The sequence below is a fragment of the Pagrus major genome, chromosome 19 (genome assembly GCF_040436345.1).
Source record: "Pagrus major chromosome 19, Pma_NU_1.0".
NCBI classification, from domain to species: domain Eukaryota; kingdom Metazoa; phylum Chordata; class Actinopteri; order Spariformes; family Sparidae; genus Pagrus; species Pagrus major.
The window spans coordinates 14318493-14380580 of record NC_133233.1 but is presented as its reverse complement, the minus strand read 5'-3'; the positions used below and the strand labels follow the sequence as shown (position 1 = coordinate 14380580).

The 62088-nt window shown below is 41.0% G+C and overlaps 4 protein-coding genes across 5 annotated transcripts in view; 3 read left to right on the top strand and 1 right to left on the bottom strand.

Annotated features, from left to right (window-relative positions):
* The first annotated feature begins 20065 nt into the window (after window positions 1–20065).
* Window positions 20066–24993, top strand: commd3 (COMM domain containing 3). The gene is made up of 8 exons (XM_073488512.1): window positions 20066–20264; window positions 21148–21259; window positions 22725–22788; window positions 22908–22942; window positions 23861–23921; window positions 24000–24056; window positions 24149–24202; window positions 24769–24993. Exons 1-8 carry the CDS (start codon window positions 20126–20128, stop codon window positions 24826–24828), a joined length of 582 nt encoding a protein of 193 aa, XP_073344613.1. The 5' UTR covers window positions 20066–20125; the 3' UTR covers window positions 24829–24993.
* A 1229-nt stretch (window positions 24994–26222) lies between these two features.
* bmi1a (bmi1 polycomb ring finger oncogene 1a) lies at window positions 26223–36604 on the top strand. 2 transcript variants are annotated; one of them, XM_073488510.1, is made up of 10 exons: window positions 26223–26557; window positions 30194–30328; window positions 30568–30664; window positions 31239–31294; window positions 32505–32552; window positions 32740–32848; window positions 33622–33661; window positions 33939–34037; window positions 34198–34278; window positions 35204–36604. In XM_073488510.1, exons 2-10 carry the CDS (start codon window positions 30217–30219, stop codon window positions 35561–35563), a joined length of 1002 nt encoding a protein of 333 aa, XP_073344611.1. In that variant the 5' UTR covers window positions 26223–26557; window positions 30194–30216; the 3' UTR covers window positions 35564–36604. The 2 variants fall into 2 exon arrangements, with proteins under 2 accessions (XP_073344611.1, XP_073344612.1); XM_073488511.1 differs by lacking the exon at window positions 26223–26557 and adding an exon at window positions 27702–27803 and having other exon boundaries at window positions 35204–35645.
* A 1931-nt stretch (window positions 36605–38535) lies between these two features.
* spag6 (sperm associated antigen 6) lies at window positions 38536–46288 on the top strand. Its single transcript, XM_073488754.1, has 11 exons — window positions 38536–38581; window positions 38666–38761; window positions 38840–39006; window positions 41201–41384; window positions 41557–41762; window positions 43698–43871; window positions 43973–44125; window positions 44257–44448; window positions 45301–45417; window positions 45529–45674; window positions 46111–46288. The coding sequence occupies exons 1-11, from the start codon at window positions 38557–38559 to the stop codon at window positions 46172–46174; spliced, it is 1524 nt and encodes a 507-aa protein (XP_073344855.1). The 5' UTR covers window positions 38536–38556; the 3' UTR covers window positions 46175–46288.
* Window positions 46289–52397: 6109 nt separating this feature from the next.
* Window positions 52398–62088, bottom strand: part of pip4k2aa (phosphatidylinositol-5-phosphate 4-kinase, type II, alpha a) — a 27936-nt gene continuing 18245 nt past the window's right edge. The window contains exons 6-10 of the mRNA XM_073488035.1: window positions 62022–62060; window positions 54428–54541; window positions 53988–54228; window positions 53688–53791; window positions 52398–52894 (exon numbers count right to left, since the gene is read on the bottom strand). Coding sequence (XP_073344136.1) covers window positions 52814–52894; window positions 53688–53791; window positions 53988–54228; window positions 54428–54541; window positions 62022–62060 — 579 coding nt within the window. The 3' untranslated portion in view covers window positions 52398–52813. The remainder of the gene's footprint in view (window positions 52895–53687; window positions 53792–53987; window positions 54229–54427; window positions 54542–62021; window positions 62061–62088) is intronic.

Here is a 62088-nt window from a genome sequence, read left to right as displayed (position 1 = left end):
GACTCTAATGCAACCACAAATGTTCTAGTGTTACATGGAGGATATGATAATCCTCCCATGACGTAAAGCAGCTTGTAAAGGCAGAATAAGTGATGTAAAATCCTGTCTAATGGTGGAAAGAGACTTTTATTTGACAGCTATATTTACTTTTAATACACTTAATACACTATAATATACTCATAAGCTTATAAAATAAAAGCTATTGTGGTTTCCAGCCATTGCAGCTTATGGAACCTTTGATATCGAAGAGTTGTCAGTTCGACCAAACAACACAAACATTTCCCCACTAAATTTCTCCATTGATAAAAAATGATCACATTTTTCACCTGAAAAAAAAACAGGGTCCAAAATATGAAAACAAATTTCTGTCGCTGAACTTTTTCCTTCTTTCCCATCAACCATCTGTCGACCCCTCAGATTCATCTGGTGACCTACTGGAGGGGCTCAACCAATCAGCCTGGGATACACTAGACCAGAGGTTGCCAACCTTTTTCATATGAATTAATTAATTTTCTTAACGGGTGCCATATGAACCTTAACGTCGACATTTAGTTTAATTATCACACTATATCATAATTTAAATCTCGAAAGGATCTGTCATTTTATTTAATCAATTGAGGCAAGCTGTCTAACAACTTTTTTTTTTTTAAATCCTATAATCAGAACATTGTAATTATATATGAGAGCTACTGTCCTTATGAAAGCATCCACATCAACGTGAAATCATCAACCCTACCTGCCTTCCACCAATCTTGTTCATTAGCAACAAATTTAAATAAATACTTGGTTTTTTTTAACTTCCTGTAGACTTTTTTAACTTACAAACTACATGCACACTTGCAGTTTCAGCAGACTCTCTTATTTGGTTGCAATGGCAGCAGAGTCAAGTACAACAAACAGAAATTAGCACTGTACAAGAATGCTGCAATCCGCATACAAAAACATCCACATCTGAGTTGAAATGATTGATCTTGTTCTTCAGGATTAAACATTTCCAGACTCTTGCAGACTCATTGCTAGTGTGCCACTGGTTAAGCTAAGGCATGTCAATGGTGGCACGCCTTAGCTTAGGTTGCTGACCCCTGCACTAGACTAAGCCGCCTAACTTTATATATAGTAGTTAAAAGCAGCTCCACCATGACCAGAGAGGCTAAAACAGTAAATTATTACCGTGGTAGTTCTTTTACCAAACCTCTTTTGGCTGAAAATACTGTTTACAGTAACATTTTATCATAAGCATCATTCAGAATGGTGAATTTATAGTGAATTAAGCTTTAGTTAATAGTTATTTTGCTGTTAATAAACACTGAATCACTTTATAAACCTTTTTTTAAGGCCAATGTTACAGTTTATAATCATCAGTTGCAACCGCAATAACGTTTATAGATGAACTACACAGTATTTATTAAACATTTACAAAGTTTTATAAATATTAGCTGCAAATTTACAATAAACAATTGCTTAATACTTAATACTTAATTATAGTATGACTTTGAATTCAGCACTTTTGCCCTTAAAGAAGTTTGTTTTGTTTTGTTTTGTTTTTTTACATTATAGCACTGATACTTTACTTGAGTAAAGCATTTAAACACTTCTTCCACTTCTTAAAGGTGCTGTTTGTAAGAAAAGTTGATTCAGTTTTTGTTCAGTTTTTGACTAGTTGGGAGAGATTCAAAAATCAACTTTTCTTCCAAGTAGCTCCTTTAAAGTGTCTCAGTTATACAAAGGATAACCAGGAAATGAGTGTTTTCTGGAGCACCAAACACTGAATATTAACCACCAAGTAACAGGTCTCTTGATGCCATTTTAACTATTACACTATGATACAACAGATTAGACCTTAACATGTTACTGAGCCCCAGCAGATCTAAGATACATAGAGCTCAATAATCTGCCCTGACACACTGTGATTGTATCAGAGCATAAAATGACTAGAAAGTATATTTTCTGACGTTAAAATCTAGCATTCTTCATTAGTCTCCCTCATTCCAAGCTGTTGACATGCATTAGTGGCACAATTATAAGAGCTGTGGTCTAATCTTTTAAAAGTCCCAGGGTAATGTTGGAAGTGGCCAGAGGAGAAGGGGAGAGGGGGATGGAAGGGGGATAAAGGGAGGAATGGGAGGAGAGAAACTCAATCTAAAGCACCAGGTGCACCTTTTGTCGACATAATCTCCCAACCCTCGAGACCGCGCACACACTGGCCAACATATACAGCCTTTCATACGTACACATGCTGCCTTTTCGACCAGGGGGATTTGGATCCTGGGTTGGCTCTGGTCATATGTAAAAGGGGACTCTCAGGTCACTGCGCTGCCAGAACGTCGGTTTAGTCCATTTTGATTTATGTAATAATCAACAGGACAAGGCCTTGAACTTTTTTTTTTTTTGCATTGAAGCGATGATATGGATTCATCACAACAAGCTGACATTGTGAATAAAGTTGTCGTCAAAAGAATACCTGTGCAGATTAGCAGGAATCAGATAAAAAGAAAAAGAGAACCGGCAGGAGAAATGCTGTCACATGTAAATTTAAAGCACATGTGGCCCTCTACGCAAGTGTTTTCATGTGTGAACCAGCTCTCACATTGTATTCTGACATCCAGTGTTTTTACACAAGGCAGAAACAAAAAAATCCATGAGTGTTTTTGTGTTTCTGTTCAGCAGCTATGGATTAAACTCCCATTTATCATTATAACAACAATAAACAAATAATGAAACACGCTTTAATGTAGCGAAAGCACATATAAGTATGTCTCAAGGTGTTTATTAATGTCTTTGTCAACAACTATAACTCAACATATGACTTCATGGGTTTTCAACACATTCATTAAGAGTTTAAAAACAGTTTTGAACATGCCTGTGAGTGATTTATATAAACACTTAATAAACCCCAGTTTGTTCTTGTATAAAACTGTGTATCATTATATATGTTTGGAGCTGTGTTCTCCAGCATGGAAGAAGTTACAACGGTAGACAAATAAACACTTTAAGTGAGTCTGTGTGACTATTCAAAGAGGAAATAACACTCTCTTCCTCATCCAAATAAAATGTAAAATTAAAGGAGCACTATGTAGTCTTACTGTAATTAGAAGAGAAAGCTTTTTTAATGCCTAACCAAACTCTCTTCGTAACCCTAACCCTAACCCTAACCCACACTTATTCACTTTTATTGCTGAAAGTGAAATAAGAAGATCATTAGCATGTCTGCATGCTAAATATGAAGCTTGACCAGCGGCCAGTTAGCTTAGCTTAGCATAAAGACTGGAAACAGGGAGACAGCTTGCCTGGCTCTGTCAGCAGGTAACAAACAGTGAACAAAATCTCCTCTCCAAAAACTACATAGTGCCCCTTTAATAAGCAATAAAACACAGCCTCGCTCAGTTCAATACACACAGGGGTTTTGTCTCTATTGCCATACTTTGTCTGGCGACTAATGTCAGCTAACATTAGCAAACTTCCTGTACATGTTGTTGTGACATGTCTGAGTGTTTGCTCCTCTCTACTCATACATAGGTCACAAGTAGGTCACATGCAGACAGCACTGGTTTAAGATTTGCTGGTGGAGGGATAAAAAAACACATTCTTAAAACAGAAGGATATGCAGAGCAGCAGTGGCTGAATGAAGGGAACAGGACCTGAGCTCACACCCATTGTGAGCTTACAGACATGTACTGATGCCTGTCAGTCAGCCCGCTGCATTGCACAGGGAGGCAAAACAAAGATCTGTCTTCAGAATGGCAGCAGCGGTTGTTGTGGTGCATCTAAAAGCTCGAAATGTTTGAATGCTTGCACAAAAACACACTCTTGAATAACGCTGCAGCGCATGTTAATCAATGGCTCTTAGCACAGTGGATTTAAGCAGGGCCGGGCGCCCCTTGTCCACAATCCCTCACCCGTCATCCTTTAAGCTCGACCCCTAAACTCCTGTAAAGCCTCAAGTGGGGACGAAGCCAAGGACGGAGCAGGCTGCTCATTGTGATTTAATCTCTCCCGGCCTCTCCCTCCACAGCCAGAACAAACATCAAATATGGCCTCCTTATCAGGCCCGCCCTGCTCTATCTATCTATCGCCAATCAATATCTCCTATTCTCTGTGTGTGTGTGTGCAGGCTTGTAGGAATGTGTTTGTGTGTGTGTGTGTGTGTGTGTGTGTGTGTGTGTGTGTGTGTGTGTGTGTGTGTGTGTGTGTGAAACAGGTCTCAAGGGCTGCGCTAACTAAGGTCAAAGATCAGGTATAACCCTCCAGCGTGGAATGACAGATGTGGCCGGAGGAAAACAAGATAAAAGAAAGAAAGGGAGGGGAAAAAGAAAGCGTGTTACCAGTTGCGTGTGTCCTAAACAACAGATCATAAAAAAAAGTGCTGTTGTTATTGCTGCTGTTGTCTCAGTTTACAGGTATAACATCGCCTCAGGTCAGAGGCAGACATCAGATCGGCTTACCTGAGTGAACATTGGCCTTGAACAGTGTGCTTTCAGCAGCTAAACGAGCAGCTGTATGGTCGCACACACGTGGTTAAACGCCTCCTTCAGTCACAGGGAAGAGGAATGAGAATCAAAAAAGGCGTCGGCTTCTCGTGCTTCCTGTTTGCAGCGAGGAAGGAGAACCAAATGTTAGGCTGAAGCCTTTGACCACACACACACACACACACACACACATGAATCCAAAGGTGGCATACGTGCATGAAAGCCACTTCTCCTCCTCCTCCTCCCCTGCATGGGCATGGATTTACATAGGAGAGAAAATAAGTGTATGCATATGCATCAAGGGGGGGCTTCCTGAGGTGATATGACACCCTGTGTGAGCCTCTATTCACCATGAAACAGCTCCATAAAGCTGCAAAAATGCTGCCAGAGCTGCTGCAGCCAGGCTGTTAGAGATAGATGGGAGAGAGGGAGAGAGAGAGAGAGGGAGAGAGAGAGAGAGAGAGAGAGAGAGAGAGAGAGAGAGAGAGAGAGAGAGAGAGAAGGGGGGAAATCCTTTGTTCTGTCAAGGACTTAACACAATCAGAGTGTACAGTGTGTCAGGAGCGCACAGGCATATATCAACTTCAATCTCTTTTTAATGAAAAATCCTGCCCTCTCTAATATGTGCAAATTAACCTCTTCTCCTCCCTCCCTCCCTCCCTCCCTCCCCTCCTCCTGCCTCCCGTTTCCCCTCCTCTCTCTCCCCTCTCCCTTACAGAGGCCCCTCACTCACTCCCTCTATCCTCTCTTCTCGCTCTCCACCCTCTTCTTCTTCTTCTTCTTCCTCTTCTTCCTCCTCCTTTCCCACGTCCGTCTCGCTTCACTTTCACCAGCTTTTCCACGTCGCTCTCATTCAGAGGTGGAGGGCCCAGAGAGAGAGAGACTGATAGAGACGCACTCCTGCTGTCCATACGCTTGTTGCTTTAGCCCCAGCACAGCAATTATCTACATCACCAAATGATCAGAAAGCAGCAGAAAAAACATCCCAAAGTCAGTGTCTGGAATTTAAATTCACCCTCCATCCATCCATCCATCCATCCATCCATCCTCCTCTGCTCTCTTTGGTTTTCATCTCACACACACTCTGGATCATGCTATTACCCTGATTATCCTGATGAGTTGGTCAGATCCTTGCCTTCTCATTCTGCCCATGCTGATTGTAATTTAGAAATTACACCTAATGAGGAATTTTTAAAAAACACGGCGGCCGCTCTGTGCTGCCAGCTCCACGCCGCTCCCTGCCCTAATGGATTTCCTGGTATGGAATCCATTTTTCCCCCCTTTCTGCCCTGCAGGGGGTCCGGCTAGCCAGGCCCTCCCTCCCTCCCTCCCTCCACCCCTCCCTCCACCCCTCCCTCCCTCCTCTGCTCCCACCCCCGCCCCTCTTCCCCCCTCCACCACCACCACCACCACCACCACCCCACACTCCACTAATTGGGGGCGACTGGTTTTGGTGAAAAGAAGTCATAATCATTGTTTCTGCTGCTAATTTAAGTGGTTAAGTGTACGGGATCGGCTCGCAGGATGAGGAAATGAGTATGATTAAATTTACATTTTTTAATCTTAACAGCTTAAAGTGCCAATTTCCTTTTTTTTTTATGTGGTGTTTCTTGTTAAAGTTCAACCCCGCACAAGAGAAATGTACATGTTGGGTGTTTCTGTAACATCTCGAGAGACTTTTCTGGTTTTGTTTGCTTTTTATATATTTTTACTTTTTTAAGTGGTTTAGACCTAAAACCAGTGATTGAGACAAACGATGGCGTTACAGCACAGATCACATCCTGATCTTGTGCTTTAAATGAAGTGAAATGTCCCTTTAAAGAGCTTTTTTTCACATAACTTCTCTTTATTTTACAGAGGAATGTGTCTGTCGATTATAGTTTTACCTATTAGTCTCACAAACACCTGTATGATGTGTGTGTGTGTGTGTGTGTGTGTGTGTGTGTGTGTGTGTGTGTGTGTGTGTGTGTGTGTGTGTGTGTGTGTGTGTTTGGGGGGGGGGGGGGGGCAAACACACAAATAGGCACACATGCAAATCAAAGCCATCAACAGCTTGTGATGAAGTGAGACGTCGTGGCATAAACAGAGTGTGCCGTTACCATGGAAGCCACTTTCACCTCACAGGCCGAGAGACAGAAAAAAAACACAAAGAGCCAACGAGGCAGGGAGGGAGTGACAGAAAAACAGTAACAGACAGACACACAGACAGACAGTGTGTTACAGGCTCTCCTTCAGCTACGTTTAATAGCTTTTCAATCCCCTTTCGGAGCTTTTCCACCAGTTTCCTTCTTCCCTGGGAAAAAAAGCAGCACTGTACTTGTACAGTAAGTTCATTGAAACGTTGTTTAATAGCTGATGGAACATTCACAACTTTAATGAGCACATTGCAGATCTACAGAGGCAGATGTACAGTGGCTGTCGGAGGGGTTTTGTGGTTTTTGGGGAGCCACATCTGTCCCTGTTTTGGTCCCCTTTTTTTTTGGGCAGGTCACAGTCTTTTAGACTTTGGGCTCTTTGTTGGTAAAGACAGCAGGTTTACCTCACCATACTTTGTTCATCGAAGCTGTCATACATGCACTCACTGGGACAATCCAATCCAATTTCCACCATCGCTTTTCATTTTAAGAGGAGAGCCATAAACAAGATTCACTCGGCCAGAACTGGAACAAATCGCTGCCTGCATTTTTCTGCATTGCTCTGAATGTCCACTTCACTCACCAATTTATTATAATAAAGCCCGCTGCAGGAAATTGAACATAGCGACCCGGTCACATGACGTCACACAGGCCGTCCAGGCTGAGAATCGCAGGCAAACGGGGGACTCTTGATATCTCCTTTAATTTGGCAGAGGCACTGATGACAAATTTCCTTCCTTTATACTTTATAAATGATTCATCTGAGCCAAATGGGAACCTTTATCCATTTAATCCGGCTCATTTTTTTCTCTCAGAGATGAAGAGGTTACATAACTTCCGCAAAGGGCAGCTTAGAGATCGAAAGAGACGAAGAAATTAGCTTAGATGTGGTTTCAAAATGTTCCGCCTTTGTTGGGAGAAAAATGTGAACATCTGCTTATGAAGACATGATTCACCTTAAAGGTGCAGTATGTAGTTTTGGCGAAGAAAGTTTAATCCGAAGGGAAAGATCTTTTTTCATGTCTAAACAAAGTAAATAAACAAACTCTCTCTGTTTTCATGGCTGAATAAACTGAATAAACAAACTGACCTTAAAGGACAATTTCATACTGTTTTACTTTGTTTATATGTGGCGGACCCTGCCACCTTTCTAGCTTCAAACAGTGTTCTGGGGACCTTATTTTCCTTGTTTATTCAGTTATGGAAAAAAAATAATATATGACGTGTGTATCATTACCTCATTATTATTGTATATATTAGGATTCTGAGTTTGAATTTATTTTCCAAAAACCATATAGTGCCCCTTTAAGTCCGTCAGGTCAGTTTAATTGCCATTTTCTTGTCATTTTGCATGTTGAGATTCCCCTCAAAGCCTGATTGCTGCTGAGTGAAAGAAGCAACCAGCCTCCATACCTTCTGCCAAAAAGGTCGGACGAGCGAGGTCGGACGAGCGAGGCCGCTGCAGCGAAGCTAGCTTTCAAGGTTTTGCCAGAGAGGCTACAGGAGGTAATCAGAGGAAAATATGTCCTCTCCTCCTCCTCCTCTTCTTCTTTTAGACCTCCATTAGACCAGCCTGCCTCTGTCTGGGAAAATTGATTTTCTCCCTCCCCTCCTCCTCTCCTCTCCTGTTTCTCCTCTTTCTTTTTTTCTTCTCAGGTTCCATTTGAGGCTTGCTCATCCACTCTCAAGAGCCGTTCTGCGAGACAGAGGGAGAAAAGAGAATAGTTAAGCCGCGACAGGTTGTTCACACATATAGTTACCCACCACCCCCCCAACGGCAGCCACCATGCCGGGCTCCAGCCTCATCTCTGTCATCTGCTGAGGCCTGCAGTGGTCTCTTTCTTTCTCTCTCTTTTTTTCCTTTACTCATCTGCCTAATCCTTTCCTTCCTCTTCTGTTCTTTCTCCACCTCTTCCTCTTTCTGCTGCTCTTCCACCAGTTTTCACACTTGCATCCACCCCCCCTACCCCTCCTCTCCTCTCAGAGCCAAGTCTTGGATCAATGCACCATTGATTTTCCTATCAATGAACATTAGTATGGATCAGACTGCTGCCTGCACTGCCCTGCCCTGAAAACTACACTCACACACATACACACACACACGCACACACACACACACACACACATGCACGCTCATACACATACATACACGCATGCACTAAGAGCGCCTGTTGCCACAGGGACCCCAGATTTCATCACTGGGTGCTGTGGACAAAAGGAGAAACAGCAGTTGAAATAAAGGAGGGTGGGATTGATAAAAGAGAGGTTCTAGTTGAAAGCACAGGAGCCAATCAATGGAAGGAGTGACAGAGAGGGTAGGAAATGAAATCAGACCGAGCAGAGTTAGTGTTTGTTTCTCGTCGTTGGTCAACTGCCTGCAAGTCCATTCACTCCAGAATAATTCAGTCTGTTTGGCAGCCGGCTTAGGCTTGTTGATCATGACAGTGAATGGATGCATGTGCTTTATATGCACCTTTGGGTGTTCTTAGACAAGCACGTACACACACAGTCAGGTGGAGATTCACACTTTTCTTTCTGCTGTGCTCCTTTTGTGTCCCACATTGTGTTCATTCCACACAAACCAACGGTGGCCTCTCAGAGAGAGAGAGAGAGAGAGCACATTTCTGAACACATCAGCTGCATTTTGCATCGCCAGACAATGAGTCCATGCGTATACACTCAGCATCACCATCTTCAATTAACCCTGCATTTAGGGGAGAGGAGGAGAAACAGAATAGTGAATATATTCTGTTTTTATTGTGTGGTACTTTAAAGGAGCAATGTGTAGTTTTAAAATATTTTCAAAATTAATGAGATAATAAAACAAACTCAGAAATATTTATTTTTCCATAACTGTATTAACAAGCTGTCACCAGAACAGTTTGAAGCTGTTTGAAGCTAGAAAGGTGGCAGGGTCCGCCAAATATAAACAAAGTGAAACAGTGTGATATTGAGTTGAGTTGTCAGTTTGTTCATTCGGTCATGAAAACAAAGAGAGTTGTTTTTTAGTTTGTTGTGGCATGAAGATCTTTCTCCTCTGATTAAAATGTTGTAAACAACATAATGCAACTTTAATTAATGAAAGACTGAATGAAGGTCGCTTATAATCAACCTCTCCTTTCTTGCTCGGGCCCTGGATGTCCTTGCAACACAGTGTATGAATGGTCTTCTTTGGGTTTTTCTGAAGTAATGTTGTCTCATTCATAATTACGCTTCCTCACATCCTCGTCTCTTTCTCTGGTCAAACACAGAGAGGAGCTGTGTGTGCAGGCTGGTCCTGATAGAACAAAGAAACATCCTTCTTCTTTGGGAGTGCTTGCATGAAAGTTGATCCTCGACTAAGACCCCCTGCACAAGGAAACTGAGATGCCTCAGGGCCGTCCTTCGCCCTGCCTGATTGTAAGGCGTTTTAATTTGGGCTGCAGTGGACGACTACCTGCCTCTCTGTCTGCCTGCCTGAGCACTTCAGCATGTTTGTGTGTGTGTGTTCACTAAAATATAATAAATAAACTTTACCAAAGAGAAAAAAAAAGATTATTATTTATTTAGTTAGCATGAAGGACATTTCATTTTTTTTGTGTGTATTTTTGTATTTTATTTATTAACTGTGTGCTGAATATTTCATAATTAAAACTTTTTTAAGGGTTTATTTAATTTCACATGTGAACAATAACATGTTTTTTATTCTACTATCTGTGTAGTATGAATGGCATATAGCATGTAAAAATCTAAACTAGTATTGTTCGGTCTGCTGCTGAAACTGTAGCCTGTATAAATGTATTTGTTTTAAAGGAGCACTACGTAGTTTTAGGGAAGACATTTTAAACAGAAGAGAAAGATCTTTAGTGACTGATTTTTTTTTAAATGCCTCAACAAACTTAACAAACAAACTCTCTTTGTTTTCATGAATGAATAAACTGAATAAACAAACTGACCTTAAAGGACAATTTCATACAGTTTTACTTTGTTCATGTGTGGCAGACCCTGCCACCTTTCTAGCTTCAAACAGTGTTATGGGGATCTTATCTTCCTCTGAGAACAGCTTGTTTATTCAGTTATGGAAAAAATCATATTACTGTAAATATCAAAATTCTCAGTTTGTATTTCACAATTCACGTAATTCAAGTATATTATGGCACAGGTCCCTCTGTGCAAGCCTGAAGGAGAGTCTAGTCTGCAGGATAAAGAGGCTCACAGTATATTACAGACATACAGAGGTTTTGAAGGACTGTGGTTGGTTTGTGAATGTGCGGACGGCCTTCAGAAATAAGAGGGGCTGTGGAAGCTGACTTTCACACCATGTCACAAAAAAAAACAGAAAAGAAAAGACAGTTTCTTAGTGCAGCATCACAAAACATGTATTTCCCACGAACTGTAGCCCAAATGTGCTGATAGAAAACTGTTATATATTTGCCGGTGTAACAACTTCACTTTCGCTGGGCTTCAAGAAGAGCCTCCCCCCCTCTTTCATTCCTCCTGGACCCCAACACAGATGGCCAACCCTGAGAGTGGGCTGCTGCTGTGGAAGATGGGAAAGACAGGTGAAAGGAGGAATATTCATGAATTGTATTGTTGGATCAATATTATATAAAGCAATGCAGAGCTGTGACCAACATTTACAAATTCTCCTCTCCTGAAAACTTCAGGACACACACACACACACACACACACACACACACACACACACACTGAAACAAACTGAAACAAACAGTCAACCTGTGGGAGCTGAGGAGGGAGAGGAGGAGGAGGAGGAGGAGGAGGAGGGGGGCCGCAGATTTTTCTGGCAACATGTCAACCCAGACTATAACCTTTGTAACCACAAAGTTCAATTACTCACTTAGCTCACTTTGATCCAGACTTCTGCCTCTGATTGAGGCTTTAGCATGTGGACTGACTGAAACGAGGCTCAGTTCTGAATAAACCACCCAGCAGCAGCAGCAGCAGCAGCAGCACAGTTGTGGCGGTGGCAGATCTGTCTGATGGGCTCATCATATAGGAAAACACGACTTACACAGCGGCGGCTGCAGAGTTGGATAAACTGAGCGGTATAGTGATTAACTTCACAGGTTTTACACTGCTGTAGAACAGATGTGAGATCATGTAGGGTTTCTTTTAGGTTAAGATACGTTTGTGTAACATGAAGAGAGGGAAACAATGCTTTTAATTTGGGAATTGCAGAGCCAAATGTGTTGAACTGTGAGAGACCCGAGCTGCCTGCTCAGTCAGTCAGCGGCAGGGTAAACATGGCGGGTCCACCGTGAGAATATATCTGAAAAAAGCCCAACAACACTCGTTTTTAGTTCCCTTTTCACTGTAAATACGTTTTGAGAAAGCGATACAACCGCTAAACTACTCCACTCACTTTGTCAGACTCGCCTGTCGCGCTCGTTGCCGCGCCGGGGAGCCGGGGAGCCGGGCAGGACTTGAGGGGAAACGGAGCTCCTGGCAGCGGCTGCAGCAGCGACAGCAGCCGGCAGGAAGCTGCTATTCACCGGCAGGCGGGAGGAGGAACAGCTGCCCCTGCGCGGACATGGAAACACCGGCTCTCACGCCATTTATGTAGCCCGAAAAAATACAATATCATTAATAATTTAAAAGATGAAATTTAAGATATATGACGATAGGTATGGTTTTGTATTTTAGCCAGTATATTAAAGGTTACAGACACAATTAGATATATAATTTTATTTTTAGAAATAGAGACTGAAGATATTCAGGAATAAACTATATTATAACACATAATTATATTTATATGTTTTATTTACTGTGGCTTAATTAGTTGTATTTAAATTAATTATAATTTAATTTTCAACATTGCCCATGTGTAATATTCTTTATTGGCGGACTTTTCTATTGTTATATTAGAATATTATCTTATTTTCACAGCTATATAATATGCGATTGCAGTGCAGCACATATGAGAAGGTGAACGGCAGGTTAAAGACTATGAGCCCTGTTATTGAATTTTACGTCAGGTAATATTTGCATTTAATATCCCGCCGCCACACATGGGCCTGCCATATTGTTACTTTGATAGACAGGCTTAAAGGGCTGTAATTGCAATCACATTGAACCCCGAAAGCTTTTATTGTCGGAGTACGAGCGCGCGCGCGCACACACACACACACACACACACACACACACACACACACACACACACACACACACACACGAGCTAGAGAAGTAACAAAGCCTATTTTTTTAGGCTATGGATGTATACGCCTATGACCTGGAGCCTCTCCTCTCTCTCGTCGTTACATCTGTCACGTTCAGGGCTCTTGCCTGTAACCGGTGACGCTGCTGCTGCAAGTCTTAATGGGAGCTGATGGTGGTGATGGTGGTGATGGTGCCGGCTATAGAGATGGTGAATTAGAGCAGGCATGCGCGCTCTGGTAGAGGTGAATGTGAGCCATTCAAATTTCCATATATGTCCTGTCACAAGGGAGACCCCCCCCCCCCCCCCCCCCCGCCCCGCCCCGCCTTTTCCTCACGTACCCCCTTAAACACACACACACACACACACACACACACACACACACACACACACACATTAGCCTCCCCCCTCACTCTCCCTCCCTCCTTTCTTTGTTCCCCTCCGATGATCTCTCCCCCCCCCCCCCCTCCCCGCCCTCCATGAGCTCCCCACAGTACAGAGAGAGAGAGAGAGAGAGAGAGAGAGAGAGAGAGAGAGAGAGAGAGAACCACGCCACTGCCACCCAGCGGCCGCGGAGGCGCGCGCGACCGTGCGCGCGAGCTCTCTGCTATCCCCGACCTCCATGAATAACCATCAGCTGGGATATTTTTTTTTAACAACTTCGCTACATCTTACAAGCACATTCACGCAACAAGGCCGCTCCCTCGCCATTTTGGTTGCTTTTTCAGTGTCTGGGGCTCGAGCCCGCTGCTGCGCCGACAGACGCGCGCCCTGCTGAAGTGTCCTTGAGCAAGACACTGACCCCATGCTGACCTCTGGGGACGGGGAGGGGGACTTGTCCTCCTGAGATGATCATATTAGCATCATCAGACGGATGTATCCGCTTCTCTCTCGCTGCTTTTCAGCACCATATCTGACGGATGACACATGGAAATGATTGAATGAAGAGCAGCTATAGGCTCTGCAGGACAACAATTTAATTAGCTCTATATATAACCGAGTTAATGAGGTACTTAACAGAGAGACGTTAATTACAGATTCTATATGGCCCCGCTTCTTTCTGCAGGGCATCCTCTCTTCTCTGCGCCTTTAAATGGGATTAATCAATCATATTTTTTAATCCATCCGTTTGAGATATTTCTCGTTTATTTATTTGTTGTTGCACCTCCATAATTTTGTGATTTAATCAGACGCGTCCCTCACAAAATAAAGCAAGCAATATTGCCTTGGAAGATTAGGCTGTACGTCAGGAGATACGATGATCAGCCTTGTTAGTTAAATAATAAATAATTTAAACGTGATAAAAGCGGCGGAGGAAAAGAGGGAGGAGGGGATGGGGAGGCTTTTTTTCCAACAGGGGGCAGAATCACTCTGCAAAAAAAAAAAAATCTCTCTCTCTCTCTGGTTCTCTCTGATCCTCTCTTTCTCTATTACACACACACACACACACACACACACACACACACACACACACACACACACACACACACACACACACACACACGCTCATAATACGCACACACGTGCACACGGGCAATGCCTCTGGATCTGTTGTTTTTCCCTGCAAGCAATTTTCACCTCCTACCAGCTGCCTTCAAAAAAAAAAAACGCCCTTAACTAGACGGATCCGAGCCCAGCGTGTTTGTTTGCTTAACAAATAAACTTTTGAGCGAGATCACGGAAAGTGTAGATTAGTCCCAGGGTGTCCAATCTAGTTTAGCAAATGAAGCTGAAAGGTTGCTGAACCCCAGTGTTTCAAACGTGCTAAGATGATTAAACGGACTTGGTTGTTTGACAAAGTGCAAAAGCAAGTTTTATTTCCTCCCGGGAGCTCAAATTAAGTCCTCCTCCACTTTCTGATTAGTCAAGAGTTTTAAGATAATAAGCAGATATGAATTACAGTGTATTCTGTTATTTTTCTCCACTGAGGGCCTCATGGTTACATCGGGGTCCTGACCCTCGGGAGCTGGTTGCTTGGGAATTGTGGTTTGACGATCTTTCCAGCTTAATTAAGTTTTATTTTCCAAGCAAAAATGTGTTTGGTGCTTAAAAATAATAGAAGAACACGTAGTTATTATTTCGTCTTATTTCATTTATTCCTCGTGTTTATTTTTACGTGCATCATAAGTGGCTCAGGCAATAAATGAATTGCATATTCCTAAATCAGGGCAGGTGTGAGTCTGTCTGAAGCTATATTTTGTTTTTTGGATTATAGTTAGACCAACACATGCCACTCAAAACCTCTTCTGCTTCCCTGACAACTAATGTAGCTGCCTTTGGTTGCAATAAGTAGAAGAAGAAAAAACATTTTCAGCGAGGAAGGCTCACACAGACATCCACAAAGACAATCAGACTCACTTTTATTTTGAAAATGGAGCAGACACTGAGACAGAGGTGAGAGGGAAATGTTAACTGTTACTTTAGTAACTATTGAGATCTTTCTCTTTTATGATCAACATATTAGACAAAACCTTTCTTAGTGAACTTGTGTGCAAGTTATCTGCATGTTCACTGCCAACATATTTTTCATTTTGTTTTATTTGTTTCGCTTCCTGCCTATATTTAATAAAATACGGTAAATGCATGGCTAGACAACTGAAAATCACACAGTAAACTCTGTGATTAAACTTGATTTTTCTTTGCATGTGAGGTCTTAAGTCAGGCAGATAATGAGAGATGAATGATATGTGTGATCTATTCCAAAATTAAGAAACTCACCGACCTTTTTCCGCCGTCACACACTGTAGATAATAACGACCAGATGGGTTCAGGAGCTGTTGAGTTGAACAACAACCAAAAATGATCAAAAACAGGACAGTTTAATGCAATAAAGGCTTTAATCCACTGATCCTACTGAGACTTATTGGAAGTTGTGACATAACATAAAGAGCATGGATTTTAACCTATTTAGAAATTATACTGCAGCATCTTCTGTCAGTGTTAAAGTGTTAAGATGAACATCCAGCTTCTATCAGACAACCTACAGCTCTCTGCCATGACTCCGCTGTAGGCTGTTGATGCTGTGCGGCGTTCACGGCGCTTGAATAGCCTCTAATTAAGGTTAAGGTCAACCCTTGGATCTCCACTCACCTCCTCTGTCTACATGCAACTCCCTTTCAAACATGCACAAACCTCAGCAGACACAGAAAAGAAGGGATCCATCCGCACTGTGAAATGACTGCTTTGGTCAAAATTCCTGATTTTACTGTTATCATATGCAGCTGTGAACAAAAGGGGAAAGAAACCACCGAGCCAGAACCACAGAAACAGGCCTGACTGACTGATTATTTTACGAATCCTTAACGCCACCCGGAGATAAGCATCCACTTTTTTAGACATGTGCTACTTGTTTTTTATGGTGGAGATAAAAACATGGCGAGCAAAAAAAGAAGAGAAATGTGACAGTATGCGAGTGTCTTCCAGGCTTCTTATAAGCCTTGTTGCAATTAATTGAATATGCATCAAAACAGCCAATTGAAGCACTCATTTGAACACATGTCCGTCTGACAAGCTGCTTTTGAAAATGATTCCTTGTTGTTGACAATGCACACATTTCCCAAGGTCATATTACCGCAGCGTCCTCTTAAAGGGGATGTTTCCAGTGTGTCATTGTTAGTATGTCAAAGACAGTCAGAGGAAGGAAATTATAACTTGGAGCAAAGTGATTATTGGACTGTGTGGACCTACAGTCGAGTAGAGATTAACGACAAAAGCGAATGAAATAATAATAATAATAATAATCGTAATAATAATAATAATAATAGACTTTGATTGAGATTAAAATCAGCCTGCCAAAACTTTATTCAAACAAAATCCGTCAGCAGAAGCCTGAAGAAGAAGCTATCGATCATTTTTCATTTCATTTGAAGTGTAAAGATCGGTATAGACTCACAACTACAACTTCAGTTTATTTCAAATACTCAAACATTTTTGGCTTATCCAAGTGTGACACTGAACTGGAGACATCAGAGCAGTTTGGACTTCTTTATAACACCTCTGAGCTCACAGCTGTAATATTCGGGGAAGTTATTCTGTTTTTTCAACCAGGATATTATGAAATAGAGAAAAGATTTCTTAGAATAACTGTGACATAAACTACTGAGAGGTAAAAAATAATAAAAAGAAGAAGTGAAGTGGCTGTACCAACAGTGACTCAGATGATACAGGATCAGCCGCAGAGCTTTTCCTCACAACAGAAAAATAGGCCTTGTTTCCGTTGAACTTGTGCGCTTTAATCTTTAAATAGCCTCATCAGAGAAGCAGCATAATAATGAAAAAGAAACGCTGTGTCAGCTGTTCAGTTATAGGGTAAACAGATCAGACTGAGGGTGAAGCTGCAAAGGCAACAATGCAGAAACAGAACCAGGCGATTACTTTCGGCTACATAGACAGTGTTGATTTATTAGGACTGTACTGCGTTTAAAAGTCATTCACCAGACACTCGATATCAGGATTATATTACTCAGCAAGACTTTTATTTTGAAGGAGTTGCATTAACGTGTTAAGAAGCTGCGCATGTAACCATATTGGTTTAATACACGGCAGCACACAAACAAAAACGTGGAGACATCGGGATTTGTCTAGCAAATCCATTCTGACATAAGGCTGATGACGCGTAAACCTTTACGCAAAAGAAATATATGACGATGTAGGCCTGATATGACGTAAGAGACGTCGTAATGACAAGTTGGATGCACATCGAGATAAGACACATGTCTTGGAGGAGAGAAAAAAACGAAACAGCAGGGAGAGAGTGAAGGCTTATCTATTTCACAACCCGACCCGGAGCCAAAATGGACTTTGGACAAAGCGCGGAGTCAGAGGTCACTGCGATAGCTGCTGCGTGTGTGGCCGCGCTGCAATAGATGCAATCCTCCTCATTTATAGATAATGAACGACAGGCTGTGGATGGTCTCACTTATAGGGGAAATGATGCAGCCGAAAATGAGTGTCGTGGTTAATAAAAGCGCTGCGTGCCGCCGGGACAGGCAAACATTTGAGAGCAATGAAATAGTTTTCCCCCCACATGACTTTAAAACTGCTGAGTGAGCGTTAAAAAAATTAACAGCGCAGAAGCTGAGATGGGGGAGTTACTGCGCCGAATAACTCAAGAATTAAAGTAAATAATATGGATTTCTTCGGGACTGCTCCTTTAAAAGCTGCACGTCTTCACTGGGGAGCAGTGTGTCCATGTATGCGCCATGATAACCTGAAGGATTGGTGTTTTCTGCGCTCTCAGCTCAGTGAAAAAGCAGTCTGCACCATCTGCATGCAGCATAATCCAACAGCTAATGATGCAGTCGCGTTTTTTTATGCAAAAAGGGAATTTCCTTTCTCTGTAGAGTTACAGTTGTCACGTGGTTCCAAGTCTAGGCTGCATTACACACTGATTACACATGTTTTAGCTGACATAATGGAAATTTAGAAGTGCTGCTCACCAGCGCTGTACCTGAAGACTGGCTCATGGAAAACAACATCATGTGCAGGAGAATAAAACAGAGAATCGTGTCATTATGATGACTGAGTTAAAGTGTAACCGGCAGACAGTGCTTTGGTGCTTATACTGCCTTTACTGTACACAAGTCAAATGTACTTTGGTTTTAAAAACAAGTACATCCTTTCACCTCTCTTTAAAATCATTTAGCTCCAACTGTTGATCCTGATCTTTAACTGGGCAAATCAATTAAACTCATTAAGTTTTTGCAAGTTTCAAACCTTCTAATGAAAAAGAAATTCCTGTAAACATGATGACGCTGGTTAATTAAAGGTGCACTATGTAGTTTTGAAGAAGAAATCCAAATTCAGAATTGTAATATTTACAATATTAATGAGGCAATAATACAAACAAAGAAATATAAATGTTTCTATAACTGAATAAACAAGCTGTTCTCAGAGGAAAATAAGGTCCCAGAACACTGTTTGAAGCTAGAAAGGTGGCAGGGTCCGCCACATATAAACAATGTAAAACAGTATGAACTTGTGTTGTCATTTTAGCTCAGTTTGTTTATTCAGTTCATTCAGTCATGAAAACAAAGAGAGTTTGTTTATTTAGTTTATTAAGGCATAAAAAAATCAGTCATTGTAGATCTTCCTCTTCTGATTAAAATTTCTTCTCCAGAACTACAAAGTGCACCTTTATAAATCCTTCAGCTCCATTTTTTGATCAAAACCCAGGAGGTTTTTCTAGTTTCAAACCTTCAAATGAAAAGAAAATGATGTAAACATGATGATACTGGTTAGTTAAACTGTAACAGGTTTCAGTTGGCATTGCATTTATTAACTGTTTGAAATGAAAATGTAATGTAAAAAGGCTGGTGATGACTGAACAGAAGGGGTACAAAATTTTAATTGTCTTAATTAACATATCTCATCAGCTTCATTTCATCTCCATCTCCTGAGTGATATGGCACTGACTGATTGTAACGAGTCCTCCGAACAGTTTGCATTCAGTGTATCCAGGTATAGCCAGTGCACAACATCCCACAAATTAAATATTAATACATTTTATATGGTGCAGTGGCCACAGAGTCCGTGTCCTGTTTTACTTTCAGTTTACTTTGAATATGTGGCTCTAACTGGAGAGAGTGTGGCCAAAAATATTCCCATTGGACTCTCATTTATTTGTGAACATGTACATGAACACACTCTGTTTTTTTTTTGTTTAATTCTATTCAAAGTGCCAGGTTGTCTTTAGCCTCTGTGTTGTAAAGTTCACTTACAGGGTAGTCTTTATCACCCAACCTGCACTGTTCATCTTACAGTTAAAACTTAGACTTCACTGCTGTGTTTTTATTGTCATATTCTTGGTTTTACTGTTATATTTCCATTTCATTTTTTATTCTTATATTGTTGTGTGTATCAGTGTTTTTTGTATATGTCATACAAGCTACTGGATAAACAAAGTATCTATCTATCTATCTATCTATCTATCTATCTATCTATCTGTTCCTTAAACCAGCAGTTCCAACTTTTTCTCATCAATGACACAACTTAGATTTGTGTAGAAGATTTTGTCTCTGTGTCCTGATCTGATCACACTTCTGCTTTTAAATTTTTTATTACAGAAAAGCTATGAAACTCGTGCCTGAAATAGTCAAACATTCTCTCATCGTCTTATTGGAGGAAATCAAAGTGAAAATAAATGATTCCTCTTTCTGCTGGTGGACCCTTAGAAGCCCCTCGGGGACCCCTAAAGAGTCCCCGGACCCCACTTTGAGCACCACGTTGCCCTGAACATCTCTCCTCCGTGACGACCCTCCAGTGATTCCTCTCCAGCTCCAGCCTCACAGCCTCAGCTCCTCGGCTTCTCCACACGCTGCATCAGCTGATCCGTCACGTGGTCTCGTGTCGTGGGTCACCCCTTTTACAAAATGGAGTTGTCTGAGTCTGTGCAGAGAGGGCTGCAATCCCTCGCCGACCCGTCCGCCTTCGACCAGAGCTGCTTCCAGGTGCTGGTGGACGTGTCTTTCCGGAGCCTGCTCTCCTCTCGAGGGGACCCCGGAGTCCTCGGTGAGCCGCCGCCTCTTCCCCCACCACCGCCGCCGCCGCCGACGCTTTTGTCTCCGCGGCTGCTTCCGGTTTCTCTCCGCGTTGAAAGTGTAGACAAGCTGCCTCGATGTTTGTGGGTTTTTATTGCTCTCCTGCGTACCAGGACTCGCTCCGAACCGGTTTCTCCCCCGTGTTTATATGAAGATCTGTAACGAGGCGAGGAGGATCTGCAGCAGACAGCCGCGCGTCAGCCATCGGGGCTAAAGCGATGTTAGCCTCTCCTGCTGCCTGCTTTACATTCAGCAGCAGACACACAATCACACGGCCACTCTGGATGCCTTTTGTCATTTAAACTGGCATCAGGTCTCCTCTACACAGTATTAGACTATTTCCTTCACTATTAATCCAAACTGATAAGGGATACACATGCGATCGTTCAGCTTCGTCCAGCTTCTTAGCAGGTCCTTGAACGCATCAGCGCTTATTTAAAATCATTTTTCTTGGATTGAAGCATTTCATATAAATGATGCAAAATGACAGAAGGGCTTCCTGTTGCAGTAGTAACAGCTCCTGCTCTGCCGATGGCTGTGGATGGTGTTGTGTCCAACTTTTCTGCAGCAGTCCAACCTCTTTAATGGCAGAATGATGTAGAAAGTGAAATGTTCAGTATACAAACAAACAAAGGACCCCTGGCTGATGCAGCTCGGGGGTCCATTCACATGCAAATCATCATTGATTTCCATTCCACACGTCAATCTCCAGAGCAAGAGTATGGCTCCGCACATTATAGCAATCAAACGCGTCTGTTCAGTCCATAGAGAGCTAAAAAAAACAAAACCGCATGCTCCTCTTGACTGCACATTTGCACCCTTATGCACAATGTGTCTTGCTCTGTGGTTTACAGATCAGCTTGAGCTGAAGCAGGTCGACCAGATCCTGCTCAAGCAGAGTCACACTGCGGCGACCACCTTCATACTGGAGGCGGTCAAACAAAACGCAGACAAGTCAACGATAAGGTAAGCGTCATCAGGCAGAGCAGGGTTTCCTTCCTGTAACATGTAGTGCTGCGGTGGTGAGCATCTAAAAATAGGCACATTATTAACTGTCTTTTTATGGCTCTTATCACACAGTGTGACAGGAAATATGTTGCTCTAAATCAAGTTGTTCTTGCAACTCCCAAAACACCACGACTCTGACAAAGACTGCAGCAATAAATTAAATTGAGTAAATATGTGAAATGTTGTCTTATTTTCCTGCGAAACTAGAAGAAACTTTAAGGCAGAAAAATAATGGCAGTGTTGTGTTCTGATTGTGTGGCCCAGATGTGTATCTATAGGATGTCTTGCATGCATTGTTGTCATGAGAGGTTAACTGCTTAACATGTTAAGGAGCTGTAAATGGAAGGAAATTAAATAATGGGTTCTGTATTTATATTTGACACGCTTGTCACTGAATGGATTGGTTGAAGCTTATAAAAAAAGCAGCTTTGCCTTATTGCCCATCTGCATTGCTTTGATTCATTTAGCTGTTGTTGTCATTGTCTTATGGTGAGGCATGGGGCGGTATAAAAATGCCATGTCCAACATAATTGCTATTCACGATATTATCCCGATAATCACCAAAAAATATTCTTAAAACTTTCAAAATAAAAACTGGAGTCACTTTAACCTTTACATTCTGTGAGGAGACAAATATTTCTACAGGACGCACATCATCAATCTAAGAGTCTAAAATAAGTAATCATAAATCATGAGGTCTTCCTGCACAAATAAAAGATGAGTAAACCGTTGTTACCTCACCTCCCTGATGATCTTCAGTTTGGAATCCATCGTTTTTTCCACACATATAATTAAAACTTGTTTTTGTGGGAGATACAGTATTCAAGCCATGCCTTCAGCCATGGTGACAGGTTTAGGCAATTCAAAATAAATCAGGAAGTCAGTGAGTTAGACAGCTTACGTGTCACCATTATTCCGATCATGAAAATTCACCACGATCAACATATTGTGAGATAAAATCTTTTATCGTCACCTCCATACTTTGGGTGCTTGAAACTAGAGAGTGGAGGTGTTATTCCGATCACTGTCAGAGTGAAGGGTAAAGGGCATTCACATTCAAGTACCCCAGCTGTGTGTGTGTTTGATCATCCAACCAACATGGACCAAAATACAGCTAAAGAATCATTTTGACTGTAGAAAGTTTTTTCTTCTTTTCTGTTCCCTTGGGGAAAAAAACCCCTTCTTTTAAGTGGTTGTCTTTTATTTCTCCACAATCTAAATTGAAATGTGATTACAAACCCTGTGCTCACATAGACAATGGAGACATCAACATTCAGCCTACACAGGACCAAAGCACTGACTCTCCTTTTTGGAAAAATGCATGACAGTGCTGGTGTAAACATCTCCAAAAATGTGACCATTTTAAAAAGACAAGTGAAGTTGGGTGAAATCGGCTCCTGATTAAAGTGTTCTGCTCTTACAGCTCCTGCCTAGAAGAACTCACATTCAGTGCAGAGAGAATAGAAATATTCTGCAGCACGTATCAGGTGACAGCTCCAACACTTTTTTTTTTATTATTTGTATTTTTTTTTTTTACATACAGTTCTTGTAACTGAATGTGGCTGATTTTGTCCATCACTCACAGATGCATGTTTGTGTTTTACAGAAACATAAGACAGAGCTGGACCGTCTATTAGCGAGGTAAGCCTGCAGAGACTAGTGGAGGTGATGATGCTGTATTTTAGCTGAATAGTTTTACCTTCACCCAGGGAGATTTTTTAACGCTTTATATGTTTAACATTGCAGCATTACAACTGAACGTTTGCTCATTAATTGTTCAAAATGAAAGGTCAACATTTTCCCCATTTTTATTCCACTCCACACTGGTGTTAAAGGGGCTCTGTGTAGTTTTGGAGAAGATGTTTAAACAGATTTTTAATATTTAGAATATTAATGAGGTAATATTTATTTTTTCCATAACTGAGTAAGCAAGCTGTTCTCAAAATAAGGTCCCCAGAACACTGTTTGAAGCTTGAAAGGTGGCAGGGTCCGCCAAATATAAACAAAGCAAAACAAACTGTCTTGTCCTTTTTAAGGTCAGTTTGTTTACTCAGTTTATTCAGCCATGAAAACAAAGAGAGTTTGTTTATTTAGTTTGTTTAGACATAAAAAATCAGTCAGTGAAGATCTTAAAATTTCTTCCCCAAAAACTACACAGTGCACCTTTAAAGACATCAGTGATTAATTGCGATGTAAATGCTGTTTTATGACGTGTCCTCAACAAAAACGTGTCTTTCTTTGTGAGAGACATTTGTCAGTTCATATTAAACGCAAACAGTTTTAATCACGCATAAAAATGTCATGGTGCACAAAACTTTCGGGCATCGTTAAACAGCCTCTTATTGAATCCTGAGAGGCTTCAGATAATCGACCAAAGATTCTCACATGGGGACTTTTTTTTTTTTTTAAGAACACGTTTTCTGTCCAACACTTACATCTTGATCGTTAGATTATTGCCGGATTATAAAAGTGAACCTCCCTGAGCCCCTTCGTTTTAATGTATATCTACTCTACTTACTCAAGATCACAGATTACACAGTAACTGTCACCCTCTTCCAGCATAGGAAGGTGTCCACCTCGGGTTAACGACGCGTCGTGGCGTCTACAATACCACATGAAGGTACTGGAGGTATCATTTGGATCTTATCTTTTGTGTTTTTGTTGCACGACTTCCTAAAAAATGTTGTCTCCCCGACAGAACTCACAGGTGGATAAGGTCAACGAGCCTGTCTACTTGATTTCACTGGACACTGAGGTGAGACTCCAGCGCATTTTTCGTCCAGGTCCTTGTGTGTGATGATTTTTCTGTGGGTTTAGAAGAACCGTGTTTTGTTCCTTTGTCCTCAGAATGAAGGCTCCTCTGAGGATGTGAACTTCACCTGCACGATGGAGCAGCTACAGGTAGAGGAAGGATTCAGCTCCATGTGTGTTCTGTATCCTCCTTTTTAAATCCACTTGTTCTCCACGTGTCTTTTTTAAAAATTTTAAATATTTTATTCGGACTATCAAAAACAAAAACAGCATGAAAGAAGTCGATTCATTGACCTGATGGCTGTGGGGTATTTTTCAACTTCAGGCGGGGGGGATTTCCAAAGAAAACAGCTGTGGAAATGTGACAATAAATGAAAGGGATTTGTGCGCATGGAGAGGATCTTCATCGCTGCAGAAATAAATGGATTTTGCAGAAACTGATAGATCGCGTTGATGGTGCTGCATCTTCATTTAAAAATAAATCTTTTTTGAATGTATCATCAGAAATGTTCCAGTGTGACCTGCTCTCGATCAGATCCACGGTGCTTTATCACTTGGCTTCAATTCAGCGTGAATAAAAAAAAAAAAATCCGAGCGCACAAACTTTGCTTAATTCTTATTTATAATGAGTACAATTCCCAGCGTAGATATGATTTTATTTTCAAGTGATAATTATCATTTCCGCCGACTTTATTCCTTCCCTTTGTTCCTCTCAGGATTTGGTGGGAAAGCTGAAAGACGCTGCCAAGAGTGTGGAGAAAGCCAGTCAGATGTGATGCCTGCCGGGTGTCCTCCTGCTCCCCTCGCCTCACAAAGCACTGAACTTCATCAGCTTCCAGCGGCATTGCTCATCTCTTTATAGCTCCTTTTGTACCTGACACTGACGTGACATTTCATTCCAACTTGTGTTTCAATAAAAAAAAACAGCAAAACGAATAAAACTCCACCTTCTGCTTTGACTAATTTCACCGCTGACCCAGATATGTGACTTCCCATCAGGTTGGGGAGAATATTTTCCAAATCCATAATTCCACTGTCGTGTTGTGTGTGAGAGATGTGAAACGTTTGGTTTGAATATGGAGTCGGTTGAGTGACTGTGTTTTGCCTGAAGAGGATTTTTTTTGCCATAGTTGGAACAAGAGGATCAGCTTTTTTCCTGCAGGACTCAGGCTGATGATGGCGCATATTTATATATATATTTAAAAAAAACTCCCAACAGAAATCTGTGACTTTTCGGACCGAGCTGCCTCATAGCATTTGTGCTCCTCTTTTATCCCTCTGCATCCACCTCAGCTGAAAGTTCAAAGCTTCCTGCAGCTGAAGCACCACAGCGGCTCAGATTCCATAAACATCCGACATGCCTTCATTTTCTGCGGCGCTGGCTGAGGGATAAAGACTCCAATTCATCAAGTGGAAGTTGCAGCGCATTTTTTTGTTGTTGTCTGTTTTTTTGCACATGTCAGGACAGCCTGTGACAAAGGTTTGACAGCAGAGCCATTTGTCACATGGACGTGTTTTAAAACCGAGTGTGCGTGGGTCTTTTATTTATTTATTTTTTTTAAAAGCACCACGGATGAATGAGGTGGCCCCTCTTTGAGCTCCGGCAGACCGATATGAGAGAGAGGATCGAGGCATTTTGAGGTGTCTAAAAACGACATGAACGTGTGTGAGTGCGTGTGCCGCAGTTATTTTTAACCTCGGAGAGACGAGGGAACACCATCGGCAGCCTACTTTCCACACGCCCGCGATCACAGAGCAATTTGAGCGCAAGTAGGAGACGTATGAGTGCATGAATTGTGTGTTTTCGTGCCGAAAAGTCAACCAAAACTGTATGAACGTGTGTGATGGGTTATTTAAAATCATGCGTCATACATTAGAAAAGACCAGAATACACCGACAGTAATTTTTACGCGCCCTTAAGCAGCTGCCTGGTGTCATCACAGCTCCAGTAAAGCACAAACTGCTTAGTGCTTTATGGTATTTAAAGGCTGTTCACATGTACATATGTGTGTTTTGCGTGTTATTTTGTATCATGCGTAGTAGATTCGGAAAAACAGCGTACACCGACAGTAATTCCTAGGCACCCTTAAGCAACGAGACCACGTGACCAAAGCGGGGCGGTCGAACTACAAGCCATTTTGGGGACGGTGTCAGTTTCCACGGAGCACACACACACTGCTGCATTTTACTGGGGGTGAAGCGGATATTTTGGAGGCAAAGTTATCGGTGCCGAAGTGGGAGCCTTCCCGAGCCGAAGCCGGACGACCGGGCTCTCCAGAAGCCGCGAATCGGATACGCACACGGCGCGCAAGCGGCGAGGAAAAGAGGAGTTTTTATTCGCACATCTGAAATGCGCTCCGGTCCGCCGTGCGCTCTCCGCCACTGACAGCGTCTGCAGCCTGCTTCAAGATGGCGGCTCGGCTCCTATTCATTTTCTGCTGATCGCCTCCCAACTTTCATTGTCTATTCGCCTCAAGACCCACCGTTTCCCAGCCGAGCCTCCAGGTACGTCTTATTCGATATCGTCTCTAACTAACGGGGGCAGAAGGCGACGTTCGGGGTGGGTGCTTTTGTGTTTTTGTACGCAGCGATCCAGCGGTGGATGTGGAGCTTTCAACGGTGGCTGCAGCGATCACCGACGTGGAGCTGCCGTGTGTGTCTGCGCACCACTTTTTTTTTTTTGTAAAAGATGTTCCCCGCTCGGGCACAAACGCGAATTAAGATCCACGCACACGCGTTGTGGCACGATCTTGTGTTCGGTAACGTGTCCGTATAAGTTGATCGCGGTTGGGTTTCGCCTTGTGTCGTTTGGATTTATGTAAAGTGGGAGATCTCGGGTGAACCAGGCTGTGTTGGCTGAGATCTTAACATCAGCAAGTGCTCCAAACGCTCCTGCCGTGCCCATATTTCCACCCAGCGTCTTCATTTTATAGAATTAGGTAGTTTGGGGTGTTACGAAGTGGGTGCTGTGTTGGCTTTGGGTGTATGTGACCGAATGTTTGATTTATTAACTTAACTTGGACGGCTCCCATAAACGTGACAAGGAGGCAAGCCATTTTAATTGTGCATAAATGTTTCGTGACTGCTGCTTGGTAAACACTTGGATCATCGTTCATCACGCACTCTGGCTCATCATCTGTCGGTGTGTGATTATCTCAATTAAGATGGATGGTTGGCTTATGGAGAAATTTTTAAAAAATGTAGGCGACACGTCGGCCAGGAGAACTCACAAAAGGCTGGTTGTTTCTCGCAAGCAGCCAACGCATCGGTAAATTCACTTTATTTCATGTGGGCTATGGCCAGCGTAGACTGTTTGTTGACATTTAGTCTCAATATGGATTTCCATATTTTCCCTTTCATGCGGCTAAATGCTGGCGGACAGTGTGACTTGAGTGTGGTGACACAGGACCAGGCAGACATGAGCCAGGCGGGCTTCTGCTTCTTAGGGGGGTGGGGTGGGGGGGGGGATAAAAAAAAAAAAAATCTCATTCGACTCATGAATGCTGTTGGGCAGCCTGCGTGTGCGTAATGGGTTAAAATGACTGTTTCCCCCCTCACTCGGGTGTGCAGATTGACAGGCTCACGGGTCCATGTAGATGTGATAACGCAGCCTCACAGATTCTGGAGGTTTGCAGTGTGAGATGAGCACAATTTAACCCACGAAATGAAAGTAACCCTTGTTTGTTTCGACTGTGGTTAATTAGGAATCTCCAGCCCTTCATTTCAAGATTTTCTAAACTGACAGACAGCGGTAAATATGAGCTCTTGGTTTTTTTTTTTTTTTTGTTGTTGGTTTTTTCCTCCATTGCCGATTTTAATTGGGTTATTTCCAGCTGCTGTTGATTTACGTGTAAGGGGGAACCTTAACAGGAGGAACTGGGCTCGTTTGGGAATAAATGAGGTCGGCACGACTTCGGGTCACTGCAGGAACCGAGGGGAAAATCTCTTAATTTGTTGCTGCTTTATTGGAAGAATTAAAGATTCATCTGCATTAATTTGAGGGTGTGTTGTCAGCGCCGACTCCATGATTAAACCGAACTGTCTTGATGGGAAGAATACATGTGATGCATCTGCTCCATCTTCTGTGTGCAGCCAGTGTTTCTGTAGGAGAACTGGATCTATAATGGGAGTCTGGACCACACTTGATTTAGCGTGTTGTTGGTTGGTGCTTTTAGCCATTTTGCAGCATTCGTTCCCAGTCTGACTGAACTTCTGTCCATGTGGATTTTGTGGAGTGATTGACCTGATGTCTTATAAAGTCAGCTCCCACAGGACAGAGGGAGAGCAGTTGTCCAAACACCAGCCAATCGATTAATGGCGCAACAGGCTCCCTGCGTATATGTAGCCCAAGACATTATCCATCATTATCCATGTGTGAGGCATCCTTTGAGTCGGAGTCGCTGTTCCAAACTTGTCTGCAGTGGTCTGTTGAGAGACGGCCAAGAGGAGAGAGGTCGGTTGGAGCATTGAAGCCCGGTCGGGGCTCGGGCATGGTGCCGGCTGTGGCACCATGAAGTGACCGTGTGGGTTCGGGGCTGGAAACTGGCTGGCTGGCTGTCATCCAGTGTTTAAAGAGGGTCACCTCATCATGTGCAATCTATAGGCGACAGTTAGACTTTTAATGATGCTGTTAAATTATTTCTTTAAGGGCGCCCAGCTTTTGATAATGCGCGCCGACATGGATGAACGTTTTCCAAGCTTTTGAAAGACAGCCTGGGTTTGCTTCCTGGCTCGTAATAAAATGGGTAAACGATGATAACTTGACACTGGAGGACTTATTTCACTGTTTGAGTGGTGTGTGTGGTTTGCCAGAACCGGGTTTGTAAAGTTAAATATCCATTGGCACAACCTGGGTAAAGTTGACGTGGGTCTAATGTGTGACTCTGGTTCATAATGGCGCTGAATAAATAAGTATGATCCAGTGTGCGCTTCAACTTCAGCACGGTCGCTGCCGTCTGGCCATGTTGGTGCTGCACGGTTGCTGATTATCGCGCACACGCCATGAAAAACACGACGCGGAATAACAGCAGAGATTATTGTCCGAGTTCACCGCGTCTGAGCTACTCCTCAAATCGGTCCGTAAAGATTTGAGAAGCTCGCGTAAACTACCCGGATACTGTTTTTATTCGCCTTCTCTCGAAGGAAACCCCGCAGCCCGTTGAACCGATACGGGCTTTTTTTTTTTTTTTTTTTTCCTCCACAAAATGGCAGCCGTGCTGTCGGCAGCCTGGCAGTCCAGCGGCTGTCTGTGAGCGCGGAGGGACGGGGAGCCTCCGGTCCCTCCTTGTTCCCGCTCCGCACACCGGAGAGCTCGCCCGCGCTGTTCTCGGTTGGAGATCCTGCCTCGTCGCGGTGACTGGCGGTCAGCCATGTGGGCTAAACAGCAAAGGGAGTTGCCATAGAAACGCGCAGGTTTCCCCACAAGCCTGTGTGGCACACCTGACGCAGTGAATGGGTGTCTCCTATCATCCCCCACCTCTCTCACCCACACTCACCCCGGGGCGCCACACATTACGCACGCATTATTTTCCAACCCAAATTTCGGGTACATGTCTGGTTCCACAGCGGAGCAGCCAGCGACTAAATGTATTTATTTTATCGGATATTTGTCTCCTGGAGCGTGGCAGACATCTGTGGTGCTCCATCGGTCCGATTTGTTTTTATAATCGTTTGGATTTCTGGCACTTTTATTTTAAACTAAAACTGCAACATCAGCCCCGAATTTAACCCCAGATTTTGAAGAATACTCCCGAATCAAGACTGAGCTATGAAACCCATGATTTTCTACTTTCTATATTTTTATTCTTGGTCTGATGTCACCATGTGTTAAACGCTGTTGTTTTAAGATGAAGCCTGCATCGATCCCGTGGAAGTGATTGATTTATGATCAGTCACTGCGCCCCGGTCAGGTGACCCCGCTGCTGCCCATCAATCTGCCACCGACGCTCCTTCCCCTCCGCTTATTATCGGGATTAGCATAAAAGATGATGTTGCTTTAACACAGTCAAACAAACAGCAGCCTTTTTTTCCCCTTCCCCAAATGGTCCGTCCCGCGTTGTAAAAGATTGCGGTCCTCTGGTGTCTCCTCCACGCACTGTTTTGACCTGCTCTTTTTTTTTCTTTCTGTTATTTTCCACGCAGGATTGTTGTTCCCTCCTCTCAACATGCATCGGACGACCAGGATAAAGATCACCGAGCTCAACCCTCACCTCATGTGCGTGCTGTGCGGGGGATATTTCATAGACGCGACCACCATCATCGAATGTCTCCACTCATGTGAGCAGAACAACGACTTCTTCCCTTGCAGACATGGAGTTGTGTGTATGAATGACTGTGAGAATATGTTGCAGCAACTTATGGCCTGCAGGGACCTTGTCTGCACATGCACTGTGTGAAGTGTGATTCCTCCTCAGCATCAAGCCCTTTTAAACCAGTCACCAGTTCAGATTCAGGATATCCTTTCAGATGGCATCTGATATTGACTGCTTTTTCTTTCCTTTTTCTACGGTTTGCAGTTTGCAAGATGTGCATTGTGCGCTACCTGGAAACCAGCAAATACTGTCCCATCTGTGATGTACAAGTGCATAAAACCAAGCCTCTGCTCAACATAAGGTGAGAACTGTGGATATTGAATTTTCTGCATTTTTTAGTTTATCTCTTTTCGTTTTCAGATATCGATTCTTATTTACTTCTGGTGGCGAAGGAATCTTTTTTTAAGATGCCTCATCATGAGTTAAACTGACGCATGCTTTTATATCCTTTCTAATATATAAAGATTTGTATGTGTTGCTAATGTTAAGCAGCTATGGCAATAGTTTGAACATAGCTTGTTTCCTTTTTCTTTCCCTCTGGTTTTCTCATTTTTGTTTCCCCACTCAGCAGCTGGAGCAGCATGTGTGTAATTGGTTTAAAATATTCAGACAGAAATAACACTTAGTATGTGTGAGATTTTCAAAAGCCTTGAATACCCATAAGGAATGTCTATATTTTGCATACCAGCTGTGCCGTAATGCAAGAGAAATGACTATTCAGGAATGCATATGCATGTACTCGTAGACACTTCATCAGATGTCTTCTCCTCCATGAGCTTTAATAGAACTGCAGCGATTCAGCTGTTTGGTATCAGTTGTTTTTGAGAATCCCAGTATCGCAGTGACTTGACTGACGTTTCTCTTCCCCTTTCAAGGTCTGACAAAACTCTACAGGACATTGTGTACAAACTGGTCCCCGGCCTCTTCAAAAGTAAGAGCATGACAGCAGAAGCATCTCTGTATCTAACGTGTTTCCTTCGGCTATCACTCTGCTTTCGCATGCTTCCTTTTGATTTAGTAGTTTGATCCACAAGCAGCCGGCAGTATTGGGACAGCACAAAAACTAAAAAGTGTGACAATAAGAAACAATTCGACCCCTAAAAACTAACAAATGTTCATACACAGACATCTTTAGCTTTAGCTTTTCAATATGTTTGTTTATAATCTGTTAGAAGAGCGGTTGCTGAGCTGAGATCATATCTTCTGCTACTGTCGTCACACTTGGTGATGTGTTTTTGTTTTTGTTATTTGAGGTATTTGTGTTTGTGTTAAAGGAGCACTATGTAGATTTGGGGAAGACATTTTAATCAGACGAGAAAGATCTTCATTGACTGATTTTTTTCTATTTTTTATGCCTAAATACACAAACTCTTCGTTTTCATGACTGAATAACCAAACTGACCTTAAAGGACATCACAATTCCATACTGTATTACTTTGTTTATATGTGGCGGACCCTGCCACCTTTCTAGCTTCAAACAGTGATCTGGGAACCTTATTTTCCTCTGAGAACAGCTTCTTTATTCAGTTGTATTTTTACCTCATTTATAGTGTAAATATTTAAAGTCTGCATTTGAATTTCTTCTCCAAAAACTACATAGAGCCCCTTTAAGATGTACATGCTGCTTAGCAAACCTCTCTAATTAGGTCAGGCTAAACTGTACTTGTTTCAATGCCAAGTCTCATATATTACATCACAAACACTCATGAGGTAGAACGTTGGAATAACATGGAAGTGGAACCAATGGCAGGTGTTTTTATTTTTATTTTTTTATTTAACATTTATTAACCAGGAAGTCCTTTTGAGATTTAAATCTCTTTTTTGAGAGAGACCATTGCAAGACAGAAGACCACTACAAAGTTTAAGAAATTAAACAACAGAGCAAGTCAAAGAGGAGCACTTTTAAAAATGGCCACAGATTTTTTTTTATTTTTATTTATCAGTGGTGTTGAGGTGCATGCTAATTTTGCTGTTTTGAAATAATCCATAATTTAATTTATCAGCTGTATCAACCGTTAATGTAGTTTTTGTTGCATGTCCACTGTTCTGATGTTATGTGTCCTCTTGTATTGTACTTTTAATTCTGTGCCAACTGAAAGTAAACAGACTTGCTAACAGCTTGTCTCCCTCATTGTCCTCAGATGAGATGAAGAGGAGGAGAGACTTTTACGCGGAGCACCCTGTAGATGGTAAGTCAGAGAGCACATGTACGAATTTGTTATTTAATTTACCTGCAGTCGACACAGTGAGGAGAAAAACACGTCAACTGAAGTTCAGAACTAACTCAAAGAGGCGTCATCCTTTTCTTTTTTTACTTGATTTTCGTGGTATTCATCTCTCTCTCTGCGCGTGTGTGTGTGTGTGTGTTTTCTAAAGCTTCTAATGGATCCAATGAGGATCGTGGAGAAGTGGCAGACGAGGACAAGAGAATTATCACAGATGACGAGATCATCAGCCTCTCGATCGAGTTCTTCGATCAGACAAGGTAGGCTTTGTTTTTTGGTTTTGTTCCTGGTAATATTGTTGTGACGTTCTCATTCGTTCATACCGTCAGATTTGGGTAGTTATAAAAGACTTGTTTTGCTAGATGACGCCCTGCATTGTTGTAGATCAGATGCGTCCTGAGTGATTAAGTGTTGCTGAACCTGTTATTAACTCTGTTGTGATGCGTCAGAAAGCACAACCTCTTTATCATCCAAGTTGTCCTGCAGTCCAGCACAATAAATAAACACATAGAATCAGTGATATCCGACCTGAGTTCGATCCTGAACACATTTTCTTGATGTTTATAAATTGGCTTTTTTCCAATAATGGTTTTTGGATATCAGTTATCCTTTTTCTAAGGAAGTAACTAATAAATATTTATTATATTGTTCCTCTGTGTTTCAGCCTTGATTAAATTAGTTGAAGATATTTTTTGAATTATTTTATTTCTTTTAATTATTTAATTACATTTTCTTGCAGTTTATCCACTTGTTTCAATCGTTGACAGTCTTACTGGCTTCCCTGCAATACTAAATGAACATTTTAAAGGCTGTTGGCCTGAGTAATAAGTTAGAAATGCTTAATGTGTAAGATGTAGGAAAAAGGAGGAAAGCAAAAAAGTGTGTTTTTCATCAAGAGGCTGATTCTGTAGATCCACATTGTTTTTTTTAATTTTCCTGTCGATAATCACATTTTGTTATCATATGTAGGTTTGGTGTTGGAACATGAGAGCTGTGAAGTCATTATTATTTTCTCTTGTTTTATTCTGAGCAGACTGGGAGTTGGAGTGGAGACCAAGACGACTAAAGATCAGGTACGGCAAGTTGATTTCTCTACCACAGCATTATTGTTTATTGTCGGCATCCTTTGGAACAAAATAAGAACGAAATATAAACCGCAGACTCCTTTTTCAAGAGATGAATATTTCATTTTCCACCTCTCTCGTGAAATCAGCTGATACATTGTCTTCACTTGACAAAGCTTCATTGTTTATGTATTTTGCTGTTTTTAAGGTGGACCAGACTGTACTCGTTTAGATGTACTTCTATGCATATAAATCGAAATCATACTAATCCTGACATATTTTACAGGTCGCTAACAAGAGGTACCTGCAGTGTCCAGCAGCCATGACAGTCATGCATCTGAGGAAGTTCCTGCGCAGCAAAATGGACATCCCAAGCACCTACCAGGTCTTTATTTAATAACACTCATTGTTTATTCATTTCATATTTGAGTAACATAAACTGGACATTTAATCTGTCGGTCCGTGATTATTACTTCAGTGAAATATATTTACTGATTTATTCCATTTAAATTAATATTTACTGTTTTTTGTTTTTTTCTCTCTAGGTTGAAGTCATGTACGAAGACGAACCTCTGAAAGATTACTACACGTTAATGGATATAGCATATATCTACACATGGAGAAGAGTAAGGTTATTTTTCAACATAATGCAGAATAAGATCCTCATTGTTGTCATGTAACTAACAGTCATAAATCATAAATGCTTTTATTTTGCCCATTAATGTATAGGATGTGTAAAAGTATTCATGATTTTAAATCATCTGCATTTTTAAATAAATGGATGTAAGAAAAACCACCTGGAGTATACATTTAAACACCTTGTGATTTTTGGTTTAAAAAAAAAGAAAGTCATGTTTAATAAAGGCGAAATAAGGCTAAGAGACCATCCATGTTGATCTATAAATGATTGTATTTACATTTAATTTTACAAATTAATAAATTAAAGATCATAATTGATTCTATTTGCACCAAATATATCACTGCAAAGAAAGAAAAAAAAAGCTGATTGTAAAATATGGGTTACCACCCCTTTTTGTTATAAGTGGTGCAGAAACCAGCCAACTTTAAAAATGTATTTTATTTTATTTATTTACTTTTTTAAAACATTTTTTTTTTTTTTTTTTACATAAAACAGGCTGACGGGAGGTTGTTGGATAAGAAGCTCAGGCCATTTATGTACATTTCCAAATTTTTAATTTAACCTGTAGGCCCTCACAGGGGTTATTCCCTGAGGACTGGGAAAAATACAGCTGACCTGAAAATAATTTGACTCTTGTTCCTAAAAACAAACGGGTATAATGGCTTCATCCGTCCATCAGAATATTTTTGGGATGTTAGAAATTGTTTGGCGTGCCATTTTAATTTGAAACAATTACCAACTGTTTATCTGGTGATCGATGCAGGCATTGTTGGAAAGAAGCACATGCATTTTGGAGTTAATTGTTGTACTTTGGCTGCTTTAAAACTTGTGATTTATTTTATTTTTGTGTTATTTCTTTGATTCATACATTCTGATACGTAATGGTCTCTGTCTCCATCCCTCTCTGACAGAACGGGCCGCTGCCCCTGAAGTACAGAGTCCGACCCAACTGTAAGAAGATGAAGGTGAGCCACGCGCAGCAGGAAGGCCAGAACAGCGCGAGCAGGTCCGGTCCCGAGAGCGACTCCGCCAGCGACAAAGCCGGAAGTCCCGCCGGGGCTCCGTCCACGTCCTCGTCGCTGCCGAGCCCCGGCACGCCTGCGCAGTCCCCGCACCCGCAGCACCCCCACGGCCCCAATAACGTCAACGGGACCCCGGCCGCCGCGCCCCCGACCCCCAGCCGGTCCTTCACTCAGTTCGGCAGCGGGGGCAGCGGCGGCAGCAAGCCCCGGAAGGTCTCCCTGAACGGCTCGTCGACCTCCTCCGGATGACGCGGGGCTCCGGAACCGAACCGGACCAGCCAACGCCAGACACCCGCTCAGCTAATACTGTTTTCATGCCAACGTAGTTCCATCGTGTAGACAATGTTCTCTCTCTTTCTCTCTCCATCTGTTGTTCTGGATATTATGGCATCACGTGTAAGTTTAAACGTAGTGGAATCGGAGACATTTCAAAATAAAAGGAACGAGGAAGTTTGGTGACGTGGGGATTTTTTTTAATTTTATTTTTTTAAATACGAAAGAGTTTTGATCGTGAGAAAAAAGAAAGTTGGAAAGAAGAAGGACAAGCATTTATTCCCTTTTTAAAGCTACATCTTTATTTTACAGAAGTGACTGAAGATAGACTTTTATATTTTCTTTTTCTCAAATGAAACGTGTTTATCATGATTATTTCATGTGTGTTGGGATATTTTGAAGATGTCAGTTTAAACATGCATGCATCATGATAACACTTTGTTTTGTTTTCTTTCATGAAAGAGGATTCTGCGTGTTTACCCTCACCCGTCTCGTTTTGACGGTTTTTTTTTTTTGTTTTTGTTTCAAACATCGATTTTTATTTTATTTTATTTTCATTTTTTTGTTCCGACGAAAGACAGACAAACATGTTTGTGTAGCGCTGCTGGCTTCACGGGAACATTGCCTCTGGAGGGAAAAAAAAATCAACTTTAAAATTGCCTTTTACTGGAAAGAAAAAAAAGAAAAAAGAAAAAAAAAGTTTCTTGTAGCTGCAGTGGAATCGGATTGCTTATGCTCCACGTCTTTAACACGTATAAGCAGTTGTAGAGAAGCCACTTGTAAATAGAAACAAAATGCATATTTAATCAGCGATGATGTTATTCTCTTATTCCCCCTTTTGTTCTGAGGGAATGACTTGGGCTCCTGTTCAGCTCCATTTCATGCTCGATGACAGATGTTTTGATGTCTCCCGTGTTTTCCGTATTTGTATCGCTCGATTGTATGGACAACTTATTGTATTGTTACTGTTGCACAGTATAAAACATCTAAATAAAACATTTTACACTTATGAATAAAGCCGGGTCGATTTTTTCTTTTTGTGTTCGAGGCTCATCAGTCAGAGCTGCTGCCATTCACCGTACTGAATAAAGGAAGAATAGAAAATAAATGGGCAGCCGGTGCACAGAGTCACATCACGATGTAGATAAGTGAGTTAAGGAGGCCAGCTCTGAGCATGGAGGAGGAGGAGATCTGGCCCGGGATCAAATCATGTTTCTGAATACATCCAATTAAGATAGAAGCCATGTTGATATCTTTTTGTGTTTGCAGATGATTTATCACACGAGTAATTGCATTTTAGTGCTCTGAAAAGAAGCGGTTTGAATGGAAACTTGAGAAGAAACAACAATTGATTAGGCTATTTTAAAAAACAATAATATTGATCATAACTGTTCAGTATAATTTCCGTTCTCAAGTATGATTCTGGTATAGTGGATGCTAAAAGTGGGATACTAAATTAAAGATTAAAAAAGCATTTTCATGATTAACTAATTTTTTTAAATTATTTGTTTATATATAAAAAACGTTTAAAAAAAGATTTTTGCCCACCAAAAAATGGATTCATTATAAAAAAATAAAAAATCCCGAAACACACACAGTTGGGATTTTTCACTCAATCATCTACGCGTCTGAAAACAATTGGTTAATCCAATTTAATCCAATCAAATTTGACTTAACCTGACTAAGTAAGTTAAAGAGGGAACAAAATGACGCCATCAGATACGTTTTTACGCTTTATTTAATACCCAGTGTTTCATAGACCGACTTCATAGCTTAAAAAAATGGAATCATTAAACCATAAAACAATAATATAGATTGTTCGTATTTGATAAGAACAATAATATGTTATTATGGGTTTACTGGCTTAATAGTAAAGCTCATTACGTTAAATTTTATAGGCTTATTTTCCGTCCAGTTAAAAAAAAAAACATTCTGCAGGGTTATGTAGCATAAAAACAAACAAACAAAAAACAAACAAACTAATAACTAATCAAATAAACACAAAGTCTCAACCCAATTCAAAAGTTTAGGATGTTGGTGGGTTAAATATGTCTTTGAATGACTCACATTTTAAAATACTGAGCTGATACAGAAACTTTGGTTGAAATAGGTTACAGCTCAGGCGATGTTGAAAAAACAAAAAACTGCTCCTCCTGAATCGGCTCTTCTAAAATATCTTTCGCTGAGCTGCACCCCCGAGATGATGCAGTGTCGTGTGATTGGACTTATTTTTATTCACACCTTTGAAAAAAAGAGTTTGCGCATTACCACTATATTTCTCTGGAATCCATCCTGCTTTTTTTGTTCTTTGTTTGGTGTGGAAGCACAAATATCATACTTTACATACCGATGTAGGGACGATCGCATTTTATCATAATAATAACCCTACTAATAAAGTTGATTTGGGACATATCTTTTTTTTAAAACGGGCTTTTCAAAGAGCTCGGGTCATTTGAGGACACACTCCTGAGCAGGCAGGAGCAGGTTAAAAGAAAGGGGGAACAAAAAAAAAAAACTTTCATGATGAAATGTTGAGCGCCGCAGAGAATCAGCTCAACTGTACTCAGCTTGTTCCCCTTATAAACCAACGGCCGCTGTGAATTGGCGCTTCTGTTTTCTTTGAATCCTCTGTGGTCAAAGTGTGCGGGTGTGTTTTCGCGGGAAAACAAAAGACGGCGTGGACAGAGACGAGCGAGGCAGCGCGGAGCTCTCACACGCGACACGTTTTCCGGGAAATATGAACGCTTTGCGAGGGGCGTGCGGATTTTGAGAGTCGCTCATCTTTGCAGGAGACGATCTTCGGGCAGCCAGCGGCAGAGCGTTGTGCTTCCTGTCTGTTGCCACGGCAACACGTAACGACAACACTACCTAGGAACCTGGAGACGACCAGGAGAGACGCTCCGCTCACTCCTGTCATAGTTCAGCGTGAAAATAAACCAAAAGAGGCTTTTTTATACATCAGGCGAACAATGAGTCAACGGCAGATCATTCAAGGTGAGACTCATGAGCTCCTTGCTTCATAAAAGGAAGATTTAGCTGAAAGTCAAGCTGTGTTTTTGTCTGTTTCGTGCTCTGCAGTTTTTGAGCAGTACCAGAAATCAAGGCTGCAGTTCGTGCAGACCGTGGCTGATCTGGCATCCCGACCACAAAACATAGAAATCCTTCAAAATGCTGGTGAGAAGCAACTTTATAAGACTGTGTTAGCTTTAGCTGCTATTCCCAGTGTTGATCCCTTCCCTTTCCTCTCCTCAGGTGTCTTGTCCCTGCTGCGTCCCTTGATGTTGGACGCGGTCCCCAGCGTCCAGCAGACGGCAGCTCTGGCTCTGGGCCGCCTGGCGGACCACAGTGATGACCTGGCCGAGGCCGTGGTGAAGGAAGACATCCTGCCCCAGCTGGTCCATTCTCTGGCCTCGCAGAATGTCAGTATCTCATCCCTTCTGGTCACACATACAGGTTGTCCAGGACTCAGTCTGCACCCTTTAGAGGCCGGTGTGTGAAAGACCCTGCAGGACCTCAGGGTCAGCCCCCTGAATGTGAGAGTGTGTTTTGGGCTAACTTGGCAGTTCGCCTGGGGGCTACTTCAAAATCTAAGAGCCCTTTACCACAAGAGCAACCCAGCCTTTGTTTTCTCTCTCTCAGCCCCCTCACAGGCTCAGACTGGAGGAGGACACTGTGTAGTTCTTGTTATTAAAGGGACGTTGCAGTCTCATTTAATATATTTAAAGTCTGACACTATTTGGTTTATATTTTTGAGCATTTCACATCAAATATGGCAAGAATTCAGGTTATTCCTCCATACTGGGAGTGAAAAATGTATGTAGTAGCTTTTAAACTTAACATTGCTTCATCAGCTTGACAGCTCATAACTTATAGATTGTGTTAACACTTTACAAGAAGGCAACAAATCATGTGTGTTATGTCATGATTTCATAATGCATGACTCATGATAATGAAGGATGTACCAAATGATCAATTGATATTCAAACAAATTAGCTGGATTCCTCTTACATTAAGGTCTATTACAGGACCATGCATTTGCTCAGTCGCTCTGATAAATAAAATTGCTCCATATTTCTATTAGAATAGGTTGTGTTTGGCTTAAAAAAGCTAAACCGGCACCTGATGCAAATCTTTGCATTTTTACATCTTTTTATACATATATATTTTTACCTTTTTACCAAATGAAGACAAAATGTGAATAAAAATTGATAACTTATTTCTAGCTAAGTTGAGTGCCTCCTTCCTAACTTCAAGCATGATATGGCCTGTCCCAGTCATCCTACTAGCAGAGAGCTCCACAGATAAACTCTCTATTAATGTTGAATGGAAGGAGTGTGGGGTGGCTGCCGTCTAACTGGCAACGTCTTTTAGCAACAGTGCATGCTGACAGTCATAACTGCCTTTGAGAGTGGTTGAAGCTCTGCCCTGAATCGTCACTAAGCAGCACACATGCAGTCAATATCTAAACCCAACGTTTCAGGAGCCCCGTTTTATTTGCTCCCAGAAACTTTTAACTGGTGGACACTCCAACATGATATGTATAAAAGTCCCCACTTGATTCAAATCACACGGGGTTCAAATAGGTTTGATATGTGAAGTTCAGAGCTCTTGTTGTTGTTGTTGAAAAAAGTGGAGTGCAGCACAGTAGAAATAGTGCATCAGATTATGATTTTGTTTTATCAGCAAGACTTTTATGTAAATGAAAAAAAAACAAGCTAATGTGGTTGCATATCAGATTCATTCACATTCCTTCATGATGAGCTATTTGATCATTTGTTAATGGTGAGAAACAGGAAGTCATGATTCATCCTGTATTAATTAAATCATCAAATCACAATGGCTCATGCATTAGTAAATCATTACTCACAGTAAGTATATGACTGAAGTCTTATTGCAAAGTGTTACCTAAACTGTTCTGAGAACTGCACATAAGCATGATTTTGAGAGTTAGACTTCTCTGAAGGTTAACTGATCCAAAAAATGCAATATTTAATTTTAATCTACGTAACTTATTATTGTGTGCAGCACTATTGCACAAGCAAAATTCTCCCTTGGGTGACAATAGTATATCTTATCTTATCTTATCTTAAAACAAAAGAAACACAAGTTAAAACATACATTTGCGGTTTCTGAATTATGTTTTTGACTAAAGGAATATATATTTTATGTCTAAATATTCAGGATAAATGTAAGAGTACATGAACCCTTATAGCAAATAAAACACATTTCCTCATTTGGTGTTATAACAATGCTTTCTATAGTCATTTACACATTATGTCACTTTTCTCAGTGTTTTGAATTCAGCTCTTTTTTGTTGATTGGGTTCATTGGGTCAGAGGACAAGAAAAAATTCTCAGATATAGTTTTTACACATATTTATTAATTTACATCATTAAATGAAGCCAAAAAATCATGACGGTTTAACAGTTCAGGGAAAACCCCATCATGCATTAGATTCTTAAATAAATAATTTGTTATTACAGGAGAAAAAAAAAAATCTAATCTCATTGATGGCTTTACATGGAGGTTTCTCATCAAATCATAAAACAGTATAACTAAAATGTCTGTTGTTGGTTTAATCCTCCATGTTGGTATCTGTGTGTTTGCATGCAGAGGTTCTATAAGAAGGCAGCAGCGTTTGTGCTGCGTGCGGTGGCCAAACACTCCCCCGAGCTGTCCCAGGCTGTGGTGTCCTGTGGGGGAGTCGATGCTCTGGTCCTCTGCCTGGAGGAGTTTGACCCTGGGGTGAAGGAGGCTGCCGCTTGGGCTTTAGGCTGCATCACACGTCACAATGCATGTAAGTAAGACACACTGACATGCTTGGATCTCTATGATTTCCCTCTGGCTTTTTCTTGCTTTTTCTGGTTTGGAGAAACATTTTAGCCCATGGCAAGATTTTTCAAACACAGCTCTCTCTCCTTCAAATTTGGACACATGCTCACTGGACACTTCTGTCCATCACTGTGCAGCGTTGGCTCAGTCGGTTGTGGATGCAGGCGCTGTCCCCCTGCTGGTGTTTTGTCTCCGGGAGCCCGAGATGGCCGTCAAACGCATCGCAGCTTCCACCCTCAGCGACATCTCCAAACACACGCCAGAGCTGGCCCAGACTGTGGTGGACAATGGTGCCATCGCACACCTGGCACAGATGATCCTCAACCCAGACGCCAAACTCAAGGTGGGACAGCCTCACTTAAAAAAAAAAACCTCACTGAGTCATTTTGTGGAATTACAGAAACCCTTTTCTTCATTTTTCTCATTTAAGAAAATAATTAAAACAAATGTATAAATACTGTTAATAAAATACAAGATACTAAAACAAACTAATTAAAACAGGCACAAACAGAGATAGTATGATTTGAATACACTAAGGGATACCAAAGTATTCATTTTTAAGGTGCTTTGTAAAGACTTCCAAGTCGTCAGGCCAAAGAAACTAAAGCAGATCTTCTAAGCTCAGTACAAACTTAAGGAACTTTTAGTGCAAGCCTGTCATTATCTTCAGATGTTATATAAGATGGCACCTTAGCAATAAGGGCCTTGTAAATAAACACAAACAAATGCCTATCACGTCTAATGGACAGAGAAGAACACCTGAACCTTTTTGTACAGGAGCAATAGACATCACCAGTGATAAATAAGAGCAGAGTGATTAACGGCATCCAAGGGATTAAAGGGGCACTTTGTAGTTTTGGAGAGAAAAAATTAAACTCAGAATTTGAATATTTACAATATTAATGAGGTAATAATACAAACTAAAATATTTATCTTTTCCATAACTGAATAAACAAGCTGTTCTCAGAGGAAATTAAGGTGCCCAGAACACTGTTTGAAGCTAGAAAGGTGGCAGGGTCTGCCACATATAAACAAAGTAACAGTATGAAACTGATTCTTTAAGATCAGTTTGGTTATGCAGTTTATTCAGTCATGAAATCGAAGAGAGTTTGTTTATTTAGTTTGTTTAGGCATAAAAAAAATCAGTCATGAAGATCTTTCTCTTCTGATAAAAACTTATTCCCCCAAACTACACAGCGCACCTTTAAGAGTTGAGGCAGATAAACACGTCACCACAATCTATAAGAGAGAAAAAGAAAAACAGCTTCAACAATCCTCTTTGTACTAAACATAAGAATGTTAGTGCTAAATTCATATAAGAAGCCAATTTATTTAATAAGTAATTTGTTCACGAGATTTGATCACATGTTAGGTATTTATATACTGGAACTCTCTCAATATTGAACATTTGCACAGTGAATATACAGAAGTTTTTATCTCTTGCTCTAGAGAACATAAACTTAATTCTGGAGAACATTAACAGGATGAACTTTAAAAGAATGTTGCAAATGAGTTACCCAATACCTGAGATATGCATGCTTAAAATTCATGTAACCTATTATTTTCATTATTAAATAATATTATCATTGATTATAAAAGGACCATTTGCAGCAGATTTGTGAAAATATACTTTTTTATATTTATATTTTGAATATATTTAAACATTTTTCTTTATGGTTTCTGTTGTGCTCTCTATGTCATGCCAATGTCCTTTGTCCCATTTGAAATCAATCTGATAAATTGTGGATTAATTTAAGTGATTTAGAATATTTGGTTTGACATAATGTTATTCAAAATACATTGTATAAAATAGTTTGTCAGGAATAAAAAACATTCTTCATCATAGACTTAAATTGAACACATGCTTTTGTATTTTGTTTGTACATTTTTTTTTCAGTACAAACTGTAGTAATTTACCATTTCTGAGTAAACATTATAGATTATCAGTGTTATAAAAAGACAAAAAAAAATCATGTACAAGTCAGGTTTCTATCAGACTTATAAACACTTTTAACAAAGTGGGGAAATTTGAACAAAAAACTGCACCTATCCTTAAAAAAAATGGGATTTGAAAGAACCACTCTAACACTGACTACAGGTAGATTCTGTAATAATTAAAGTCAGATTAATTTAATTTAATCTATAAAATACATGATTCAAATGTAGCTACCTCAAGTAACAAATCAAAAACAGTGACAGTGTTTGACAGAAATGTACAAACATGAAGCTGTTAAATTTACAAAAATGTGACTGAAGTCTTGTTTCTGTCTCCATCCAGAGGCAGGTCTTCTCCGCCCTCAGTCAGATCAGTAAGCACTCGGTCAGCCTGGCAGAGATGGTGATCGAGGCGGAGATCCTCCCTGCAGCAGTGACCTGCCTCAGAGATCCAGATGAGTACGTCAGGAAGAACGTCTCCACCCTGATGAGGGAGGTGGTGAAACACACACCAGAGGTATGTCAGGAAACACACACTTAAAGGCTCAAATATAAAAAGACTAGACATAAAGCAATGTGTGTGTGTGTGTGTGTGTGTGTGTGTGTGTGTGTTTCCAGCTGTCCCAGGTGATTGTGAACTGTGGTGGCATGGTGGCAGTGATCGACTATCTGGGCAACTGTCGTGGAAACCTGCGTCTGCCGGGGATCATGATGCTGGGATACGTGGCAACTCACAATGAGAACCTCGCCATGGCTGTCATTCTCTCCAAGGTGTCAATCTCTCCTCTGATTCCTCTCAACAAGCCACTAAAACCAGAGCCCCCCCCCCTCCATCAGGTCCAGTATGTAGGTCACGTTAACTGAGCCGGTCCCCTTGTGCTGTGTGTCCTCCACTCCTGCAGGGGGTGCCCCAGCTGGCCCTGTGTCTGTCCGAGGAGCCTGAACATCACATGAAGGCGGCTGCAGTCTGGTCCATCGGTCAGATAGGTCATCACACGCCAGAGCACGCCAAGGCGGTGGCCACAGCCAACCTGCTGCCCAAACTGCTGGAGCTCTACATGGACGCGAGCAGCTCAGAGGACCTGCAGGCCAAAGTAAGCAGTGGTGGAGTGTAACTAAGTAGATTTATACTTATAGGACTGTATTCTAGTACAGATCTGAGGTACTTATACTCTAAGTCTGGTTTTTTCATGCTGCTCTAGAGTTCTACTCCACTACAGTTCAGAGGAATATTGTAATAAAAATACAAAAAATATTGAATTATTGTACTTTTTACTCCACTGCATCTGTCTGAAAGCTTTAGTTACTTTACAAATTAAGATTTTTTGCTATCAAAAAACATGAAAAACATTAAAAATGAAATCATTATTTTTATAATTCCTAAGTAATTTTTTCCTTCAAAAACATTTCATGCTGTGAGGATTATTTAAATAATTGTAATGTATTTAAAAAAAAAAAATATTTAGGGATTAAGGGGACAAAAATAAACATTATTAAACTATTTTTAAGAATGTTTACAAACCAAGCAATCAGTTGATTCATGTAGAAAATAATCATCAGAATAAAATAACATTTTAAAAACAGTAGTTCAATAAGCTCTTTATAATTCTGTTTACTCATGTTTTACTTTGCAAAACTAAAAGATTTTGGATTACTCGTTTCTATTTTTGGCTAATAACAAGTATCTGCTGTGTAATTAAATTGTTCTGGTGGCTGGGTAATAATTAATCAGCCTACACTTACAGTAAAGCACACACAGCTGAACTTTGGTCCATTCTTAGCGAGCAGTAAAAGGTGACAAGATGAACTTTTTTAAAGCCTTATTTGGGGAGATTCCAGTCAAAGGTGAGCTGGTGTCCAAGGTCGCTTGGTAAAAAGCTAAAAGATCAAGAAAAGGTTGACATGATTGTATGTGCAGTACATCTCCTTCCCCTCGTCTTTTAAAGTGTAAGAAGGCTCTGAAGAGCATCCTGCAGAAGTGCACCTACCTGCCAGGTCTGGAGCCGCTCCTCTACGACGCTCCCAGCAACATTCTCAAACATGTGCTCTGCCAGTTCAGCAAGGTGAGTGAGTGACTCTACAGCCAGTATCACAAATGTCAATTAATTTCAGCTTTAAAAAATTTTGGTGATTCAGATCTGGGATTTCTAACTCTGTCTCTCCTCCTGTCAAAGGTGCTGCCGCATGACAGTAAGGCTCGCCGTCTGTTCGTCACCAGCGGAGGGCTGAAGAAGGTGCAAGAGATCCAAGCTGAGCCTGGCTCCCTTCTGCAGGAGCACATCAATGCCATCAACAGCTGTTTCCCTGAAGAGATAGTCAGGTGTGGTTCACAGTAATTTAGGAGTGACTGATCAGACCACATGACCATAAAGAATGTAGGAGTTCCAGAGCTCTGTGATGACTCACTCAAGTTTTTGGGACCTTTTTCTTCCTCCGCCCTGTCTTTCCTATCAATATCAGCTAAAACAATGCTTTAAAAAATTGTTATTCAAAATTTTGCCATGATTTATTTTTTTAATTTTTTTACCACAAAGGAATATCTCTACCAAATGTCAGTTATCAGTCTCCATGATTACCAATAATCAGTATTGGTATCAGCCCTGAAAAACTCATGTCAGTATATCCCCATTAGAATACACAAATACAACAATACAATTAAAAAGGTTGAACTGGGTTTGTAAAAAGTCAATTTAAAAAGAAGGACAACATATTCTCAAGTATAACACACATTTTTCTCTCTGTGTGTGTTGTTCCAGGTACTACTCCCCTGGATACTCGGATGTCTTGCTGGAGCGGTTAGAGAACTACCAGCCGGCTTGACGTCACCTCACGCGTCCTGCTGCAATGTTAAAATGCATGTCTTTTCATGAAATTTACATGATTGTATAAAAAAGCAGCCTTCCACCTTTTATATTTGTGTTATTGCGTAGTAGGAGAGACGTGTCTGCCAATATTGTCACTATATGTTGAATGAGAGATCCTGAAGGTTTAATTAAAAAAAAACCTGCGAGTGTCACCTTTAAATGGCACTCCACACTTCTGACATGAGGAACAACCTCAGCCCTCCCGGATCACACAGTCATTTCACAGAAACTTCTCTCTTATGCCTGCTATACAGAGGTCAAAGGTCAGGTTCAGACACAGCAGCCACCCCAGAGTTGGTATTCTGTTGCTCAAAGACACTTAGGCAGGCTGGGAACTCACTAGGTCTTTAAATTTGAACCTGGGTGTTTCAGAGCAGCTCGTGCACATCTTTATCTTCCATCACAAACGCATCATTTATACACCATAATTAATATCTGAGATAATGCTGTAGTTTGCATGGGTCGCACTGCCCCCTGGTGGCCGCGACAGCTCACCGCATCTCAGCTGTGTGTGTGTGTGTGTGTGTGTGTGTGTGTGTGTGTGTGTGTGTGTGCAGCAGCTGCAACGCACATGGCGAGCCGCTCTTTGTTTATTGTCTGCAGGGTTGTCTCTGCTTGTTCTCCACATTGTACTGACGGTGCAAATGAGCCTCCGCCTCTCACCGCAGTGGAGATCTGAGCATGTTATGGCTGCAGCTGCCACCACCCCCACCTCTACCACCAGCACCACCTCCTTAATTTTTTTTTTTTTTTAAATCTGACTTTATATTCATACAGGGCAGTGTAAACGTTTGCTGTGTGGTGGATTAAAGCTGGCTCTGATTTCCTCTATTATATGTTATATATTCTATAACATATTTTAATAAATTTAGGTTGATATAAAAAAAAATGAACAATTAGGTATATAATAAAATTGAGTATATTGCATGACAAGATATTTTTCCTCAGTGAACCCTGGCAGCCCAACACTGACATTTAAACAATATACTTCATTTGTTAGAACAAGGAGTAACATTTATTCTCACGTTGAATGAAAATTTGTGAACCTGTTTTTCATATCAAAAAATGAAATTATTAAAATGTGCATTATATATATATATATATATATATATATATATATATATATATATATATATATATATATATATATATATATATATATATATATATATATATAAATATGTATTGAAGCTATGACTCCTGGGAATGTGTTGGTGCGTGTGTGGCAACAGGAAGCAAAGCGAATGAGACTTTTACCGTCAGTCACAGGTTATGTTCACACATCTGTCGGGGTGAGGTGTTCAAGTGCAGAGCATAAAAAAGATCAAAGGGAAATTCGTGAATGTAAACTTACAAGCTGGGGGTGTTATGAGAGGGGGGAAAAAAGGCTTAACCAAATGGAGTTGATTTGGTTGAACAACATTTGAATTTGAGTGTGAATAATTCAAATGAGAGCATGGGCGATTTTTGCGACAAAGACGCCACAGTCCAGCCTGTGTTTTAGGTAATGCGTCGTTTGTTTTTCATTTCAACATTTGAGATGTTGCGTGTAGAAGAGACATTTCATCTCAGCCATTTCGTATTCAGCATTTTTTCCCCCCTAAAAAACAAAAAACAAAAGAAAAACGTAGTACCGAGTGACGATATTTTGTTTTTCCATAAACACATTGTCCTCCGTATTTTACCTCAGCTGTGTTTGAGCAATCCCATCACAGAAACTGCATTTTACACAATGCTCCCAAAGTGTAAATTATGCATGATGCTGTTCAAAGCGCCGCGTCCTTATTCATTTATTTATGTATTTTTGCAAAATGTAACCGCATAAATGACGCAAAGTGCGACCATGTTAGAGATGGAGACATTATACTCATTATAAAGAGACTAGAGATGAAGGCTGAATATTTCCTCTGATGCACGGGCGTCACTTTGTGTTGAGAAGCGGTGGTTTACATAAAGAAAATAAATAGTCTTCCACATGTGCGATTTGAGGCAACGTGATGAGGTCAGAGTAGAAAAATAGCAAACTATTTTCAGCACATTTAAAAACAAACAAACAAACTGGTAATAATTACAATTAGGCGAAAACAGCTCGTTTGCGTTTTTGGTTTATCACGACGACGATCCAACAAACCAATAAAAATACATTAGAAGCACTTTTTCAAAAACTTTCGTTATGGTCCATCTTTCAGTTTTTAGTGGATCAATTTAAAAAAATAAATAAAATAAAATAAATATTAGTTGACATGTATCCGACTATATCAGAGGCAACAGCAGGTTGTTAAACTGAGTTTGAGGCTGACACAAATAATGCAAAAAACGCCTCTAGTTATCTTGGCAAAAGAAACAAACTGGGACAACCCATCCTGCAAAGTTCATTTTCTTTAACAGACATTTTTCTTAATGTGAAAGAAATATGTAATTTTAACTATAGAGCATGAGTGTAAAACAAGTGAAGGAATAAATGTGAGACATGGAATTGTAAAGAACCAAAGAAAAAAAAACATCAGAGGTAGACTTTGAGTTAAGCAGAACAAGTGCTTTAATTGGTTTGAGTGAACGCTTATGGAATGGAGTGTATAATTATTATCATCATCATCATTAAATGTGAAGAACAATAAACATACATCAACATTTTGGCCTCTCTGCCACTGAAAGGGAACTCTCACCAACCATTGTCAGACAGCAATGCACAAACACACACTCACACATACACACACAGTAATGCTGCAACCAATGCTGAAGTCTTTTAGGTGTGTAGTTTTAAAAGGACTCAGGACTGTTGTGAGACCAGAGCTCGATCAGCAGGATGGGGATGTTTCCCGGCCTGGTGTGTGTTGACTTCCCACATGCGTCAAAATTCAAAAGATTTGTTGATTTTAACTCTTAGAGCCAGAGGAAATGTTTCCAGCTCTGCAGATCTCACCTGGCCTCCTTGTCAAATCTAATTTCCCTTAACACTTGATAAATCACATGAACACAGGGGCCGTTTCCCAGAACTTTGGACACTCCATCTCCCAGTACACGTTAAAAAAAACAAACAAAAACAATTTCTGTTCAAACGGACACATTTTTACGATACACAATGTTCTTCAAGCTCATGTAGGGTAGTTCTGGCTGCTGAAAGATGCTTTTGGCAAGTTAACAGTGGCAGCAGGTTGACTGATGGGTGAGGGAGCTCATTCATGAGAGAAGTCACAAAAGCAAAGGATTCATTTTTACGATACAGCAGCAGGGCGCGCGTGTTATTATTGTCTTTAATTTGCATCTGTTAAAGTCCGCCGTCGTCACTGCCTTCCTCGCATGGAGATCCAGAGTTCATCTTCCCGAAACAAAACTGAAGAAAAATCACTCTCCCAGCATGCACTGCTCTGTTTTCTATTTGTGTGACTAAGAGGGGGAGCCTCCAGGGCTGACCAGAGCAAAGCATACAAGAAGAGGGTCCCTCAGTCCCTGTTTTCTGTATGACACAATATGTACAATATGAGCTACGTGACAACAGAAACAAAACAGCCCATTAATAGTGAAAGAACACAGAAATATCAACTATTCACTGACTCAGGATGAACTATAACCTCCCTGATAACACGCACGTGATCTGGATTACACAAAAAATGATGGAAGCAAGAAAACAGAAACCTGTTTCAAAAATGAAGAAGAGTTGAAGTGAAATTTTGGACAAAAAAAAAACAAAAATCACATTCCTCAAATGTGACCGAGTGTGGTTAAGTGGTGATGAAGATGCTGTCGGATAGGGAGAACTAGCACGACAAAACACAATCACGACACACGCACGTTCCACAATGCACTTCCACACACGCACGCACGTTCTTTATAAAGGCAGGACCAGCGTGAAACGAACAGGGGGTTAATATCAGCGCACACCGCCTCGCTCAGAGGAGGAGGAGGCGGAGGAATGGGACGCCTGTACACACTGAATAATCAGAATGATGGATTTGAATTTACAGAATTGAATCCACCAAAATTTAAGACAGCTGTTCACTTTTTTTTGTCGGTTAAAACACAATCATTAGCATGGTTTTGTTTAACTGACTGAAGCTAAATACAAAGGTGTCGAGGGGCGGAGGGACGTTGGAGCGGGGAGGGGTTGAAAATAAAGTCGGAAACAATGCATGTTAAAGAAAACACCCTATTATTAAAATAACCTTTTTACCTTTGTTTTAAAAAAAGATTACAAAATATAAAATTAAATAATTTTGGAGTATAAAGGCACACATCTTGCACAGTGTATACAATGAAAAACAGTTATTTAAAGCATGGCAGGGGACTATTTTTTACACTGAACAGCTCACGAATCTGGTTAAATTGTAGGGACACGACAAGAACCTGAACAGCCAACAACACAGACTAGAGAGGGGAAAAGGAAACTTAGTCCTGTGACATGCAATTTTTTATGACTTTTTTTTCTTTAAGTACATCTATAGTAAGCATTGTATAAATTCAAGCAGTATCATTCTTCATTTACCACAGCACCATCATTCATTCCTAAGGGTGGCTCCTTTTTTGTTTTTTTAAATACAACTACATTTCATGACTAAAATCCAATGTAAAAATATAAATGTGAATATAATCTATGATATCTAAACAAACATATCGTGATGGAAGCTTTTTGCATGGGTTAGAATAGTCAAGGAGGACGACTTTACTTGTTAGAAGTAGGTTATCCAGAAGTGATACACAACGTCACACGCACAACAGCTTTTTCTCACTTACATACGAGTATATTGCATTTCCCTTATTAAGACCGTATCTACTAATTGGGGTCGTGTTCGTAACATTTGGTTCCTTTCCTCTTGTGCAAAATATACAAAAAAAAAAGTCAAACAGAAACAGAAATTATTATCACATAAATTCATAAAACCGCCAAATTCAAACACAGATAAACCACCTTTAAAAAAATGTCAACAATAACAACACAGACAACGATGAATAACAGACTCACAGGCTAGGTCAGAGAAGAGAACGATGCTGTTATCTTCCCAGCCTCCCTCCACCCCTTTCTTTTCCCACCCCCTCCCTTGACAACGTTTAAACACTGACACACACATCGCCATCACTGGGTGTGTGCTGGTACGATGCTGGAGGTAAACAGTCTTCTGTCTGCCCTGAACGCACAAGCACACAGTTGCCTGGTCCCAAAACCCACCATCACATCACCACCACGGAGCACTTCAAAAAAGGATTGGCGGGTTAGTTTACAAAAGCCCTGTAAACAGAACTCGTCCACTTTCCTTCTTTGAATATTGCAGTAAATTCTTCCCAACCAACCCCTGCAGGAAGAAGCACCCGTAGGTGAGAAATGGCGGAGGATTTGAGATCAGGCCTCTAAAGATTCAGAGTTCCATTTCCTCTTTGTTGCAGCGCATGTAACAGAAGAGAAGAGCTTCTAACCTCTAACAACAAATAAAAGTGCAACATGTTTGATTTTTACTCATAAGGTGCTGATGGCAACAGAAAGTTAAGGGCTGCTGATGTTTCAATGTGACGCCCTTTTTTTTTACAAAGCTATAACAAGGACTTAATCACTATAGCCACAAAGGACTTCTGGGTCTTTCCCTGCCACAGGAACAGAAACCAGGCCTACATTACAACAATGCCCAACGTATTCAGAGTGTGCTCGAATCACCCCTCTGTAAAGGTCCTTCCCTTAATCATTCTTAACCACGACAAAGCAAAAAGGGACAAAGCACCGACAACCACTGAGGTGCAACTAGCGCTGGAAACAAGCGTTATAATTTACTGCAACAAGCGAACTCATCTCAGCTGATGAGAAGTGTTTGAGTGTGTGGAAAGAGGATAACCTGAAACTGTACACGAAGGGGAAGGGGGAGGCGTCTAAAGCGTGAGTGATGGAGGAGGAACCCAGATAGGAAGATTTGTTTGGCTGAGTACTTGTGTAGCGTTTGGGTAGGGGGTCTGGCTCTTGCCCTATTGGAAGACTGCTTCCTACTTCCTGAAATGAAGCAATTGCATTAGTCGAGGCTCAACATAAACTTTCCTGTTAAGCCTTCTTTCTGCAAGAGGGACCTCACTTTGTGCCGCAGTCTGACCTCTGCACTCCCCTTGACCTCTCGCTATTCACACCATACCCTCCACCCCTACCTCCCCTGAAACATCGTAAGGGAAACACAAATACAAACATCAAAATTAAAAAAAATGCAGGGCTCTGGATGTTGTATTAGAGGCAATAAAAAAGCCATATTCCCACATAAACAACCATACAGACAAAAACAAATAATATAAAAAAAAAACGTAATGACTTGGACACTTGCTTTCAACACCCTTATCATCCAAAGTAACACATGAACAAAACTCAACAGAGGAGAGGTTAAATGTAAACGAATGATGGTTTTGTTTTTAGCTGCAGAGCGTGGCACCCCGCTGACAGAGAGGGAGACAAACAGGGAGGGGTGAGGAGAATAGATCAGGGAGAGTGATACAAAGCCATCACAGCACCTTATTAATTCAGCCTCTCGATGTTTTTTTTTTTCTCTCCGTCACTTCTCTTCCCCGCCCTACTCCCCGCTTGCCCTCCCTTTCCCCCATGTGCCTCTGTGCCTCCCGTCGCTCCTGGAGGCTATGACAGGATAGTGGTGATGAAATCGTAAAACCTCTTGGAGTACTGCTCTGGGTTCACCGTGGAGATCTCCGCTCCGGCCTGTGGAGGGACATGCAGACGACTGTCATTCACAACGTACATCATTTTCTGAACAGAACCAATTTAACGCAGTGAATAATTTCTGCTGCGAAGAGTCTCTAAATTAAAACAATACAAAAGAGAAAGTAGCGTGGGATCATGGGAGGTGTGGTCGTTTTTGTTTGACAACCTTTATTTATTTATTTATTTTTATGTTTTATTTTTTAGACATTTACATGTTGAAATATTACATCTTTACCTCTTTAAATAGCTCCGGCATTCAGCTACAATTGTATATACATGTGTTTAGCCTTTATAAAACCAAGTTAGTCCAACTGAGAACACAGATCTTTTTTGACAAGGGAGACCTGACCCAGAATGACAGCAACATAGAGTTACAACAATAAATTAAGAAAAAAACACACTAAAATAACCACATAAAACATTTTCACACAGACAGCCTGGACTCCATAGATTTCACTATAATTTTAAAATTGATCAGTAGTTAATATTTTAAAGCTTAAGCTCAGTCTGTTGATTGCTCCAAGCAGTGGGTGCCGAAAACCTAAAAGCTTTCTTTCCAAATTCAGCAATTGTTGTTGGGAACAACAAATCACAAAGTGTGAATGAGGAGTGTGATTTCCATATTTCAAGTTTAAAAGAGAAGATAAGGACATAGGAAGTTGGCCATGAATGGCTTTCTATATAAAAACATATCATTGACAGAGGCAGCGAGCACCTAAAGCAGACAAATTTACTTTTGAGCATAATACACAATGATGAGTAAGAGAACCACGGTTTGTAATGAACATACCCCATGCTTGACAGTCTTGGCGGCGTGGGCAGCTTTCTTCTTGGCGTCGTAATGCTGAAGGATGTCTATGACAGCCATGAAGTACACCTCCTTCCTGGGAGCAGCTGTAATTTAAAACAAATGCATCTTGAATGAGGTAAATCAGGTAGTGTTAAATAAGACGAACAAAATGCTTTAGATATTTTTAACAGGTTTGAGAACTGGAATAAGGACTAAAATAGCCAGTAGGGGGAGCTCTCAGTACTATATTTAATATTAAGCAAGGATTGTATAGTACTACACATGCATTTGGCTTCTCACTTTCATTGCTTTTGATGGCGTAGACATCAATGGTGGGATCAAACTCCCCAGGTGACAGAGGCTTGTTGCTGTCCAGGGTGTTGCTGGGACTGTCAGGGGGCGTTCCGATGCCCCCTCCATCGCTCTCGCCCTCCTCCTCGGCCTCATTGTCCTCGCTCTCCACCTCTTCCTGCTCTGCTCGCTCAACGTCGTGGATCCCCACCAGCAGACTGTAGTCCATGAGCTTCAGCTGGGCCAGGAACTGAGGGTGGTGGAGGTGGTGGTGGCGGTAGGACAGGAGAGGAAATAAAAGTAAGTGAGGGGATGGGAGGAGGACAGAGATGGGAAATAATAGAGAGGAGGAGCCAAAGAAAGAGGACATGTATTAATAAAGACAGAAAGGAGTGACACAGATGGAAGGGTGGGCTTTTTTTCAGTCACATCTCATTGTTAACACACACCTCCACATCTTTCCTGAGCTTCTCCAGGAACATTTTCTTGTTCTCCCCGTCGATGTGGATCTTCTGCCCGTCATTGATGAAGTCATTGTCCTTGTAGGTGGGCAGCTCCTTGGCCTGCCCATTAGTATTGGAGATTAGCGACCAAATAAACAACAGTCAAAACCACAACACTAGACTGTTTAGACCTGAGAGGCCCGGTAGTGTAGGCGGCAGACCTGGGCAAAAATGTGACAGAATTCTGGTGCTCATATCAAGTGCTTTGGAAGATGAGTCCATAAATATCAGTCTATCCAATCACACTAAGTTTATATCATTGAATATTGATCGATATATTTACGTTAAAAGGTCAAAAATTGACTAGAAAGAAAAGGTTTACTGAAAGCGGTGACACCAGCATCAGTATTCATCATCCTTTTCCCCAGAATACTACTGTACTATACTGTGCATATCATTACACAGAACTAAAAGATAGCATATACCCGTCTTGTTCAACTGTAATCAAGAGGTATTTCAAAATGCATGACAACAAAGATTAATTCTAATCTCAGTCATTAGTCAAGTCAGCTGCTTGTTTTTGCCTGGCAAGACAATCCTGCATGTCGAAATACCCCTTTGATATAAATGAGGCTTTGAGCTTGTGGTTTGTTAGGTAAGCCTGTCTCATATAGCCAAATACAACTTTTATTTCTGGTTAAAAAAAAATAAATTAAAAAAAGTTGGCTAACAAAGTACAGGCAGTCTGTCCAAACCACGGCTGACCTCTTTTAAAGTGATTCGACTGTGTTAAAGAGTACATGCAGCATGCTAACAGCAGGGCACAGATCCATCCGATGCATCGATTTGCATGTTTTCCATATTGTTTACAGTGAAATGTTACCATTTTTTGGTGGTACAAGGCCCAGATGCGTGGACAGCTTTTTAAATGCATCTGGTAGATCCATACACTTTGTGTCATGAAAATAAAGCCATGAAACGTCCATGTTGGCACTGGGCTGGGCTCTGAAAAGCATCCCTCTCTGAGACAAATCATACAAACATTGTGCATCTAAGAAGCGTCTCTCCAGATTATGTTCTGCATCTAATATAACCTTTATTAATAACTCTCTAAAGCCAGCGTACTGTATCTTTGTGACGGCCTCTCACTGTTCAGCCGACAAGCAGGATGGAGGAGTTTCCTATTTAAGTGTCTATCTACTGGGATTAATTTCCTTCTTAAACTGGCTGCTGCAGAACTGCCAGCAGCCCGTAGGGGGAAGAGGTGTTATGTGAGGAAGGACGGGAGGCCTAGTTCTGAGTCACGGAGGAAAAAGAGAGCAGGAAATGTGGTAACAAGGCAGCAGTAGCAGTTTGGCTACTACGGTGTTTCTATGGCAGCAGGAGAAGAGCAGCAACACAACAGCACTTTGTAGCACTAGAATGAGCTCGGACAGCACACACTGACACACATACATACATACATACATACATACATACACATACAGATTAGACCTTTACACAGATGAAGACAAAAATACATATCACAAGATAGGACACTTGAGCACATATATATACAGACATAGACCTCCAATTTGCTGTAAATATGGGATGTACAACTTGCTAGACTGGGTACAGATGCGACATAAAAAGATAATGAGGACGCAACATAAGGCCGACTGCAAAAAGTGAAGATAACCTGACAGCATTATGCAGGCCTGTCGCCTAAACTGACACCTCAGCCTTTACATTCATTCATCTCTCTAAGCTTTCATTTTCAACTGTCGTTTATTTCCATCTCACACATTCTCAGTCTTTCTAACCGCTTCATTACATCTTATGTCTTCTCACAGTCATGCATAGGATTCTATCAGTTGGCCTGTTATTGACTTTCTGTTACTACAATGAAATGTGTCTGACTCCTGACTGGTTCACTATATTGTGGCAGTAAGTAGAAAAACAGAAAGATATATTAGAGGCAGGAAGAAAGGGTGGGTTGTTGACGAGCCTTGTAAAGCTGTGTGACAGGTGACTTTCTCCCTGTCCTTAAAAAAATGGATCTCATTTATTTTTCGTTCTCCCGTCAGCTGGTTGGAAAATGGATTGTGGTCTTTTGACAACGCTGATGTCTTGCTGTGTCAGAAGGACAAAGGTTTGCCTCTTTGTAGGATTTGTGATATGCAGTTTTATAAATTATGAGCTCTGAATAGTAGCAGAATTTCTCTGGACTGTTTATCATCACCCATAAAACAGTAACTGTCAAAACTTCATTTATCAAGAACTTCATGTGTTCATTTCGTATTGTTATCAGGGAACACAGAGTATAAGCTTTGTATACCATTATTTATGCATAACTACTTGTTCTGATACGTATCTGAACAACTTGCTCTTGTTCTGCAAGTGAACTGATTTGTCAGATATTGCCTTTAATAACCAGATTATTGCTGCCTCTACACTAAAAGCAGCTACAGCTATCTAAAACCATGATGGCTGTCATATGCTGGACTTTTTTCTAGAAACAGACAATGTCCCCTGAAAAACTAGAAACAAACTAAAAACTGGGACACAACACACCAATACCAACTGCTTATAAAACACTTACTATTTCAGAAGACTGTGGTTATTTAAAACACTGATGAATCACATTGCATTTGGGCATACTATACAGCTTTAACATCTTAAAAAAACCAAACACCTAGCAAACCTGATTTATCTCTTGGACTAGCTATTAACTAATGTCCCGAGGCACTGGCTCACCCACTGCCAAATATACTCTATTTCACAAAACAAAGGCTGCAGTGGGGTGCACGACACCGAGCCAGGAAATATTATCTGCAATCCTAGAAACCTTCAGAAAAACTATGCTTCACTGATTTAGAAGACAAATCAAAACGTGTGCTCAATTTCTACTGCAGAACAGAGAAAGATTTTGTGTAACTCGGTTTGTAACAGACTTTCAGTCACTGACTTATACAAACAAAGTGAAGAAATTCTCACTCAGCAATAAATCTTATTTCCAGCAATGTAAAAAAGTATGTACTTTCTCTTCCCATCTCTGTTTCCTTAATTTCATTTTGACCATGCAGTGTCTCCTTCCAGTTCATGCCGCCACCTTTACTCTTCTGCTTCTCGCTCTCCAGTCTTTCAGATGCATGGTGCCGTTGAGTGAATGGTGGCAACAACAACAAAAAAAACTGTCTGGCAAAACTAAAACTGAACTGGCTGACAAGTTGAGCAAAAGGTGACTGTAAATGGATGAAAAGTGTGCAAAATATGGCCTTGAAATAACAGTGTATCAGCTCAGAGAAGGCGAGGAAACGAAAATGCTCGGCCGTACAAAAAAATAACAATAAAAGAAGATTGGTTTAATAGATCATGCCTGGTATATGAGCCCTGGTTCTCTTACATCTCTTACGTGTTTCATGGCGCAGTAAAAGCGCGTGGCAATCCGCAGTGTTTGCAGCCTTTGCTGAACGTTACCAGATTTGGGCCGCGGGGGCACATCCTCTGGTTGGGGCGGCTGCTAGAAAAGGGGGAGCGAGGGTAGGGACGGTAGGGGTGGAGGAGAGGAGAGAAGAAAGGAGAGAGGAAGGGAGGAAGGAAGTTGGAAGTAAAGGCAAAGTGTTTAAAATGTAACAGAACACAGTTGTTTGCTTCAAATTGGTAGAGGGTTGGAAAGGGCATGAACGCGAACGAGCCGTACGACCAGTCTATTGTTTATAATCCTCTGATGTCTGTACAATGGCTGGGTCAACAACGTGTTTATCAGTGTCCAACAGGCTCATCCAATTACGACGTAAGTGTTACGACTTTTGCTATCATACCATTTCCATGTTATTGGTTTAGTAATTCAGTAGGATTTGGACTGTCCCTAAAAATTATTCCTAAATGTTCAAATATAAGAGTAATATAGATAACGCTTTATAATGAAGTCCTTGTAACAAGTGTTAGTTAATAGGTAATAAGTACATGAGATGCTTATTAACATTAAAAAGACTAAAAGCATTAATAGCATCATACATGTATTTATTGTTAGATATTAGACATTTATACTATTTTCAAAAAACATTAAAATAATGTTAATAAAGCCTTGTGTTTTGTAATAATTGTTTATAATAGCAAAACAAACATTTATTGACTTTAACTAACTTACCTATCATGTTATTGTTAAACTCAAAAGGCTTTCATTGACATTATCATGCATCTATAAACTGTTTACAAGTTTCTTATGCTAGTGCTGTAAATGTCTTATAATCTAGCAATAAACTTGCTTATTATTCTAATAACACTTTTTAGTCTTGTTAATAAGCATCATATATGGACTTATAAGGGTCTTAATACTTATTAACTGACGCTTATTTCAAGGAGCTTAATATAGAGCATTACTGTTATATTCTCGGTCTGTCTTCACTGGTATTATGACTGTTTCCTGGCATAAACGTCTGGTAGAGAAATGAAGTGCTACTGTAACGAGGCTAGGAGCTGGAACTACAACAAGCAAGGAAACCACTGTACTAATATGCATATGAACCTGTATTCTGCAAAGCGTCTATTCAGGTGTGGCACTATTTCTAAGGGCTTACAATTACTGGATATGGGGCTACTAATAAAATATCTATGCAGTTCACACTCATCCCGACACATTAATGCCATGTGACCGCACCGTAAGATGCCAGCTTCTGCTGGCGTGAGAAGAGAGAGGAGAGTAAACAAAAACCAACTAAACAACTGTAGCAGATAGCTACTGAGTACCTAGTGGAGACAGGTGGTATTCCACATACCAAGGGCCAGTAGCTATCTAATAACATATAAACACAACCTCTACTTTCTCCAGGTAACATAAATACAGCGATTGCACGTCTCCTCCAGTAGTGGGTCATGGACAGGTTTTTTTGTGGTTAACCACAAATAAAGTAAAATAAAGTAACGAGTATGATTTGATGGACCCAGGTAAGACATGATATACCTAGTTCAGGCTCTAGTCAAGATCATTTGAGAGTAAAAAATGAATGCTTAAACCCACTGATCATCTGCTTGGTAAAATGCTGAACATGTGTCAGGAAGCCAATTGCTGCTGTTTGATAGTCAAAACCTGAGACAGCAGCTACAAGAACCTAAAAATGTATTTAATGAAAAGAAAAATACATGTCATATGTGGGTAGAACAGAACATGTCCACAATGTGCAACAGAATGGGGCTGGTGTTCATACACATCGGAATGTGTTAGAAGTAACGTAACTTGAAAAAGATGCAGAAAAAACATTATATACCATGCAGACGCATGCATGAAAGGGAGACGGTCATGCAGTCAGGAGAGAACCTTGCCGTGCTTGTTGTTTGTGTGTGTGTGATGCAATTTGTACACACACACTCTGTACCTTCTGAACAAAACATTTTTTCTTCTTCTTTCATTTGGCATGATGCACCCTGTTCCTCATTTTACTGGCCAACTGCAGTGTGTGTGCTTACATACTGGACACTGAGCACTTGTATTGGGTAACAAAGATCATTTAAGGCATGTCTGTATTTGAGTGCATGTACAAATGTGTTTCATATGGAGAAACCAACACGTCCATTGTCAGATCATGGTCCTCTGGACTTTAGTCGGTCTCTTGAGACCTGTGCACATTCAAAAGTATTTATGAGATAACATACTAAGTAAAAACAGTGAATAGCTTCACCTATGGTGGCTTATACTGTATGATGCTTGATGTATTAGTTGAATTTCACTGACAGGTATTATGGCAAATAATCATCATTCATGTCAGTTTGGCAAAATGCACCGTGATGCTTCTTAATTTCTATTGCTCGACTATGTGTGATGTTTCACACACAGCTAAGGTCACACAGTAGGCTCACATGAGTGTTAAATCCACAGCAGCTTTGTTTTTCCACTCATTTAACCCCTCACTTTAACCCCAATAACGTTTTGTTTCTTCTTCCATTTACAGTAGGCTATATTTAGTTTGGGGATTCCCTGAAGTCTTCCATGCCTCACTGAATAGGGCCCAACGGTTAAGCCCCTGTAAAAACCAGCTGGAAAGTTCAAACCCCTCTTGGTCAAAACAGTGACACTCCTTTCTCATGGTCAGATGAAGCTTTGCAATGTGACACGTGGAGACATGCAATGAAAAAATAACCTTGGACAACCATCCCATTCCAATACTGCTGAGCTGACAGGTCAAACGAAGAGTACCCCAAATTCACAGTGTTCAAGGACACTGTCAGCAACTTCCGTCACTCACAAGTCAAAGCCTTTTATCTATAGTGTTTATACCAAATCGTTATCTAATACAATTTTAACAGGAGGCACAGTGAACCATCGGCCTGCCACAATTTTAGTGACACAATTTTTGGTGACTCTGTCCAAGTAGCCAAGAGCCAAAAAGTAGCCAGTCTCACACAAACAGCAACATTTCTGTCACCATCATTCACACTAAATCTCGTATAACACTTGAATATACTGCTCCCGCGCACACAGAGCTTGACAGAAAACACATCATACACAGGACTACTCAAAATCATGAGACATCTGATTGAATAAATCTCTAAACATATACCCAGACACACACAACCCTCAATCTTTCACACACAGACAGCAAGCAGGGGAACTAATGGAACAGCAGAAGCAAGGTTAGAGGGGATGAAGCAAATTAAAGAGACACAAATAGCGTGCAGGGGCTAGAAAGGGAATGGGGTGATGGAGTAGGTGCTAACTGAAGGAGATGAATATTTGCTACTGTCATCCCCACCCAAAAGGAAACAAAAGCTGACACTGAAGCTGTGGTCGTTGGGCCTGTTGGGTGATGACAGTAAGCCTAGAATTGTTCAAAGCTGTGGTGGTTATTGGAACCACTGGAAACACAGTTTGTCTTTCTCTCATTCAATAATCGTCCACATGGCTTTTAATGGGCATGGAGTTCATTTTATAAGTTTCATGTTTAGTGTATTTGTAGAAATTAAAAAAGTAAAAGTTTCTCAACACTTCATGATTGCCCTTGTTCCTTACATGAAAACTGACACCAGTATAGAGACGTCAGTGGTGCGCAATTGCTATGTGTCCATCTGTTCAATCCACACCGACTCCGACCTCCACTGTCATCAGAACCAGCTGTCACTTTCAGCAACGCACCTTCTGATGTGCTGAAAGGACACCAGCCTGTCTAATGGACAGAAATAGTTTTCCACTGAGCTACGTGAAAGCTAATAAAAGAAGAAAATGGGCATTGTTTATGTTTACTGACTCGCTTGTTTTATTTATTCCACAACATATAAAAAGTTGTACTTTGCACAAATAAAAGAGACTTGGAGCATTAAAAAATGGTTTAAGAATGACATGGAACAATGTGGTGTCGGTGTGGACTGATACACTTGTAAGACATCAGTTCTGATGCTTTAAGAACAGCTGGCGGTGTGGACTGTCTTGTTACTTTTGATGTATTTGTAAATGTATCATATGTTTCTGTGTTTACTTTGTTTAAAAGCATTATTATTATCATTATTATTATTATTATTGCTTTCTTCAAAGTATGGAGTAAAGGTTAAGAGGTCCTGCCTGTGCTAAAGTTTAAATTGTGGGTATGTATAACAGTGGATCCTGGCTAGCAACAGGTGACTGTACCTTCTCCTTGTCACTGGCCTCTCTTGCAACAGTGGAACCCTGGAAACAAAAGAAAGGAAATTACTCA

Coding starts and splice junctions, on each gene's coding strand:
- commd3 (XM_073488512.1), top strand. CDS start 20,126: ATGGAGTTGTCTGAGTCTGTGCAGAGAGGGCTGCAATCCCTCGCCGAC. Junction 24,057..24,148: donor TGATTTCACTGGACACTGAG/GTGAGACTCCAG, acceptor CTTTGTCCTCAG/AATGAAGGCTCCTCTGAGGA. Junction 24,203..24,768: donor GCACGATGGAGCAGCTACAG/GTAGAGGAAGGA, acceptor TGTTCCTCTCAG/GATTTGGTGGGAAAGCTGAA.
- bmi1a (XM_073488510.1), top strand. CDS start 30,217: ATGCATCGGACGACCAGGATAAAGATCACCGAGCTCAACCCTCACCTC. Junction 32,553..32,739: donor CGCGGAGCACCCTGTAGATG/GTAAGTCAGAGA, acceptor TGTTTTCTAAAG/CTTCTAATGGATCCAATGAG. Junction 34,038..34,197: donor ACATCCCAAGCACCTACCAG/GTCTTTATTTAA, acceptor TTTTCTCTCTAG/GTTGAAGTCATGTACGAAGA.
- spag6 (XM_073488754.1), top strand. CDS start 38,557: ATGAGTCAACGGCAGATCATTCAAG. Junction 41,385..41,556: donor CATCACACGTCACAATGCAT/GTAAGTAAGACA, acceptor ATCACTGTGCAG/CGTTGGCTCAGTCGGTTGTG. Junction 41,763..43,697: donor ACCCAGACGCCAAACTCAAG/GTGGGACAGCCT, acceptor GTCTCCATCCAG/AGGCAGGTCTTCTCCGCCCT.